Genomic DNA, 72,089 nt, shown 5'->3' with positions numbered 1-72,089 from the left:
GGGGCCTCCTTGGAGAGGAAATACAAGGAGCAGAATAAATCCAGCACTGCTAAAGGCAGGAAGGAGCTTTGCACTTTACAGGGGAAACAAACCTCATGTTCTGGCCGTAAAGGCCAAAACCCCAGTGCTGCGAGCTCACCAGGGGCTCAGCGAAACAGGCAGCCTTCAGGCTGGGGTGCCCAAGTGCCAGCAGGTTTTGTTACCCAAGAGTGTCAGCTATGTGCAGAACGGACCAAATCCATCTCCACTGTCACCCCATTTATTTCAGCAGAATTCTAGGAATTTGGTCAGGTGAGAGAAACACTGCACAGTTCATGCTGATTCGAACTGTCCCAATTCTTGAGGCTTTACTGAAAATACCCACTGGGAGAGGGACCAGCTACTGTCTCTAGATCTGGTTAGTTGTGCTTTCTGAAGGGCTTCCAGCCAAAAGTATTTGCTTTTTTCTCATCACTGTTTTGCTTCAGTTTGAAATTAAAACTGAAAATAAAAGTTAAAAACAAACAAAAAAAAAGGTTTGCTTCTAGAAACAGATGAATGCATAATGCTTGAGCGGGCAAAGAAAGAGAGGCTTTTTCCTTGTAATCAACTTGCCAAAATTCATTTTGCAGCGAAATTATTCTCCCTTCAATTCTGCCTTCCTTTCTTTCATTAAATTCACACTGAAATAACACTCTTAATCCCCAAGAAGCATCAATATTTTTGCTGCGAAGTGTTGCACAACTTGTGGTATGGACTAATGCCATGCATTAGCCATGAAGCAAGGTTTGACGTAGCTAAAGAACATCAAGTACAATACCACATTTTATCAAAACCAAACAGCAGAACAATGCACACAAGGCTCTTGCAAATATACCAGACCCATCAGATTTCAATCTGATAAAGTCAATACAGAGAAGAAATATAGGGTACAGTCTGTCTTCCTTAACACAGAAATAGGCCCAGCACTTCCACTCTCCCTCTGCACTGTACTCGTAACCCAACAGACTTGGGGATCAGCCTCTTGGGCTGAAATATAGGGAGCTTGGAGTTTAAACATCTGTGCTTTTTCTCACTAGAGCACACGGCCCTCAGAAATGGGATGGAAGGAACTTGCCCAACTTCTCCCCCAGGCAGAAGGACCATGCAGCGTCTTGGTTTCTTGGGAGCAGCTCTCTGGAGACCTTCAGCGGGGGACTGACCTGTGTCCCCAAGTCTGCCTGCAGCTAAAAGGGAGGCACCCCCATGGATGATCAGTTAGCTGGCAGAGGCTTTGTCTGCTGTATGGCTTAGCGCAGTTTAGTGTGGGCTTTCTAATGAGGAAGAAATATGTTAAAGAAGAGTGTGGGGTGCACCGCAGGGAAAGTCTGGAGAGCAGTTGTAGGGGGTTGGTCTGAGCTCTGGCCATTGGTGTTGAAGCAAGGTGGCTTGCCAGTGCCATACCCATCCCTCGCCTTCCTGCCGTGGGTGTCAGCACCAAGAGCACCGGGGGTGCATCCCGAGGGCGTACAGCAGGCAGCACGGTGGAGATGGACCCCAGCTGCTTTCACTCGGAGCTTGCAGGTCTAGCTGAGGTTGCACAGAGTGCTACGTGGGCTAATTGCCCAGTGGTTTACCCCATTTCCTAGGCAGGTTTGACTGTTGGCCACACACTCGCAGTTGAAGTGCCACCAGTACCTGAGCAGGCTAAATGAAAGCTACCTTGGGCCCAGCTGACATATTCGGTTACGACAGGGTTGTCTACACTGACCAGTTAGGGGAGTAATTGTCCATGTGCCTTTCATCTTCCCATTACTGGGACAAAAGATCTGACCAGATGAATCAGTCTGTCTGAGTGCCGGGCAGCACCACGCAAAAGTGTGCAAGCCAATCCAGACACCAGAAACAACATCACTGTTAGAGCAGCGATACGCTTCGCAGTGTGAGAGATAAGCCCTGACAATTAAGGAGCTACAACAACCCTTGACAGCAAATGTAAAACCACCTGGGACACACTTGTGTTGCACCAGGCGCTGTGTGCAGAGGGTCTGTGCTAATTTTGTGGTTAGCCTGCTTCCAGCACCCAGCCTGCTGCTCACAGTGACCCAGGGCACCCCAGCGCTGCACCCTGCCCTGAGCTGCCCCCAAGCTGAGCCTGCTGGCTCCGGCACAGGGGAAGCCTTGGTGCACCACGATGCTTTGCTTAAAAACACAGCTCTTACTGGCATCACCAGGTTCCTTGGTCACTTCTTCTGCTCAGGACTGGGGGACATGTATGTGTGCGTGTTGCAGAGGGGCCGGACTGCGCTGCATAACCCGGCACAGTCTGCGCTGGGCTCTGCTGCTCTTCAGTGGAAGCTACGGGGTTTGGGTTACATTCCCTAGAGCCCCAACTTTGTGGTTTGCCTTCTGTGCCTCCAGTGCAGGACCTAGAGGGAGGGGGGATGGAAGGAAAACCATTGACTCCCAAGGCTGGAGCCCAGGTAATGTAACTCACCTGTGACACATTTAACAAAAAAAGGTAAATCCTCAATTGGTGTGTTAGGCACACGGTGAATGGAAAAGCTGAGCAGAGAAGTGAAAATAAATGAGGAAGCACACACTGCTGGAACTCATGCTATGACTGGTTTACAGTAGAGCCAAGGTTTTGCTTAGTTCAGTAAATATCCTGATTTAAATACCAATCCCAATCTCATTAATGAGACATATGGAAATTGTTCAAAAAGAACCTTCCAGTGCTCCTGCTTGAAAGTTATACTGCAAAAGTGATTTTCCCCACCATGTTTTCTCTTTCAATCATGACTGAAGCCAGATAACAAAAGGTGAGTGCAAACATTTTTAAAAGGAAGAGTCTCTAAACCTTTATTGCATTTGTTATGGGCAAAGACCTAGTCTCCCTGAACTGGTTTGTTCTACGCAGTAACCCAAATGATTTATTTTCTCAAGTCTCATTTTAAAGGGCAGGTAATGGACATTTTGTTATTTCATTAAAGAAGAAATGCACGAAGACCAAAGGTTGGTCTGATTTATGGTTGAGCTGTCTGGTATATGTTATGGCTTGGATTTACATTAAGCCATTGTGACTTAGAGTAAATTAAACAGAGACCGTAAATGGAAAATATTTAAAAGGCCATTACATAACTGAATAAATGGGCTGAAAATGTTGTCTGCATGACTCTCCCACACACAGTAGCTGAGGATGATGGCTTCATCTGAGATTGAATCTGATCTGTTGCTGCTATACGTACTGCCAAGCTATAGCAAATATTACAAATCACATATAATTATTTTTGAAAGAACCGTGAGGGAAAACAAATACAATCAGATAAACTGTTTCCTTTTGCAACTTCACCATCTCCTCATTAAGTTTGCTCTGACATCACCACGTGTAACATAAAGAGACAAGAAAATGACAGATATAGAGAAAATTACCTTTTTATATACAGAAACTAGAAGGGACAGTTACTAGGGGACAGAGGTTTACCTCCCAGGAGTTTGGTTTGGCACCCACATTTCAAGGTAACCATTGGGTTATGCCACCAGCCACCAATAGAGCATCCAAACATTTTGCAGCTTTCCTTCCTTGGGAAGGAGATGCAGGGTCTGAACACGAAGGACCAAGAAGGCAAAGCCATCAGCTGCGCCTTCTGCACAAAGCTGTGCCTTGTCACCGCCAAGAGCACGTGTGACCACAGCCTGTAAACCAAGAGAAACAAAGTCACCCCAGGAAAAAACTCCAGCTGTTTTTGACTACCTGATTCCAAGGTGACTGTGGCATTGCTGAGCAAGCACCAGGGGAGGTGGGTGGCTTGTGTGAGCTGCAGGGACTCTGCAGCAAATGCCACGGTACCAGCAAGCACCCAGCCTCCACCAGGCACTCCCTCACCACTGGGGTTTTGTTCAGAGGCATCTGAAAGGCCACAGAGATACATGTGTTGTTCCTGGGCAGCTCCCCAGTGACCTGCACTTGCTTTGCCAAATCTTTCCTCCTGGCATTTAAAAAATAGTGGTTTGTTGATATTTTCTTGTGAAAATGTTTGATCACCTGAGCTTATTTATAGAATTCTTCCACTGCTAGTTTGAACTACCTCATAAAATCTGCCCATCTGCCAGGTTTTTTGTTTAGACTGTATTCTTCCATATGATGAACAGAAATGTATCGAATTAACAGAAACAAGCCACAGGAATGTCCTCACCCCAGCACTGCCTGCGTGTCCTGGGACAGCCCCGGTCTTCCCCTGTGCAAATGTGCAGATCTGGGTGACGGGTGCTGTGCTGACAGCTGTGAGGTCTCAGATCCCAACTGTAAGGCTCATTTCAGAGTGTTTGCTTTAAGTTCAAGTATCAAAGCGCATCATCTGGCATTTCTGTGTGCCCCTTCTTGACAGTTTCTGTGAAGGGTTTAAGGTTTCTCAGCCGGTTGTGATGACTGATTCTCCATGTACCTCTACAACCTCATTTTACAACAGCAAAGTAAATCTGTTATCAGTTCATAATTAAATTAATATTAATCTGAAACGCTACATAGAAATGCAAATAGCTGTTTGTGAAGATTTCTCCCATAACCAACTTGAAATGCCTCTTAATTATTATTTTTCCTAACAACTTCATTTCACTGACAATTCAACTGAAATCTGTGCTGAAAAGTTACATTACATCTTAGATTCCATGTGTCTCCCCTGACAATGCAAGGGAAAACTCTAATCTGGAGAAGTTTCCCGTTTCTGTGCCACGGTGAATTTACAAAACTCAAAACACAGCTGAACTATTTGGTATGACGAGAAGCAATCCTATCAGTTCATGGTTAACAAATTGCCCTCTTTCCGGAGAACCAAGATCAAAATGTGGTTTTATTACAAATCTGAAACCTTGGGTGTGTTGGATAGCTGAGCAGTGAGTAACTGGGATGCGGAGTCTTTCATCTGCAGCAGTCAACTCCAATTCACAGCCCATGTTAGGGATGACTGAAACTTCTCGCCGGACAGTGCCAGTGCGGTGCCATCATCCCTGGTGTGCCAAGGTGGGGCCTAACAGGGCTGCTGCCATCTCCAGCACAGTGTCTCCAGCCTTCCTCCTGTCTCCTGTGGTTGAGGAGGGATGAGGCAGGAGCTGATTTTAAAATAGTAATGAAATCTGTAGAGAAATCATAAGCAAAATTTCACCTTAGAAGTTTCTAGAAATAGAACTTTTCATGCCAAAATATCATGACTGCTTCTGGTCTGGAGCAGGGAAGGGCAGGGATATTCACAAGCTATACATTTTTTTTACAGAATGACAGGTAATAAATAGCGAGGTCTTAAAGCTGCAAGGATCATAATTATAAGCAGATGATTCTGCCACCTTTCCTACATTGCTGAAATCAATAGTCTACTTGTGAAGTGAAACAGCAGTGTTGTAAGAAATTATATTTGGTGATTGCTCTGCTTTCTTACATCTTTTAAATACTTTTCATTTACCTTTCAGGATTTCTGTAACATTTTTAGCAAGAGTAAGCATATGCAAACAGTTTTTCTGCTCTACTTAATTCATTAGTAATATCTAACTCTGCAGGTTTGTGTATTTAAATCCACATCCATAGCATAGCTTGTGGTCAAGATGCCAACTGTTCTTCCACATACATTTAATTTCCCTGGATGAAATGCTGATTCAAGTGACTTAATAAAGAAGTAAATCATTTAAGCATGGAAATGAAGCTGTTGCATGTGAGAGATCTTCTCCAGTCATCTCATTACTGCATGGTGCAGTTTAATCTCTACATCTTTTGTTTGGTCTGATTAGGCATATCCCAGTTCCTATTAGGCATCAGGAAGAGAGCAAGTTATTCTGAGAAGATAGCAGCGGGAGGCTCACTTCTTCTTTCCTGACACATCCAAATCCCACATCATTCCATGTGCCTGAGGATGACAGTACCAGGTGCCAAGTCATTCTAGATATCCAAACCCCTTTTTGTTGTGGTCTGGCAAGTTCGGTAAAACGTTTACATCTTGTTAACTCTTGGGTCATCCTCTCTCTTGATTTTGTGCTGAAAGTCTCCAAACACCAAGGTAGAGAGAGGTTTGTCCTAAGTAGTAGGACTAACTCAGTAGTACTAAGTAAATTAGTCATTAACACTTCTCTATAGTTGCTACAAACTGATCTGGTCTGACAGAGGAGCCAGCATAGGTTTTGCATAGGTTTTGTACTCCTCCTGGCGTGCTGTGCAGAGTGTGCCACTTACCTGTGATAAGTTTGTCTGCTGACTCTCTCAACACAGGCATCACATATCCTGCATGTCCCAAAACCAAATGCAAACACAAAAAATTCTCATTGACTACAGATGATCTTCAGATGATTAGTCTTAGCAGGCTGCAGCCATCCTTTTGTTACTGCCTTCCTAAATTGTTACTACCTTCCTACCATGCGTTACTTAGCTCAAGCGATGCTAATGTATTTTCTTTGTATCAGCTGCATTCTGGATGGCTAGGTCTCCTTTTCTTGGTGCTTTGTTGATAGTGATATGGAAGATCAGTGGTGGGTAAGATTTCTCAGCTTCTTTTCTCTTTAGTTACTTATTAAGAACGCCACTGAAGACTGAAACTACAGAATGAAACCAGAGAATGAAAGAGTGTTGCAAAAGAGATGATATGGACATGGTATGTGAAAGGAAAAAAATAGCATAAACTCCTTTAGCTTGTTCTGTTTCTTCTGAAACTCTTTCTTCCACATATCCACCTTCCACTGGAACTCCTTTGTCTCTCACTGGTCAACAAGAAGAATGGGATTGGCTAAAAGTTTTAATTTTCCGTGAAAAAAAAGCCCACTTGGCAGGCTGATTAACTGGATGGATGGGTTCTTCTGTCAAATTGGAAATGTCTATGTTACTTCGCATTTCTCAAGTTTTGTCAAATTTTTTTTATTATTATTTTGCTAAAATCTTGCACTGTTCATTTACCACAGTCCATTTTGTACAAACTGTCAAGTTTTCATAAGAATTTTTGTTTTTTTAAACAAACAAACAAAAGTAATCAAACCTTATTTTTTTTTTTAAAGATTTCCAGGAAAAACAAAAGCATTTCACTAGAAATGAGAGTGCCTCCACTAGGCAGTTTAGTGCTTCATGACAGCCAAATGAAAGGAAAGAACAATCCCAGGGCAGGGCAGATGCATTCGCATTCAGGAACTCTATTTCTATGACTTTGAGGAAGTTGCTTCAGCTCAAGTCTACACAGGTACGTAAGGATCTCAAAAACACCAAACAGATTTTTGACTTTATTTGCTGTGTATAACTGGTTTGTAAAAATAAGATAATTGTACTTCTGTTTCTGATAGCAATATTTCAAGGACAGTATTGAAAGGTGTTTTAGGATACTACACCAGGATAAAAGTGTTATATGCGTACAGGAAAATTTTTGTCTTATCTTTTTGTAGACAGAAGGGCAGTTATTTGCAGCACATGATGCTGCCAGTGTAGAAGTATAGATCAATCTAGGTTAATGCTCCCCACAATCTAATGACGTCAACAGCCTCTCTTAATTCCCTTTAAAACTTGAACTTGCTTTATCACTCACCTGCAGGGAAACAGTACACAGTAAACAATCACCTAACAGGTTAGATAGGTGAGGCTCAAACATAACTCAGAGTAGGTCATTGTGATCTGAACACCCCCTTGTCCTCTGCAGACAGTCTGAATTTTTTCAGATATTCTAATTTAAATGCTACGTCCATATGCTGCTGTTCTGTCCAGAAACACCTATAATTTCTTGCAGAATATTTAGAACAAGTGACTGAATACAACAGTGAAATCCTAGCAAAAGGCAGCTTTATGAACTGGCAAAGCATGTGGCTTGGTCAAAAGATCTTGAAAAACTACAGACACATTCTTGTTTCATCAAAGACTACATGACTTGCAAAGACATATTGCAGAGTCATAAAAAGCCAAGCTGGAAGAGATTTCAGATCGTGCCAGTCCATCTCTCACCCACAGGAAAGATCAGCTGCACTTATGTCATTCTCCGAAGATGTTGGTCTAACCTGTTCTTATAAAAGTCTATTGTTGGGATTCCTATCCATACCATCACAAATCTCTTACGTACATCTAACCTGAATTTAGTTTGCTATGGTTTAGGCTTGTTATTTCTCGTTTTGTCTCACTGGAAATGTGGAAAGGTTTATCTCCTTTCTGTCAACTTTTTACATGTTTGCAGACTGTTACCATCTTTCTGTAAAATAACCCTGATTTTCTAATCTTTCCTCATAAAACTTGTATGCTAGGTCTCTAGCCCTTCTTGCTACACTACCAGGCTCCTGGCTTTGTTTTGGATTTTTTTGTTGAAGTACAGTGTCCAAAGCTGGTCATGATATTGTAGCTAAAGCTAGTCCCACTGCTGCCGAGTAGACTGGAAGGGCAGTGTTTTTATCTCACAGTCATCACACCTATTTATATGTTCTCATCTATTTTTTCACAACAGCATGGCACTGCCAACTCATGTTTAACCTGTGATCCACTGCAATGTTACATTCCTTTTTTCTACAAAACAACCGTCCAATAAGTCATTTGCCATCTTGTATTCGTGCAACTGTAACATATTTGTGCAACATATTGAGCCATTGATCTTGCTTCTGTCTGCCTGGAATTACTTATTTCAGATCACTTCCGTAGTGTGTCATCATAACTTTGAATTTTCAGTCTTTCTTTCAAAGGGCTTACCGCATCTCCCAGCTGGCATGACCTACAAACTCAGTAAATTGCCTCTCTTTTTTCATGAGCAAAGTCATTAATGAAAATGTTGGCCCATGACAGATCACAGTGGAGACACATTAAATCCAACTTAGTTTGACAGTGAATCATTAATAACCACTCTTGGAGTACAATTTTACAACCAGTTTGAACACAGTTTGGAGTAATTTCATCCAGACCATGTTTCCATACCTTGTTTATGAAAGTATCCTATGAAGCAGTGTTAAGTCGAAAGCCTAGCACATTGAACCTAGTACATTCTCTCTCCTGTTGCTAAAGAAATGTCAGCCTGTCATGCTATCATGGAATAAAATTGGTTGAAATGGTGCTTGGAAATCCATTGTGGCTTTTGTAGGTGTTTTGCAAAGAGATTGATTATCTGTAACAATAGTTTTGGAGAAGCTGAAGTTACAACTGACCTATATTTGCCTTGGTCATCTTCTCCTCACCACCTCCTTTTAAATTATAGTTTCTGTATTCACATTTTTCTGTTTACCAGATCTCTGCTTTTGTTTTGTTGAACGTCATCGTTAAAAACTCAAAGATTGCCTCAGCCACCTTTCTAAGCAGTTTTGAACGGATTTTGAAAAGACCAGCTGATGCGAAACATCTAACTCATATTCTTTTACTTTTCCAGTCTGAAGTCTCATTTCTTTCTTTGCTGATGTTAACTTATGTGGGCATGCTGATCAGAAGTGCAACCAAGTTTCCAGTGGGAAAGTTTTAAAAGTTCAAAATGCTCTCATTAGTCAGAAGGGGACAGTGAAAAAAGGAAAAAGAAAACAAATTATTCTAAACTGAAAAATAACATTTAAAAAAACTTTCAAGAGAATAAAAAAATAATATGTTAAAATCTTAGAAGTTATAAGTCGTGGTTGCATTTACTTATTTGTAACACGCCTTCTTAAAAAACAAAAAAAAAATTGTGATTAATTTAAGAAGATCAATGTTTCTTTTCCGTTTTTCCCTGGGACACACGTCAAGGAAAACTTACTAGCAGCAATTTTCCTCTTCCACACCATGTATCAGGATTTAAAAGCTGTGTTCTATGCCTTTGGTACTCAGTATCCAGGCTATGATTTCTACATGGTGAAATAAAACTGACAGGCTCAAAGTAGAGTTAGAGGTTTATGAGCAAACAACTCCAGAGACCAGCACCTGAGCTGTCTCATCGGTGGATTATAGTGGTTCCCTTCGGCAAACTATTGCTTTCTCCATAGCAGTGCAGAAAATAAAGGTGTATAATAAAACAGAAAAACATTAATCTAGTCTAGTTTCAGGGCATTGCAGAAATAATCTTTTCAAACATATCATACTCCAGAAATAATTTAGTGATGCTAGGTGTTGCAGCTAGATCTGTCACATCTCACACATACACATTTGTCATAAGTCAACTTTCTGCCCGCGGTGCTTCGGCTGCAATCACTTGAGGCATTGGGAAAGATTCGTGTCTGGAATACGGCAAGGCACAGGGATAAAGAGGAGAGCGTCTCTCTGAGATGGCTGATAGCGTGCGCTGCAAGATCCCTCCAAGTGATCAAAACCAGTACAGCACATTTTATGTTCTCACGCACATAAGACCTGTAAGTAACCACACAGCGCTCTACAGGGGTACGAGCGTACCACCCCGTCTATCAAAAGCGAGATCTATTTAGGAGAAACACATTTACAGTTACACTAAAGGAAAAAAGAATGAAACCTCCAGCACCATTGTTTTAAGAAAACAGCTGGAGAATCAGACTCAGACATTGCTGATGAGAAAATGAGAGGACGCATGCTGGAGTGATTAACAAGTTTGGACTTCATGGTTAAGATAATTGGCTTTTTCTGGGAAACCACTCGTGTATGATCACATGGGTACGTTTTCACATGCAGGTAATGATCCAGGTCATATTTATGATTTATGCTTTATTGCATTTGGTAGGTAAAAAGCAACATACTCAAGAACATCTTAAAATAGTAAAACTTTAACTCTTTCAATGCCATCCCTTTCCATTGCAGGGCACCCTCCATGCACTTGCCTGCTTTTTCACTAGAACCTGGCAGGCAGAGCAGGGTGAACACTGTTACTGCAGTATCTCGGCCTCCCTAGCTATAAAGAGGTTCACTTTCTGCTAACCAAATATTTGGACCATAGACCTCTTACTACCTTGAGGTCCTTATGCAGGGCTAGATTGAAAGGATACTCGTAGCTATCTTCCTTCAAAAAAACCCTCGGATTTATTCAGCGAGAGTCATATTTTCTTTCCTGACTTTTTCTGGAAGCAAGTAGTGTCTTCTGCTCCTCACAGAGCAGTTCCTATCTCCCCTTTTCTGCCACCTGAGCCAGAGAAGCATCGCTAGGATTCCACCTGACCTGTGTGCCCTTGCCCTTGGGAAGGCACGTGCACAACAAATGCCTGACCTGGGCATCACACCTGAACCCAAACATGCAGTCGCTGCTCAGCATTAGGTGGGAGATGTTTTTATTCTGCCTCACTCCTTTGGACAGGTGTGTAAACCCAGGGAATAATCTAGCCCAAAGAAATTAATTGTCTCTAACCAAGACTTTGCAGTGTTGTGATGATCCACTTCACTTGTGGTTTTTTTCAGGGTTTTTTTTCAGCCAATCCCTTTGAATGGGCTGGGGAATGAAGGTGTGGGAACTGACGGAGGAATGGAGCTGTGTGGGTTGATCACACACTATTTTTTTTTATTTTATTATTTTAACTAGCATATCAGGTGAACACATACAGCTAAATCATAAAAGTTTGAGATGAAAAAAACATAATAAGTCACACCTATCCGATCCCTCTGCCAGTACCAGATTGTTATCTGCAGTTTATTTTCCATCTTGGTTTTTCATGGGATAGATGATTGCTCACTACCTCTGAAAATCAGGCCCTACTGGTGCTCAGTGATGGGGCCTTAACCACTTCCCTTAGGAGACATGAGGTAATTGTTCTCAGATATTAATATGCAAATGCAGCATCCAGAGTTCAAAAGGACTAGATGCATCACGCTGCAATTTCAGTCATTACAGTTATAATGGTTTCTAATTCTGATCGCGCGCTACAGCACAGTGAGCACAGCACAGCTTTGCAGCCCAAGCACCTCCAGCTCCACAGCCAGCCCTTCAGAAGGACAAGCTGAGAAGTTATTCCCAAAACCCATCTTCACAGTTTCTCCTTTTCTTAATTATATTCCACCACTTACAACACATCTCTTCATCTTGGTGATATACACTCCCACCCCCCAAAATAACCCAAACACATTTACCAGTGGTTTTGATCCCCTTTCTTCCCTTACTCTCTGAGCAACATGGGCCATACATACCCTCCCAGGTGGAATGGATGTCAAAGTTTCAGAGATCCCTGTGACTCATATGACCTCCTCACCATCCTGTGATGACACTCTCTGGTGGGAGGTATCTTTCCCAAACTAACACCCTGTGTTACTAGCTCCTCAGCAAACTCAACCTTGCCACTTAGCAGAGGAGGCTTGCAATTGTCCTGATTCCCACATTTTGTGTTAAATGATGAGGTGGGGGGGCAGGGGGCAGTTGCCCAGTTTCACACCCCAGTCTCACCAGTCTCTGGAGACTCGTGCTTTGCTGGGCGTACAAAAGCTCTCTTAAGGCCAGAGAAATATCATGACAAATGTAAAAGACAAAATTATTTCATTACCATAGAAAATTTAAGGAAAGGTGTTGCTATATTTATCAAAGCACAATGCACCTGCTAGGCCTCCCCTGGTCCTCTCCATGAAGCAGGTGATCACTTGAGGTTTCACAAGTTTACTTACGTTGATCTAACTAAAAAAATGGCTGCTAAAGGGGTAGGAATTCATCTTCCTCTCCTGCTCCTCTGACTGCAGGTTTCTACCTTCTACCTTGAGTTGTGACTGATGATCCTGTGACCTCAGGATGTGCAGAACCAGCCAAAAAACTTGCCCTTTTCCATTTCAGACTAATTTTGGAACGCATCAGTGACTGGGGCCAGCCCATGCAGCAGTGCCGGTGCCAACACCAGGCAAAAACAGGCACAGAGCAACAAGACAAGGGAGCCAGAGCTGCCCTTTCAGCAGGCATCTCACGTCAGCTTAAACAGGCTATGACTAAATTAATCTGCAATCAAGCTCAAGGTGTTTTACATGGTGGCTGAGCTGGGAAGTATGCTTCTGATAAGGCCCCACTGCCAGCCTTCCTCTCCTCCAAGCTGAGGAAAGGCTTGCTGGTGTGCATCCTGTTTGGGGTCAGGCCTAAAGGTTCTCTACCCACAGGTCCCCTATAACTCATAACCTTGATGTCTGGCCAAAATATTGTTTTGTAAAATTTCTCCCAGTGTTTCTGGCTGTTACAGTGTGACTTTTTCTTGAAACGCAAAGAGGCTTTAAAAATGCTGATGGCTCTTGGGTGTAGCCACATGTTGTTATTATCTTGTGAAACCATTTATTAAAGGTGACAGCAAAGCTTATTAGCTGGCTTTGTTCTTAACTTGGGTATAAACAAATGAGTTATCCATGCATAGTGAATTAAATTATTTCTACACACCAGAAAAAAGGGGTTTAAACTCCAGCACATAACTTTTCATTGTATGTGTATTGAAAAGTTACATCTGATGGAAACCAAGATAAAGGGCAGGTGTCATTACAACTGTTCACAGAGACCAGACTTCATGGCAACAGAACATACTTGGGATAAGATGGTGCTTGCTCAGATCCTGGGACACTGACTATGGGTCTTCGCATTGTGCCTGCTTAAATTTGACTGTACTGGGTTGCTCCTCACCAGTATGAGCACACAGCCCCGTGTGTGAATTACTTTCCTGCAGTGAAGTAGTGAGCTCAGGTTTTAGGGAGCCAAAGAGTGATTGTCAGCCTCAAAATTTATTGCAGTCCTCCAATCCTTCACATTTTCAGCGCTGCCAACCCTGATCTCTGCTTTTATAGCAAAATTCAAGAACTGCTCCATCTGACATGCTGCCAGTCCCCTGCAGCCGCTGACAGTGGCAGGTATGAGGGGGCCTGACACAATGTGGGGTTTGCTCCCTCACCTGCACCAGCTCGCTCAGAGCCCTGCAGAGGCACATCAGCTTGCAGGGCAACCTCTGAGCTGAGCCGTGAGGACCAGCACGGCTGGGCGGGGGTCACAGCAGTGGGCAGGAACAAAGCTGTGCCAGGTATAATTCTGGGGAGGTGGAAGGGTGAAGTGTGTCCCTTTTCCAGTGGCAGCAAGGTAATAGATTAGCTTTATCATCTAACTCTAAACTTCCTTGAAAGCAAATATAACTTTTATTATCCCCTCACCCCAAACCTACCAGAAAAGTGAAGCTGTATGTGATTGCGTGACAGCTGCTGAATATGCCATGTGTCCCCATGCAGAGTGCCCTTCTCCATTAGATGCTTCCTGGCATGCCAATGATTTCAGTCTGAACACGCTGAAATGTTTCACTCGTGAACTATAAAATACTGAAAAATATTTTTTTGGCATGAATAACTGGTGAATCATCGGCATTTGTAATTATTTGGGGGTATGGAGGTAGTCTTGGCTTATTTGTATTCTGGTTTCACATGAGAACATCGATATGAAACAGCAGTAATTGAATCTGATAAGCTTTGGTGAGCCTTCCCCCAGGAGAGGAGGCACGATTTAGAGAGAGATACAAGAGTACAGAGGGAATTCTAGAAGGATGCATGGAGACTTGCAGGTTGCTTCACATCACAACTCATAGATTTTATATACTGTTAAAACGGGTGATCATCATCTCAGGCAAAGCTAATTACCTGAGACAGTATGATTATATCTGCCATGAGAAGGATGAAATTCATGGCATTTCCCCCCCCCCCTTTTTTTTTTTTAATTAATTGTCTGTTTATTTAAGGTTTCTTTGAAAATACAGGGATCTTAGACAGCATAAGACTGGAGACTGTGAGTCTTTGGTGGTGAATGTTGTTTCTCCTCCTGTCAATGTTCAGGCACAGGCTTGGTGGGATGACTGTGTTGAAGAGAAGTACCATAGTCCACAGGAAACCGGGCAACATCAGACCTGTGGTGTGATCCTCCGTTTTCACCAAACCACAGTGACTCAGTAAGAGAGCGCCTGGTCACAGATTTGGGTTGCACTTTTAAATTCCCCTGACTTGGGAAGTTCACAGCCAACTGTGTGAGCACATCATGATCTCCAGCGGAGGGTTGTGTCTCAGCATCCTCATGGCAGCATCACCTTCAGCAGCTTCAACAGTCCCATCAATCTCCTGACCTTTCTGCAGTGCTCATAGTCATGGTATTTGGGGTGCTTCTCCAAGAAGATTAAAAATCTTCGGCCTATGTCTGCCCAGCACATCTGAGAAATGCAAGACATGCAGCCTGGGAGATGAGGGTGCACAGTGGCACTAAACCTCAGTACACAGTGAATCTTACTGTCTCCAGGGGCTGCAACCTGGATAAGCGCAGCGCTTCTCCTCACCATAGGTTGCTATGGAGCCATCCTGCAGCCTTCCCTAAAGAGCTGTGAAGCACAATGGTCTTGCCACACAGTGCTGCAGGTCACATTATAGCCTGGAGTTTTCAAGATTCAGAAAGGAGCTTAAAAAGCAGCTTATAAGGTATCGTGTTCGGCCTCCAAGAAGGAGGCTTTCAGAGAATCTTTGTGCTATGATGGGCTCTTTACTGCTCTTAGAGGAGAGGGGGGGAGGCTCCTCTGTAAAATTCACAAGATGTGTCACTGATACTGAAATCATTGCTTAAAAAGGCATTCACTCCTCACTGAAATACCCATAGCCTGAAACAAGGAAATCCTAGCGCATATCATATACTTATGTAAAAATCTGGGATCTGTCAAGAAACATCCACCAATGGAAATAAAGTGATTTTTAATGATGAGTGATATTTGCAATAAATAGTCCACCTACTAATCTCATTTTGTGATCTGGTTGACTTAAGAAATCACTTAAATGACTGGAAGAAGAATCTGTCTCAACATCTAGAGCGGCATAAAACTGCAGACTCAGATACAAATGAAAAATCAAGTACAAGACATACATAAAATGTATAACAACAGTTGACAAATATGTATGAAGCATTCCTACTTCCCCAGGGCCAAGACATATTGCATATGCATCAATCTTGTTTGTAAAGGCATGAGGCAAAAGAGTATTTTGTGTTGCTCTTGAGTGAGCCTTGCAGGCCGGTTCTAGGAACAGAAACTGCACTTCTGGTGCAGCCTGTCTCTCTGTTCCTCAACCAGATTTGAGAGGCAAAAAAATTTGCAGTGCTGAGGTTTTTGTAGGTTGCATCCAGATTTTCCCACTTTTCATCTAGCATTCAAAGGAACACTTTAGACCAAATACTCTGTGTCAAATAGATATTAGGGGCATGCATTGGGGATGACAGTGAAATGTGATGGAGTTCCTGTTGTAGAAAGAAAGGTAAGCAGCGATGACCCATCAAGATGTAAAGTTCATGGGCCGGATCCTTAATTCGTTTAATGAAAAAACATAATTGCTTAAGTCAGATCTGCTGTGAACCATAATACTTTAAGCAAAATATAATTCCAACTGACAAGTGCAGTTGATTTTTACCCAGAAATTTTCAGGAGGGTTCCCCTAGAAAAACCTCAAACCAGAACAAACTCTCCAGTGAGGGGCAGCTGAAGCTGAGCTACTGATGCCATCATAGTGAGCACGGGATTCTCGTACAGTCTCGAGCTTTGTGATTAAAGTTGCTCACAACTCTATTTCTGTAACTTCTAAAAACTGGTGAGTCACTGGAGAAGTCCAAAAGCATCACCAGCACTCCTCTTGGAGCTTCCTTTGACAGTCTGTCTGTTTTGGGGGCTTCTCACCAGGTTTGAATTTACATTATCATTGCTGAATGGTTTGCTTAACAGATCTTTAGTTGAATCATTTAATGTAACAGTTTCTTTAAGACATTTAGTCAAGCCAGTTCCTGTGGGAACATCCCATCCAGGGTATGTCAGCATGCATATGTCCCAAATCTATGTGCCTGCTTTACAGAGAAAGATATTCAACAGGTGCCACCAGTAACTAAAAGTTCCCTGTGTTTTCATCTGCTCGATAGGATATAGAATCTACAAAGTATTTTTTAATGGGTGACTCCATGCATTAAATCAGATTGAGTGTTGAAGCGAACAACTCTAATGGAAAAGGCTGAAACAAAATGGTAAAAGGAAGGTTACTTTTCTCAAAAGTTAAAACTAAAATGGCAAAAAAAAAATCTGCTTTATTTTGTGTTGTTTGTTTTCCTGATATATCAGAAATCTGTTTGGTTTTCACTAACAAAATTTGCCAATGAGAGCTTTCGAAGATGAAAATACTCCTGTAAAATATATCTTGGTGTTAGGTTTTTCCTGCAGAAACAATGCAGCGTTACTTAAATTTAAATGTAAATACTTGAGCGTGTTTCACATTTCTTACAGAAATAATCAGCCCTTTTAAACTAGATTTAGCTATTCAAGTTGTCTCGTCTCAAGACAAATAATACTACGTGGTGTAGTAACTGATTGGGGCAGATGCACTAGAAGCTCAGTTATAGAAAAAGAAGAATTTTCAATCTTAAAATTAATCTTATTTTTCATTTTAGTGACATCACATATTTAGACTAAATTTATCCCCAACCTCACACAAAGCACCTTGTTTCCAGGAACAGTATAAATGCTGAATAGGAACCAAAAAGCTTAGGGAGAAGAAGCTATAGTTTGCCTATTTGTTTTGCAATACCTGCTGCGATATTACAGATCATCCTTCTCCCTCTTCATTCCCTGTGTTGAGACTGAAACTTACTCTTGAAAATTCAAAACAAAACAAGACGAAAGCAAAGGAGAATATCACCGTGAAGACAGAGTCAGGATATTCTTCAGCAGAAATAGTGCTCCAGTCATTTTATTTTCATAATTAAATATTTGTTTACGCTCATGAGATTATGCAGTGCACATAGGCATATTGCTCTAATTTCTTGTCCTCCTTACAGTTATAGTTACACTTGTAAACACTAATTTATGTTTAATTTTTGCAGCCAACCTCTGATGGAAAGACTATAAATAGCCTGGCTTGGATGAAATCTATTCTTTTTGTGCATACAGCCTTTGTATTTCCCCACAGGACTCCTTGGTGCAGTAACACCTGGCCATCTACTCGGTCTCTTTCTCCTGTTTGTTGTTGGTTTTTTTTCCCCTTATTATTTTCTCTAACATCTTCATGTGTTGAAACAGAGTCAGATGACTGAAGGAGCTAAATGTCTGGGGAAAGGCAACACGAGTGGCTGTCAGAGGAAATTCTTGGCTGGCACAACACTCAGGCCTTACACCACATTGTGCAAAGCTCTATCAGCAAGGAAGCAAATGCTGAAAACCCAGACAGGTAGTCTATCTTTCAAATTCTTACAGTTATCCTCACTTCTTGAAAGTTATTAGTATTGGTAACTCTTAATTGCTCATCTTTCTGCGGTATCAGGTTTCACTTACCTGAATCAATTCTCACTCATCCATGATGCAGACGTGCCCACAAATTTATATCATAGATGTAGCTTGGTAGCTCTGTTTACAGTAGTCCTCTTGCTTGTTCTCAACTCACGTAGGATTTGAAAACTTTGAATTTTGCCTTGAATTTTTATTTCATTTAGCCTTAGTATGCAGCTGAAAGCTGAAGTTTTGCTTGATTTTAAGTCACAACCAAAGAAGAGTTTTGGGGGTTTTTTAAGTGTGCATTTATTTGCATGTTTTCCAACAATATTCTCATTTGTCTTTGTCTCAATTATTGGCCTCAGCTTGCTTGAAACAAAAGGCCCAACCATTCACTGAAACAGCTGTGTGCTTATTTAAAGTTCAGTCTGAACTTGCTTGAAATCTAGTTCCAAATCTTTTTGAAACCTGACTTGGGACTCCCAAGTTCTCAAACTATGACAATCCTTTTGGGGAACTGGCCTGGTTTTGCACGCTAAACATGGGGTTTGTACCTGTGTTTCAAATTCAAACATATTCTCCCACTAAGGAGATATGTACCTAATGTTGGAGCTCCTTGAAATTCTGGGTTTGAATATAGGCTGATTCAATACAGACTGAACACTTGCAGAGCCACCATCCTCAAACATCCATACACATGATTTCCAATGCAGTGGAACCACTTGCTTCCTTAAAAATCAGCACATTTGCAGAACATAGAGCCTGACGTGTGATTTGTCCCACGGCAGTGAAGCTCCTGGTTTGAGATTCAAGCCTGGCTCCAGACACGTGGGCTGTGTGGGCACGCCACCCAGCACCACCATGGTGGCCCACGCTGCCATCCAGGTTGGCCACCCGGCGAGGCAGCGGCGGGGGCCGCAGGCTGGCTCTGTGCAGGTCCATCCACTTCACCCTCGCACCATACTGACATGGCCGCAGATCCCCACAGAGTCTGAATGCCATATGGGCCCATTTTTTACTGTCTCTTAATTGCAGGGGTTTTCCCTTTTTTTCCTCAAGCTGCAGACCAAATCAGGAGATATGTTCTGTTTGTTCATTGAGTGTTTTTGCAGCTACCACTTAGATGGGAAAATAACACAGAGGACAGGATTTCATAGTTTTAGCTGCTTTGATTCAGTAAAGGAAATGCTCAGTGTGAGTAATGACAACATTAATCAGCCTAGCCCTAGCACACACTTCAAAATACCTTGAAGTTAAAATCAGTGCTGAAGTAAGACCTTTGTAAAGTTTAGCAGTCAAACAAGAAAGGCAATCTAGCTGTGTCGACATAATCGAGTATTCCAGTGAGGCCTGTGAGATATAAAACAGGTTTGGAAATCCAGTATTTTCACAATAGATGGGCTATTCAGCATAATAGTAAATTCAAGCTGTTGGATTTTGTGGTGGTTACATCAGTCCTTTCACCAGTATTGAAATATTCTCCGATATTGAAAGAACTCATGTTAATCACTTCCAATCTCAAGACATAAAAATGTTAAGATAAACATTCATCGGAAAATTTCTTTCATGAGTGTTTTATTTGAATTTATATCGTATCCACAAAAATAGAAATGGTCTTTAGAACCATTTTGTGATACATAGTCTCCAAGCTGAGATTTACAATGGCAATAGTGAAATATCTAACATGGATTTGTTTCCACACATATACATTGAAGATGATGCTGTGAGAAGCAAGCAGGAATTATGCAATGTGCTGCAGAAAGAAAGATGAAAATGTAACTAGACATTTTAATGTCTGTGTAGTTCACCAGCCTACATACAGTTTCTCAGGATGTTTTTAGAGTAAGTTGCTCTAATTTTGTGCAGAAAATATAGTTTGAGAGTGCTCATGCCAACACCTTTGACATTGTGATTTGCATGTAACTATATAAATATAATATACTTTCCTATCCAGAGCTTTATACATATGAAAAATTATGGTACAATAAAAATCTATACACATGGTGCTACCAGTTCAGCAGCTGCTAACTTAAAGGATACATCTAAAAATATGATTGCTCAGCCTCTGAAATATAAAATAAAAGAGCAATCAGAAATGCTTTTTGTTTAAATAGTAATTTACATAAACATTCATCTCTTCATTTTCTCCATTTGCTTAGGTCTAGTTGGTTGGTTGCATCTGTCCTTGGCAAGAACTGTAGTTTTAAACAGTCCTTTGTGTTTGTCTTAGGCAAAGATTAATATATTTGTAAAGCAGTGTAAATGTTGGCTGGCTTCTATTGCAGCTTTATGCTATTGTAATGCTGAATGACAAGTACCTAGTCTGAAAAGTTCTGCAGAGTGGGAATAGAAACTTGCACGTTTTCCATGGGCTGAAAGACGTGACAGTGAAAGTCTGGCATTTATACTGCACCCCAGCATAAATCACTCTCTAGATTCATACGGTATAATTCTAAATAAAGCTTTATCTTTCCAAACTTTTAAAAGCAGGTTTAGCTGCTGCTCAGTAACCAGGTGATGACACCTGTATATCACAAGTTCATTTTCTCTCTCAAGAAGTTTGGTGAGAGATCTGTAGAAAGCAACTTTATGAAGGTATTACAATCAGTTGCTGCAAGATGTATGTTAACCTGAGGTAAGATACAACAGTACTGTGGATTTGTGATTATTTCACTGATTTCAAATTTTCACCCAAGGTGTGGATTGGGGGGGGGCGGGGGCGGGGGGGGGGGGGGAGGATGGTAAAAAGCATGGAGCAAAGGGCTGCAAATAACCGTGGGGTGGGGGGAAGGAACAGTCAGTCTGCGGAGCAAAGTGAAGGTGCTCTCCTCATCCAGTGGCCTGGTTCTTGTTATATGAACTACAAAATGATGGTAAAGGAAGTGGAATGTAGCTAATCAAGCTTAAAAAAGGAAATTATTGAATTGCGCAAAAGCAAGCAAGGCTAGCACAGTCAGTCAAAAAAAAAAAAAAAAAGAGAGATAAACTGAGAGAAAAAAAATGCTTTGAAGTACAGAGGCTTATTATTTGATTTGTAAATAAGATGAACCTCTCTCCACCCAGGTTATGAAAAGTAAAAATTGTCATGTATGGGTAATTGATGGTGACAGCTCTGGCATACACAGTGTAGGAGGTGGTGGTGTTGTTTGACATAGCCTACATGTGTAGATAACAAGTTAGGCTCTCATGTTTGCCTACAAATTGTTGCTAAGCACATTTGATACACTTTATATTGATACTTCTGTTGTCTCTTGGTTTCATCTCTATTTCCTTTCAAGACAAACAAAAAATAGAATATCCTACAACCTCCAGCTGCACCTTGTTGCATTTCAAGATAATACAAATTCAAATCCAGGGGACACCTGAGGAAATGGATATTAGATGCATTAAATATTCTTAATTTTCTTTTTTTTTTTTTTTTTTTTGTCCTGGACTTCTCAGCCCCTGTTATTGTTTTCCAAATTCCCCATCCCTGAAAAAGTGAGTTGGAATCGATCTTTGTTTCACCTCTGTTAACATCACCAAGAAAATCCTGTTTCTCAACTCCCACACCTCACATCCTCAGTGACCTGGTGAAGTGCTGCCTCCTCTAGTTTTTATTTCCCCATGTTCTGCACGTGCTTGGTGCCAGCAGGAAGCATTTGTGACTTGGAGAAAGAAAAACCTGCCAATGAACATTCAGTCTCCACAGGGCACTGTTAGAGATGAGCCCAAAATACTGACCCAGATCTGAATGTCCCTCAAAATCTCTTTATGTCGGTGGGCTTTTTGCCAACTAAGAATCCCAAGCACAGTTGACAAATACAAATACGATATAGAGTTGGACTTGAGAAAAACAAAGGGAACTAGTATTTTAGATGCAATGAAGCGTTGTATTTTTCAACGGTTTTTTGAAAGTATCTGTCCAAGTGAGGCTTGACCTGCCAGGAAGACCATACGACTTGAAGGAACCAGGGAGACTGCTCTCTCATGCCATGGAATTAATATATGTTCTGCTTGCCCACCTCCTCACTGCTTCTTATGGCATGGATTTGAATGGTTTAATTAGAAATATAAGGGGGTGGGAAGAGTATTAATATTTCTGCTGGGAAACTGGTGCCTTTTAGTAAGTTTGCCCAGTCAGAAAACAATCATCTTCCTTCAATAGCTTTTGGTCCCTGAGACTGACTCTATTCCTGCAGTTTACCTCAAAGATGTTAGGTAAAAACAAATAGCCTTTTCCTGGGATGAGCTGAATACCCTTTGGAGATTAGGGAAGATACTCAGTACCAGGTAAGGTCAGGTCCTAAACTTCTGCCTACAAATGAAGGTCCCAGCGGTGGAGGTAGTATGGGTTCTCCAAATAAATGCTTACAGCCACCTTGCAGAGCCACTGCTCTCTGTGGCTGGGATAAGCTAACTGAAGAGGAAGCCAGCAAAGTGATAAAACTCTCAGAAAACAGAGGAGGGAAGGAACAAGTTATATTGGCCAATGAAAGCTGTAAACCAGCTGACTATGGAAGGAGACTACTTGGCTCAGAGATGCTTTACTGTTTCCTCCACTTATTGTTGCCTTCCAAAGTGGATTATCATACTCCCTAAATGCCCTAGTATTTCACTCCTTCCCTTTCTTTGAATGACTCATAAATCACATTATGCCTGTATGATTTTAAAAAAAAGAGAAAAACTTCACAAGAAGGGAAAAATAATCATAATTCTATAATGTTATATCACAGAAAACTGTGTACATTTTTTCCCCATACAGGACATACTTCAAATAAAATAATTTTAACACCAATAATGATAATGTTCCTTCTTCCCAACAGAAGTGGAATTGGTTTTTCACCCCAGTTTGGTACATAAATATAAGAAAATAGTCTTTGAATATTTACATCCAGGTGTTTTAAATGTTATTTCTTGACATATTTAATTCTCATTTTCTCTCCAGCCACGGGCATTCTTCCCAAATTTGTATACTAATCTCCGACCATCCACACGCTCCAGGATTTCTCTTTTATAATAATATCTGGTAAAATAAAAACATAGAAAAAGATTTAAGATTAAACTCACCTACAGTCATAAAAGGCCACTGCCAACTAGGCAATCCCTCAGCTTAGTAAAAAGTCTTTATTTTCTACTGATATATATATGTAACACCTAAGATTATTATAAATGAAAGACAGAGAAGAAATAATTGATGTCTGCTTTTTACTTTATATTATCTTCTGAGTTTGACTTTCATGATATTTCAGGTCATAGCATATTGCCATATTTATCACAACTCTTATGAGATTTCATGGGTTTTTTTCCAGATAAACCAGGATCTGAAATCAGACCAGGAAAGAATCTCAGCTTCCATTTAAAAATACATTTTGAACTCTCATAGATTATGGAAAAATGCTCAAAATGTTAAAGCAAAGAGCAAAGAAAATCCTCACACAGAATTTGTAAACCTGTTTTAACATAACGGGTGGGGGTATGTCTAGTTTGTGAACATTGCTGGAAACAGCAAGGTTTCTGGCCATTACTGGGCCATTTAAGCCTACCCAGTTCAGTAGCACATGAACTTTCAGCTTGCTACAATCATGTTTCCTTCTTACATTGGTTGTTTGCATAGATAGCAACAGAATGTATATTATATATAGAACACATGTATATTATATATATTATATATATTATAGTATACAGAAACAGAAGGGGAAAGAAAAGACAAAGAAGAACATGCTACAATCTCAAAATTAGTGGGAGAGACTCAGCTGTCAAATCAAACAACTGCTGCTGCTGACAATTCATTTTTCTAAATCAACCAGACTTTCCATTCAGGTAGCCTCTTTAACGTGCCCCAGTCTTCTACAGCAACATCTCAGCTTACCTCATAGCTCGGCTGAGTTTCTCATAAGTCATGCTGCTATTGTTTTTCTTCTTTCCCCAGAGCTGAGCCACAGCTTCGGATTTTAAAAATCTGAAGACACCTTCTGACCGGTCTTCCCACTTGATTAATCCTGGGTTTTTCTCAGGATTAAGAAGAATATCTCGAATAAATTCCCAAAGATGAGTTCCTCGAGGGTCTGAAAGAGGAAAGGGAGCAGGAGGAAGGAGTGTCTAAAGAGCTCTCTGGGCTATGCTTGCATTTTTATGTTGTGTTCTTACAGTGTGTCATCTACAGATAGCGACCACTTGGTAGGGACAGGCCACTGTTCCCGGAGCGCAGGACCCCCACCTTGGAGATACATAGTCAAAAAACGCTGACAGCTTTTACACCGGGGCCAGGGGTGAGTGTCAGCCTTTGGCAGTCTGAGCCCCGTGACAGGCAGGTAGGAGCCCCAGCAACCAGGGGAAGCAGAGGCCAAACCACCCACTGCTTCCTTCTGCCTTTGGCACTGTTTCTGCCCTGAAGATAACACATTAAATCTTCCCCTCATCTCATTTGCCCATTTTTCCTGATACTCTTCTACAGCATGGCATGTAACCTGATATTATCGCGCAGTAGGTGAAACAGCCAAGGTAATTGTGAAGCAGACACTGAATCTCCACACATTTAAAAGACAAACAGAAGGCAAAGGAGGTGAAATGCCTTTCCACATCAATGAGTATTTTGTCCCAGGTCTCATAAGTAAAAGATGTAAGAAGGTGTAGGGTGGATAGAGGGATAGTGACAAAACTGACTAGCCAAAATTGTATGTGAAAAGGGTATAAAAAAGTTTGACCATGATATCAGAAAAGACAAAAACAGATCTACAAGTTCAACAGGTAGAACTCCCAGTTTAAGCACAAATCCATCCCACAGTTACTCTAGAGATGGCACCAGAAACCCCAGGTCAAAAAGACAAAAAGACTAAATAAATCCAACGTGTCAGATGTAGTAGTTTATGAATGAAGAATAACAAACAAAATGACAGGTTGGGCCAGAAAGGTAGCAGTCCTTTGGTCTGACTTCAAAAGCATGCAAGGGTTTAGACCAGATTAAGCAGGAAACAAGCTAGTCAAAGATGTGACAGTAAATAGAAAATGGTATACAGTGCAACATTAGTAGATTTCAGTTCAATCCAATATTTTTCTTCGTTATAATAATTGTTTTCTAGAATGAACAAAATGTGGTGGACTTAGTCTATCTGGACATCAGTAACATATTCAGTAGGTGATGATACAGAGCAGTATTGAAGAAACTGGAAATGTAGGGGATTAGCCCAGCATGACAAGGTGACATTTTCTATATGCCAAGGCTGTAACTGAGTTTTAAAAATCATTGTATCTCAAGCCATAAGGATCATCGAGTGCAACTCCCTGCTCCTCGCAGGACTACCTAAAACTAAACCATATGACTAAGAGCATCGTACAGATGCTCCTTGAACTCTGACAGGCTTGATGCTGTGACCACTTCCCTGGGGAGTTTGTTCCAGCAACAGACCACCCTCTCGGTGAAGAACCTTTTCCTAACATCCGACCTGAACTTCCCCTGGTGCAGCTTCATTCCATTTCCTTGTGTCCTATCTCTGGTCGCCAGAGAGAGGAGATTAACACCTCCCCCTCCACTGCCTTTCTTGAGGAAGTTGTAGACTGTGATGAGGTCACCCTTCAGCTTTCTCCAAGCTGAACAAACAAAGTGACCTCAGTTCTTCACAGGTCTGTCTTCAGACCAATCCTATCTAATCCTTTCATTAGCAACCTTGATACACACACAAAAAAAAGAAACAAAATATTTGTGTGCAGATAAAAAGTTCAGGAATTCTGGTCGGGCAGTCACAGAGTAGGGCAAGAAGAGGAGACAGGAAGAGACAGATAATCTGGAGACCATATTGAAACAGGATGACATCAAATACTACAGAATGCAGTGAAGGACCAGTATTAAGGTTTTCTATTATAAATAGGGAATGACACAGGATGCAAAAGACATACACAAGATATTTTCAGCATAAAAATCTCGGTAAAGTACATTAATGGAACTATGTCCAGAAATCACAACTATAGTAACCTGTGTTCAGAGTAAGGCTGAATAAAAACTAGCAGAAAAAGCAGATGAGGGGAGTAGAAAGACTGTTACATCAGAGGAGAAGGTGGCAGGACTGAGGGGCAGGCGCTTGCTCATAACACCGTGCGTGAGAAGTTCTGCAAGGAGATGCTAAGCAGGGTCTCTGGTGGGTGCTGCACCCAGCAGGCACAGGCACGAGCATGGCCATGCCCAAGCACAGACCTTCCTGATTTATTCCTGGGTCTCCTTCATCATTCCTTTACTCCAGTCCACGAGCCCATCACAACATAGGGCAGAGGCAACTGGTTTCTGGTTGCTTCCCCATAAGCCCTCACTGGTAAAAATAATTTGAAAAGTATAACAAGACCGAGTCAAAAATAACGTAAGCAAACAGTACTAGAAACAGTCAGATCCTTGGAAGCTTCAATCACAGTAATGATCCAACCAGTTTTGCTTTCAAAATGCTTCCTTTTCCCTTCCAAAGGGAATTTGCTTTTAATGTTTTTCTTTTCCTTCAATCAACCAACCATTAAAAACATGGATGTCGACTTACTGTGCTTCTTGGTGTGGGACTTTGGGGTATGATCTTGTGATTTTTTCACATCTGAAGAATCTGCAGAGAAGGAAAATGAAGCCTATTTGTAAATTTGATTAAAGGCTTTCCATTGACTAGCAGGTTGAAAGAAATAAAACCACAAAAAAGAACTAATATCTCTTTTAAAGATAATCACTTTTCAGAAGGTAATCTAAGTGAGGAGGAAGGGGGAGAGTTTTGTTTTCTGTACTATATGTTAATCAGCACACTTCACAAAGAGACCATTGATGAATACAGAATGAATGCAGAGGTAAACATTTGGCTTTTGAAACCTAAATTTGATTAACAAATACCTCACTTCATGTTATGTGTGAGAGAGAGAGAAATAAGATGATCATGTCTATAAAAGGAATCCTGAATTGTCCCATTATGTGTTAGTCTTTGCAGAAGCATGTATCTTTGGGGGCTTATTTGTTTCTGAAGAGATGATCTAATGTGAAATGTATGTGCTGGTACCAATGCACAGAACACCTACCTGACTAAAACATAATGAACTGGCAAAGCATTGTTGTTTGGGAGGGCAGGGTGGGGGAACAGGGCTGCACTGGTAGGAGTTTTTGGCAGCTGGACGTGCGTATATTGTTCTGTGGCTCAGAGCCATAGAAACAAGCCATTTCTCATCAGTGGTACTTTATCACCTGCAGCCAGCCAGAGAAGGAATAGGGTTTCTGGCACAAACGCTTCTTCAGAAAGGAAGAAAAAGAAAAGTTCCGCCTGTTCATGACTGTAACCTACCTCGCAGTCTGCACGTTCAACCCTCCCGCCCTCAAACCACCTCTTGTCATTAATGAATAGCTTTCATCTGATTGCACTAAGTCTCACAAAATCTGTGGGATAGTCCTGAGAGGGAGCCCCTTCTGTGTTTGCTTTTCAACATACTTCATGCCTGAATTCCATAAAGCAAAGCTTAAGGTCCCACGCATGTTTTCCCAGCTTCTATGAATGCACAATTATCATACTTTTCATGGAAACCGGGCATTTGCATGGGAAAATGACTCACAGGAAATATTAATTTGCATAGAACCTTGTCGGATTTGCACAAGCAACTGCAATAACTGCATGTGAAAAGGTAGATGCAAACCTATTCACACACTTGCTTTATTCATACATAACTGGAAGCAAAAACTGAACAGGTCAGTGAGGATAAGCCTAACCTCCACTGTTCTGAGCCTGACATAATTTTTGTCCTTGACCCCCAAGCAGAAAATGTGCTCTGAGTCATTTTGCCTTCCCACTCTCAAAGAGCAGGAACTAGCCTGAACCTCACTCAGCTTGGGGGAAAAAGTAAAATGAGGCTTATTTCACTGCCTTTCTTCAGATTATGATTCCCCTGATGTTATTAAAAGTCTGTGGGAACTCCAGGCGAGGACAGCAGGACCCAGTCCTTTATTTGCCCTCTTATATAAATCCTTCTCATTTTAAAATCCCACAATTCGCTTGCAAATGTTTATTATGCTCCACTTAGCTGGAAATTTATTCTTGGAAGTTCAGTTGCCTTCTGCCTAGCTGGTGATTTATTCTGGATTTCAGCTGTGTAAATAGCCTCCCACTCTGCCTCTGCTCCTACGTTTCAAACATGCCATGTTAGAGGCTGGGGCCTGACAGATGAAAAGAGTTATGATGCAGTTTCAACAAAGCTGTCTTGCAAAACTTTTGACAAAAGGTTGCACAGTATTTGCATATGATTCAGGAATGAGCCATTTTTTTACAGGATATACAAATTTAGTTTTTACAGGAGGCTGTGCCCTTGGCGTGCCACCCTAGCTCTAGGCTTAAGCAGTCAGCGGGTAAACACACCATGCCAGGATCTTGACAGGTCCCCAGTCCTGCCAGAGAGCTCCAGAATCCTGCAGCCATCTTGTGAGAGTGGGTGGGGCAGCAGAGAAAGCAGAGTGCTTGATTGGGGGGTTTGGTGGGTTTCTTCTTCTGGTCAGGGTTTCTTTTTTTTTTTTATTTATTTAGTGCCGAGTGCATTAGTTTAAACTGTGTGCCACTTGGCCAGTCGGGCTCTGCTGGGGGCTGCAGCAAACAGGCAGGCACAGAGGCTGTGGCTGCCACCCACGTGCAGACAGCGCCTGCGAGGCCGCATCTACAGCACTGTGTCCTCCTTTCTCATCTCGCATGACTTCCACTCCTTTCTCCCTCAGGTCTGTTTGCTTAACAGCATCCCAAGAAGGACCTGGCTTTTCTTGCCCCCTTTCCTGCTCCCCTGCCATCTCTGCTCTCCTCTTTCCCCACCACCTTGCTCTCTCACCTCCGCCCCTGGTGCCTGCCCCGGGGCCCACAGAGCGCCTCGACGACACCTGTACCCGGACTGCGCTTTGGCCAGGCACTATGGCAAACAGGCTTTGCTCTTCCTCCTGCCCTTCACCAGGCAGATTGTATCTACGTGCCTCCTGGAAGCAGGGGTGCGGCGGTGAAGAGGTGCGCAGCGCCTGCCCTGCTGCCAGCTGAGATGGGCTCCAGCGGGCAGCACTTCTGCCTGCTCAGCTGGGCAGAGGGCTCAGTGCCTGCCCTACAGCTCCCCTGGGCCAGCGCCAAACCCGGCCCCAAACCCAGCAACCCCTTTGGCTTTGGCCCCAAACCCAGCAACCCCTTTGGCGTGAGCCACTGGCTCACTAGGGAAACACAGCCCCTTCTGGGGAGGAACATGGCACTCATTTGTCCATACCCACAGAAAAGTGTGGTGGAGCTGGAATGTCTCATCTCTCTGACACTAACACCTTCCCCTTTGACTCAGTCACTTCAAAAGATATGTGGAGATTGCAGATTATTTGATCTCTTTGTCTTGACAGAGAGAAGAGAGAAGCATTTCTTTAAAGCAAGTATTGTAATAACGATCGCTAAAAGAGCTGTCAGAATCAGTATTGCTTGGTTTAAAATTATTAGAAGCTCAGATTCAATCCTACAACAGAAGACCACAGAAACTATTATATGTTGGTAGCTCTGGGACAAGTGACAAACAATTAACAATATAATTACAAGTTCCTTACCAGGTGGCTGGTGACTAGGTGTCATCGTGGAAATCTGAGCACGACAGAATGTTTTACTGTCCATTAGTTCTGGGAGTTAAAAAGAAGACATTTAAAGTAATAGCCTCAGACAACAATAAAACCATCTCAGAAATGCATGAAGTATTGTGGTGGTAGTTACCTACTGCGCTACCATAGCCACTGTCATACAGGTAGTTCTCTTCTTTCCAGGACACCATCAATGATGGATCTGAAAGTAAAGGACCAAGAGGAAAATCACATCACTAAAAGAACATCTTTTAGCAGAGAGGTGAATACTGAGCACTGAGGGAATAAGTGTACAAAACAGGAGCTGTGAAGGGAATCAAGAAGGGAAGGGGCTAGCTACGCACAAAATTATTTCCTTTCACTCAAATTATGGATGGGGTTTTGCATACTCAGGCAAATGTACTTACACAAATCACTGACTTTTAGACATAATGTAGTAGGCTCTTCCTTTTTCTGGCTAATATATCATTTATGCCTGCCCTTGAAGGAGGTTTCCTATGCCAGATCAACTCTAATTCTACCCAAGCCAGTCCTGAATTCTCAGCCTCTGGTGATTATGACAGTGCTTTGGTGCCACAGAGATTAAAGTGTTCTCAAATATCTAGTAAAACAGGAGGATGCTTATAATGAGTGTTTAGTTCTATAATGGTAGAACTCGAAAGTCCCCTCTGAAACAGAGTTTCATGTGTAAGCACATAGTGAGAAACATCAAAGTCTAATCCTAGATGAAGGGCCATTTTATTCCAGGCATGTCAAGTCCTCATCCTTAACCTAAAAACCACCTTCATGATTAAAGAGGAATAATTTTTAGTGACCTTCTGGTCAGATGGATTAGTATAATCAGAAGAGTATTGTCTTTATGACCTGTACATTGATCAGGAAATTACTCTCTTCACAGTGCACTTTTGAGGTCAGAAGCCTTAAAAATCTCTTTTTCTTTTGAATCCAAGTCAGAAAGGATGAGACGTAATGTTCAAATTTAGGTTTGTTTTTTTTTTTTCATGTTCATATAAATGAAATCAAAAAACCAAAAATGAGTTATAGCTAAATCATCATGTTTGGCTGAGTTACCACTTATGACATTGGAATTTAGCAGGCATGCTAAGTAATAGCTGCATGTTTGGGCACCCAGAGCTTGCGTTCCTACAATAACACACACCCTTTCCTTGCTTGGACACCTGATGTGCCTAATGCTGCCTCTGAAAACAGGTCTTACCTAGCAGAAGATGGGGAGAGAGCTTGTCTTCCCATCTGGGCCTTTTTCAGTGCCCATCTCTTTGCAACTGCTATGGTCTACTATGATGAAGCAGGCTTTTCCCTCTAAACCACCAGCCCTGTCCCTGTTGGCTCACAAGGAGTCCCTTCCCCAGCAGCCCCAGTCCACACCTCCTGCTCCTCCCCAGGGAGAAACTAAACCCACTCCCACTGCCCGTGGTGGGCATTGCTAGAGCCCCACCACGCCACTCCTGATTGAGCACAGCTAGAAGAGCCATCAGTTAGCCCTGGGCACTGACAGTTCCAGGATGTGCAGCTGAGGTACTGTGCACTATGCTGTGTACCTCTAGTGGGAGGAGGAACTAGTATTACACCAAGATCTCATAAATCAGGACTTAAAGGATAACTGTAGCTCCCTACATGGCAAGCATCAAGGCTGCTGCATGGACTACACAGGCACAGGCAAGGAGTGGATTGCAGATTGCAGTGCTTGCCCACTGCAAGGAGAAGGCGAATAGTGTCCCTGGCTGGAGAGGCTGGGCTCCTCCGAGTTAGCTGAATAAATAGGCTGGCAGTATTTGTTGGAGACATCGCACGCTATGAACCTGTATTTGTTCTGCCAGGAGATATTAAAACGTGGCTCATGAACACACCCCTATACAAAGAGGTTGGGACTAGTGGGATAGAGAGTATTTGGATATGGACAGAGGTGTTCTGGCAAAGGAACCAGGAAAATAATTGTGCCTGAAGAGGAGGATTGAACCAAGCTGAAGTTCTTTTCTTCGTGAAACAAAGTCCTGGGAGGAAAAGGATCTAGCTATGAATACACTGGAAAAAAAGACTGCTACAGGGAAAATGCAGATTCAGTCAAACCATGAATTCCAGTTTCATTGAAACGTGAAGAAATTGAAATGTAAGAATTTTTTCTCTCAAAGTTGTTTTGTTTGGGAATTTCCTCATGTTTCAAACATTATCAGCACTTCACAAAAAAAAAAATTGTTTTCTCTCATTTTTTAACCTGAGAATACTGTGAAAATAGTTGTTTTTAAATCTGCTGAATGAAGTCTTCTACAAAGCTGCACTCACTGAGCACTGCAAACTACTCCAACTCTGAACATCAGTACAAACTGCTGATACTACAGAGGTCTCCCAGGAAAAGTGGCCACATGCAAACTAAGATATGGTGGCGCTGCCTGAAAACATCAAGAAGTAGACATCGACTGATATTTGTGTTACTTCTTTTATTCTGCGTGGCACACTTCCCAACTGTTACTCACCTGTCTGTTCTGTCTTCACAATGACATTATGAGATTGATACATGTCACTTCCACACTGGCCTGCAAGAAAGCATATGGCAGGTAGGACATATGACAACAAGCACAGAAGAATCAAAGGTCTTAGTTCCAAGCAGCAACTGCTACAGCTGAGCCAGAGGGGTAATTTTGGAGCGGGAAACAAACCCTTTCCCCTGGTCCTTCAGACTTCTGCCTTACGTCATGTCTAAGCAATTTAGCAATACAGTGAATGAGGTATAAGCAGCATAGCAAACAGCAAATGAGATCTGCCAGGTAGGTCTCTGGGGAATGTAAGCGACTTCTGAAGATTCCAGAATTCAGACCACTGTACATGCGTCTCTGCCTAATATTTATTTACCGTTCCATTTTAGGTGCTGAAGGTTGCTGTAAAGCAGCTGCCCTGCTGTTCCAGCTGCCTGAGTGAATTCCTGCAGGCTCATGCTGCACAGATGTTCCCCGTTGATATCAAACTCCTGGAAAGGTATGCAGTTGGCATCCAGTTGGTTGGTATCAAGGAGATGCTGCAGCCACTCCCAGACTTGAAACTTAGTCCAGTACTGTGGGTGTATTTCATGCCACTGGGTTCCATAGAAACTGCTGGACACTGGAAAAGAAATTAGGTATTTACTGTCTCTGTTAGTGCTATGGGGTTATGTCGACAACAAGAAAGTTCTGTAGCTAAATTACATGCCCTGGAAGTCCACAGGTCTAGATCCTTTTCTCAGTCCGTAACACTAGCTCAGTGGCTACTGTTGGAGAAGGTGTTGTTATAATTTTTTTGCCTCAGTTTCCCAATTAAAAACTCTCTTGACAGATTATACCTCTCTTGGCAGATTGAATATGTAGGAATTAATTTATTAATGTTGGCTAAATACACTAAAATTCTTTGATGGAAGACACCTTACAAAAAAGACTGTTGAAAAGGTATGTTGATCCTTGTGGAGGAAAAACATTTTAGCGCATCAGAAAAAGGTGGAAAAGCCTTGCAAAATTCTCATAATGTGACGTGGAAATTTTCTTTGAATAAGGACTTAATAAAGACTGAATATGTATGTGGGATTTAATCAAAGAACGGTAAAAGCCAAGCCACTCTCATACCGCTCCACAGTAAAAGCCTGTCAGTGTGGCCCACAGCTTCGTGATAGAGCTGGTGTTCTGATGAATGCACATAGTTCTGATGAATACCTGTAGTCAGGTAAGGTGATTTCTGAATGCAGCTGTAAAACTCATTTTTAGTTATGGAAGCTTCCTAATTTTCTTGTGAGGATGTCTGCATCCTTTCTTGGCAATCTTTTGAACTGCTCTCAGTTGTGTGTCATTGCACGACAGTACTTTACATTTGCAAATTAAAGAAATTGTATGTGGGGATAGGATAATTATGTAAGATAAGAGCAAAGGCAGGACTGCTTTGGTCTGCCCTCACAGAAGGGCTGGCAAAAGGAGTTCAGTGCAATATATTCCTTGGGAAAGGAGGACAGTGGAGTATGCCAGGCAGAGACGTTAGCATGATAAAATGCTCACAAGTGCATGAAGGGTTTAAGGATAAAGGAACGAGAGATTGCAGAGGTGGTTGAATTACAGGAGGAGAAAAGACTGCCATGGATTAGTTCTACAGTAGCCACACTCCAGAATGTGGCACCAAGTCCATTCTCAGTCTCTGCAAGAAAAGGTTGTCCACGCAGCTGTGAGAAATACTGACAACAATGGATATTGCCAGAGGACCACAAGCAGCAGGGTTGGCACATTTTAGGAAATCACCTCCCCTCAGATCCCACTAGACGTCAGGTCTCTTCAGCTGAAATACAGGGCACAATGCTAGTTTCTAGGTAAAAACAAAAAAGCCCCACAGGTACTTAGGTTTCTTTATCAATAGTGGCCCTGGTAGTGACTTGCAGGGTTGTTTCTCATCCTGCTGTTGAAAGATTTGGGGAGTGAGTGTGGAAATGATTAGGAGTGTCATATGTCAGACAACAAAGGTTTGATGGAGCCGTCAAGTATTCCCTAAAAATTAGGTTGATATGTATTCCCATCACTTCAGAAGTGTAAGGGAATTTCAGAGGCCACTAGGCTCCTAATGTAAATGGAGAGCCTTCAGTGGGAGGAAATAGTAGCTAAATAAAAGGAAGTGAAGTGGTGAATGATTGTAGAGGCTGGTCTGAACGTTAGTCTTCCTGTCCCTCTAAAACATAAGTGAATCCTGAGGAGTTTCACACTGGAAGCATGAAAATAGACCCCACCATTTTGCTTCACGAAATCCTGTGCAAAGTGAAACTCAGCCAGGATTTTTTTTCCCCATGAATCTCTTACAGACAGGTCAGCACATTTATTAAGTGCATATATGTGTATTTATGTGTATTCATGTGTATTTAGAAATGACACATAAAAAAGAACAAGAGTTTCATTGAGTGGGAACTTTCATTGTAAATTTTGTTGCAGCATTATTTGGATTAGAGCAACTGCAGTATATGTTTGTCTGCTTAGATTTTAAGGTTTACCTGTTAACTGAGTGATGAAAATAATTTAAATCTTATATCAAACACTATATATATGTTTATATATATATTTATACTGAGAGAATATATATGAGAACACATTTTTATATAAACAGCCATATAATCAGAAAACAGTAAGAAAAAAAAAAAGTTCTCAGATCACAAGCTATCTAGTGCTCTAATGCCAGTCTGAGCTATGTAGTAATTTGAGCTGAAAAAGCAAATACAGTAAGGAGCAAAAAGGCTATTCCGCTGGAAAGCCAGAGGGGTGATTAGCATTGAAGGGTAATGTTGGTTCAGAGAAGGCATGTGGGGTAAAGGTAAGAGAGAAAGAATTCTGGGCAGAGAAGAGGGAACTTTTGGCACTTTCAAAGCCACTAAATTCATTTTGAGAAAAAGAACTGGTAATGAAATGAACCATAAACTGGTCACTTTCTGAATCTTAGTGTTGTGAGTTCAGCTTTTTATAAAGTAACAAACAGAAATTTTTCTTACCAGAAGTGAAACTTCAATAAATCAGTATTACTGAAAAATAATACTTGTGCATGCTTAAAGGTGTAGTAGCCCCTTCCCCTCTGCCTCCCCCCCGAAAACATGGCTCAGAGCCATTGAATTCCTCCTACCATTGCATGTGGAATATCCGTCTGTCCAGGAAGGTTGCTGGTGGAGTAGATTGCTGCTGGAATTGATACTCATCCTGCCAGCTCCTTCCAAAATCATGATCTGTAAGTGAATCGAACAGCTTGCTTAGTGAGCGGTGTCTAGTCCGAGAGGTAAATGGCAAAAAAAAAAAAATCCACTGAAGGTGAAGTGAGGAAGCCAATTCCATTTGTAGAAGATACAATTGAAATCAAGAACATGTTGCCACAACCCCTTTTTCACTGCCACAAAATCTCCTTATGATAAACATTACCATGATTGATTTGCATATGCAAGAAGCAAGTTTCTACAGCTGCCCATCCATAAATGAATAATCTGTAATCAGAAATGAAGCCGAATGAAAAGACAAGGCTTCTGACAGAGCAATACAGGAAAACTGCCAAGCTTTGAGAAATGAAATACTAAATAGTTTTACTTTTTTTTTTTCCTTTCCCCAATTTAAAGAGAAATGTGGTTTAAACGTGTTTTCCTTTTTTTTTTTCTTTTCTTATTTTTTTAGGAGAGAGAAAATACTTTTCAATGATTGCAAAGAAAACTGTACAGTTGACAACAACCCATATTCAGAAACTCCCTCACACAGAAGGACGCACATGTTAAAGCTACAGGAAGGTAACATTACAGGGAATATCTTGTCATCTGACCCAGTTTCTTCTCTGATCTGCGTCAGCAGTGTCTATAACACTTCTCAGTAACAAATATCACAGATCATACATTTCAAACCACCGAAAAATCAGATGGTCAAAGATCTTAAAATGAGACAGTCGCTGTAACAGAAACAGCATTTTGGAGTGACACCACCCCCAAGAGAGCATTCCTTCTTTTAAGTGACACAGACTTTTCTTTCTACTTATCTTAGCCTTAGCACCATAAATAAAACTGTCCTTTATTATAACTATACTTTAAAAAAACCCTACTTACAATATATTTTAGAAAAATGTCACATATTCATCACATACTTAATCATTCCAGTGAAGGTATACAAAATTCCCCAATTACAGGTATTCTTGATATTATCTTTCAGTGTTTTGAAGTTGCAAAGTTTAAAAACATACATTATAACTAGAGACATTCCTCAAGAGTTTGGAAAAGCAATTTGTTAAATATTATAAAGGCTTCAGATTATTATTCTTATATAAATACAGAGAAAAAAAAAAAAACAAGCCATTGTCTAAAATTATTCTAAATTGAAAGCTGCAAAGTTTGTAAAAATGAAACATTAGTGATCAGGATGGCATGTGCATGCAGCTAGACTTCACCTTGGAATTAAATAAACCGTGAAATACAAAATAGACTCGTGAAAGTTCAAGTCACTGGTCTTGGCTGTTTACCCACTGAGGCCAATGAGAAAACTTCCATTGAGAGCACAGCCTGACCCCCTGTGAGCTCACACCAGCAATCTTTTCGGTAGAAAAAAAGGAGTCAATAGAAACACTCACAGATTTGGTTTTAAAGAACAGCATGAAAATTACCTGGGTTGGTATTTTCCTCTGTTGTTTAAAATAAATTTTAACTTTTAAAAGTTACAATTCTCTCACTCTTCCCTCCCCACATATATATATATTTAGAGAGGGAGAGGAAGAGACAGAAATTACTGGGAAGTACTAAAAACTCCAGAGCCTTAGGAAGTTTATCACAGGGAATGGTGCTTTACAGTATAACCTGGTATGGGCCCTCTTTTTGTAGCTATACAGAATGGCAACATCAAACCATGGATGTCTCAACAGTTGCTTTCCACTCTTAATTCTAGACAATCTGTGACTCGGTGGCTACCAGCAAGGAGAATTTAGTTCCTCGTAGCAGGTATGTGGGGGTATAAAACAAGAGAGAGATACCTATGGTCCCCCTCTGGCCAAATAAAAGCTGACTGTCATAACAGTCAGTAAATTCATGCCAGTTGAAGAGAAGACATCTTTTAGTTCCATGTTAAAGCCAAGTGACTTTGTATTGTGAGAAAGTATAAGGAGGCATTTAAATTTATTACACTGATTATAAAAATGTTCAGCATATAACATGAATATAATTTATCTCATATACTTGATATATAAGAACTTTTAAGCAATACTGCATGTTTGACAGTCAATGCATACACTTCCGATATTGTACAGGTTGATGGTATGTCAAGCTATTTATTTAACTTGGGTTTTAATCATTTAAGAAAATTAGGTATGAATGAACGCAGCATTAATGATAAGGACCTTATTACAGTATCAAATAGAGGTGAGGTAGAATACCAGGTATTCTGGGAAAACTATAAAACTTGAGGATTATCAATGTACTCTTAGGAATTTAGTTTGGTAAATTCACGTATTTTTAAAAAATCACAGTATGCACTTAATATTGAGTTTCAACTTATTGATCTGAAGCCACATTTTCAGAATCCATCTCAAAACTTCAGGTACCGTGGTTTTGCCTTCTGCAACTTCCGCAGTTTCTGGACTTCTGCGTGATTTTCATGCCTGATACTTGTGCAAACAAAAAAGCGTCTGGGAAAATGTGTGCGTATGAACTGAAATGATTTTTATGTTCAAGCTTCTGTGCAGGTGAATTTCCAGCCCAAAAGCTCCTATGACACAGATTCAGCAGCTGAAGCTATGGATCGTTAAATAAATCCCAGCATGTGTCTTGCATAGTTTTTCCACCCCAGCAGTAACAAAAACCAATTGCAGGTTAGAGATCTGAGAAGCAGCACTCTGACAGCTGTTTCCCTAGATTCAGATTTCAGTTATTTTCCTTTAAAATCTTCTTCCCCATCACAGTCTAGCAGACAATTGCTCTCCACAGTATCCCTAAATAACATTAATAATATTTTCAGATAATGCGCCTGGAAGTTGCTTTATAAATTAATCAATCAATACATCCAATTTTTGAAAGGTATGTAAGTTATCTCAACTAGAATGACTTAATTAATTAATTTCCAATACCACCTGTGGGAACAATTGCACATGAGAGGAAGAAATTGCAATATGACGTTAATCACAGCAACAGCACTGGATTTAGCTTTAACACAAACATTCCCTAAGTTCTGTGTATTATTCAAGGTACTATTTTTTGGGTGACTTGAAAATTGTCAAGTCACCTCTTTTACCTTAATGCAAGGGTGTTTCTTATTTGGAAATCAGTCTAGCACCTTGTTCAGGGTGGGTATAAAGTCCTACAAACGTAACTTCCACGCCTTTGCTTGGAAGTGTACAGCATCATGCGCAAGAATATTTTCCCTATGAAAACTAAACGGCAATTTTCTCCATTTTACCCTGTATATGCCTTTCTTTGATACAAGTTCACGGCAGATTTATGCTTATAACAGTGTCTTATTCCATACTTGGAAGGATTTTGAGTCAGGATATTGGAAGGGGTGTTCTCTTCATTAGTTTAGGGCCAAATCCTCAAATCTCCCTTGTGTACAGACAAACCTGGTTAAAGGGTGTGAAGCCTCAAGGGGAAGGGCATATAATATGTTCACTTTTCTTTTAATCATATGCCATGTATCAAAGCGAATGGTGGAACTAATGAAGCCTGGTTTCCTATGAATGTGTATCTTGTGGTTGGATTCTCTAGTGTCTAGTAAGATGTTAGCACTGATTGAAGTTTTTCCCACGGTTGGGGCATTCATAATATCTCATTGTCTCAAAGGAGTGAGCTCAAGCTTCCCTCTTTCTTTCAGATGGCGTATTAATAGATTTTCCTCCTGTACTTGGCAGCCAGTTTTCATTAATCCTGTAAGAACTTCATATCTTTGAGACTTCTACCCCATATCAAATTTAATTAAAATTAGTGATGGGACTCAAAGATTGTTACAGGCCAAATGCAAAAGCCAACACACAGACAGAATAACCACAGAAGCCTCATTTCCTCAGGAAACCACGTTAAAAAGGGATTCTAGCTAAGCTGAGATTTTGGAAAACCATGTAAAGATCTTGGGATCTGTCTCTCTACTAAGACATGGTACATTATAAATGAAAGCACACATGAAATATCATATGTGTATATACACACAGGTATTTATATACACATATACACACACATATACCTCCGTGTGTGTTCATTGCAGGTATCTGTACACACATTTCTGTTCTTTTCCACTGAGGAGGAGCCATCTCTGTAGTATAATCTTATAACACTACTAGGAACATAGCACAGTTATGAGAGGAAGCAAATAACACTTTACTCAATCAGCAAATTTAAATACAGTTGTGCACTGGTGTTCAAGCAACTTTCTTTCTAGAGAGAGTCCTAAGAGAAGGGATGAATGCATAAAAAAAAAAAAAAAAAAAAAAAAATCTTTCGCCTACATTGAATATATCAGGTGGTATTCACAGACCAAACCCTGAGGGGCTGTCTTAGTGAAAGCTCTCAGTGGAGTCAGGAGGAGCTTTAACCAAGCTAAAACTCAGCAGCTTGGCAGTAACAGGAGATCATTTACTCTGTTCTTCTTGTCTTCCTTGACCGCCTGACCACCCTGAGTAAACGGTGGTAACGGAAGGAGCAAGGAGCCATGGCCTGCCCATGGAGCAAATCCAACATTGCAGAAAAACATATTTACGTGTCCTTGAACCTTGAACACTGTATAGTGCACTCTATGCAAATTTTATTGCACTACAGGTGTACTCTGAAAATAAATTACTCTGATCCCCATTTCCATGTTCAACCCAATGAGTCTTAACATCCACATAATGAGTTTCTCCTTTTTTTTGAACCGGAATCTTTCATAGACAGCTATTAAATGACAGGAGGATGCTGAACACAGTATGTAAGGCAAATAAGCAGTACAGAGAAAACGAGTGAATCCTAAAGTACTACAACCAGAGTGATTGATTTGTGCAGTTGCTTATGTTACAACACTGAACTGAACTAAGGGTCTCATTAATTACAAATATGAGGGGGTGTGAACCCCATAGGGGAAGGGGGCCTGCAGCCTTCTGGTTGTAAAGCTATGTACTCTATGCAAAACACAAAAAAAGATGTCTAAGGCAAAACTGACTGAAACTATTAAACTATGACTCCACCCATAAGCTATGCAAAGTCTAAGAGTGACTTCTAGCTGAGACAAGCTCAGTGCAGCTCCTCCTGGCGCGTCCAAAAGGGTGGATCTCTTTTTTTGTTTATTTACCTATGGGATCCTTCCCCATTTTTCCCCTTTTACCATCATGGCTGAACTTCAAATGTAGATTTCACCTGGGCCGATTTTCTTTGAAGTATGTTATGTACACAGTGAAGACACAATCCCTGCTTTTCAAGGCTTCGAGTTTATGGAACAAGTATCTACAGAGTATGTTAAATATTTTAGATCATTACTGAACCTTGGATTACAGTCAAGCACTTAACAATCTAAAATAAATGATACTGGGTAATAACTGCAGCTGCAGAGGAACAGAATCTGGATCTTAATCTTTTTCTTGAAAAATCAAAAGACAACCAAGTGGGTCGAGTTTTCAAGACACCAGAAACAAAGGACATGTACAACAAAGCAGGTGGACCTGCTTTACACATACGGTTACTTCAGAAAGATATATGCATTGTACTTGTAATGTATATGATCAATTAGCTGCTTTGCATTCCAACCACCTATTTTACATCTCCAGTGGTGGTAAGGGCAGGTACAAATGGAATATATGAATGTTGAGAGCCTCTTTGCATGTTACCATAAGCTTTGGGTCTTCTGTTGTTTTGTTTTGTTTTTGTTTTTGTTTTTGTTTTCCCCCCTCTCATTTACTGTGTATTACTACCAGGGCTCCAGGGTCTTATTCTGAGCCAGGGTACCTATACATACAATTATGGCTGACCCTGAGATTGCCCTATGATCTCTATCTGTCTATTTTGCAAAGGTCTCTGGTTCATCCTCTGTGTCTGTGCCAAACTCCCAGATAAGATGTAACCCCCGCCACAGCTCACTTTCAGATATGACCTTTTCTGCAGTGTGTAAGGATCTCTTCTGGCCATGTAGATTCACATGTAGCCATCACACACTTCCTTGTTTCCACCCCTTTGTTTTAGTTCCTAAAAAGCAGAGGGAAGCCACAAAAGAAACAACTCATCTGCAGACCGAGTCCCTGCAGGCATCCACTTCACAACAAAAAGCTCAGTTTTGGACCACTTTGCTATGACCTGCAAGGTACCATTCAGATGACAGCCTGTGCAGCTTGGCCTGACTGATGAAAATCTCAAGACTCACCACTAACACCATTGCAAACATACCCCATAAACATTTGTTTCGAAACTCTTTGAAAGCTTTGAAGAAAGTTCATATGAAGAGACACTATGATCACACTCAATATTTGTTGTGTAACATACTGAGTGTTTGATGCATTTCATTTTAGTCCATCGTATGTACCTTTGGGCCACAGTAACAAAATGTGTTTACTGAATCACATTGTGAGTGTGAAGTTCAAGGAATCATTTTTATAAGAAAATTTTCTAAATAATCTCCCAAACTCTTTATATTCAGTATTCTCGTTTGGGGCTTTAGGGCCAATCTTTTTCCCTTCTACACCTTTCTGCACATTCATATGCTTCTATATTTTTGGTGTATACAGCTGTGGTTCATATGCATAAACCCACTTTTGCATGTGCAAAACTGACTCTTGGTGAGCTTTCAGAGACCACATTGAGACATTGATCATTTACTGTTGTGGGCTCTTGGAAAGGAAGAGTTGGGTTTATTCTTTTGTTTTCTTTGAACCTTGTATATTAAATGTATACATGACGGTAAACTGAAAGACCAGAAAAAGGAAGATGAATGGAAAAGAAGCATTTAACATTTACCTACATTACAGATAGGATCATGATAAACAAAATCAAATAAAGCTTGACTGGAATCTTTTATTACTAAAGATCTGATTTTCATGATTCACTACAAGGCTACATTTGTAAGAGATATGTGGTGGTTGTTTTAACATGTTCATATGGATGCTTCAAAATCTTGCATATGTATTTTAACTAAAGAGAAGCTTGGGTAGAAAAGGTAGGATTTAGATCTCTATCTGAGCTATCCCTCCGCTCCAGGGTTTGGGTTTGGTTCTTATCTCTCTTTTAACGATGTAATTTAAAGACAAAACCATAGTTCAGTTTCCTTTTTGAGAGAGAACAAAGTTCACTTTATGAATGCAAAAAAAAAAAAAAAAAAATTTACTTGAAGATATGCAAAGGCTCATAGGCTGTTTTTTCTCTGACCCCTTTTTTTCACAATCAGCAATCTTCATATGAACTGGCTTCAATTTTCAAGGTACTTATTAGTATAATGAAAATAAAATGGAGAATTTTAAAAGAGGTTTTGTTTGTTTGTTTGTTTTTCTAAATCAGAAGCAAACAGAAGGCCAACTGTGAACAGAGAGTCCTCAAGGCATAGATGTGTCTGACAGTGCTAAGTGCCAAAGGTTGGTATTTCTGCAAATTTTATCCATAGTTATGTTACCTTAGCAGAGGAACCAGTGAACCGGAACCTGCCACTTAACAAGGATCCAGTGTTTGGGATCCATGCTTCCTTGGCACATCACAGGCTAGATGTGCTTCTTCTTGCCATGCCACTAGTTTTTGAATATGAAAAAAGAATATAATCATTTATTTTACTGTCAGAAAGCTCATTCTCCTCTTGCAGAAGATCTGTGCACAGATCTGTATATTATTGGTGAAACTGCTAGTCATAGAGCTAAGACAAAACTGAATCACGAAAAAGTTTTATTTCTTGTGATAAATGTTCATGTCGGTTTTGCCTTAACATATCCTTAAAACGTTTGGAACAAGTAGATATATTTACTAAAAACTGGCAAAAAAAAAAAAAAAGCAGGCTTTTTTCTTTTTTTATTTTTCAGAGTTGGTGCTGCAAAACATGGCTTTGACCGGTGTATGGCACTGCTTTCATTACTGTCTGCACCACCTCAGCAAGTTCATGATAATTTCGGTCAGCCATTTTTCCTGAATATTTAGAAGTCATTTGCCATAGATTCATCAGTCTAGCCTCAGGGATACAGAGTCTTGGAAAACACAATAATGGGAAAAACTGCCTTTGCTCTTTATTCTTGTTTCAGCACTTAATACCACACCTCATGGAACAACTCCACACCTCCTTTCATGTCCTTCCTATCTCTCTGGTATATCCTTCCTTCAACCAGGAGCCAGCTCATCTCCCTAATCTCCTTTTGCTAAACACCTTTCTTTTGCTTACAATACACTAAATATACAAATGGCCAAAAAGCACTCTAGATGCCCCTGTAGCTTGACAAGCCACATGTCTATAATTACACAAGAACCTCATCAGCTAACAAAGTATTACCATCGTGTTCTAACACCTTCTCCTTTTCCCTTGGCTCTGGTTCTCCAACCACTTCCCTCTACCTTCCACGACAGCTTCTCTTTCCATCGCATTAAAGACTAACAGCATATCAAGGGAACTGCTTTCCATACTGTTAATGCAACGTGTGTGACTGTTCAGTTATTACTGCAAGGACAATAATAACAATAATAATTGTGTTTGTATTCGTGTTTGGCTCTCATTAGGTGCTGAAGTGTTTCTGACGTAACAGCAACTCAGATATAGAGACTCTCATGTATGCTGCTGCAGCAGCCAGTATTTCATGAAGAAGTTTATTTTAACCACTATCACCACCAGCACTTCCCTTTTGTTATGGGACTAGTCTGGTTTTCAACAGTAACAACCAGTAATTTGCCTACTTCCAAAATAAAAAGATCCTTTTTTTTTCTCTTTTCCCTTTTGTAAAATCTGTTTCATACGTTTTGTTTTTATAAAGGTGCTTGGAAACTGCAGGTTTCCTCTTTGGGACTGGTTTCTGAGTGAGAACTAAACAGAATAAGGAACACGGGATAGAGACCAAAACCAGGAAAGTGTCTTGGGGAACATGCAGATTTTTCCTATTGGGCCTATTTTTTCATGAATTGATTAATTCAATCAACAAACTAATTGTGTTTCTTCATTAAATACATGAGGAACACAGCACAAATTAGCTAGGATGAGGAAGCTGGAAGCTGAGCATAAAGTGTTTTATCCTAAATTAAGCATCTTGCTGGAGGACTAACCCAGTCAATAGCAGTGTTTATACCTTATTACAGCCTGAATAACCACAATCTGATCACACTCTTTTGCTGGCATGATAGCAACAGGGTATTTCAAGGAGGAGACACTGCAGAGGCAGTGCAGGGCTCATGGTGGGAAGGATCTTTCTGTGTGGCCGACAGGGTTGGTTCGTATGGCTGACTTTTAATTCCTCTGCCTGGGTCAGCCACGTGTCAAGTTGGGACTCGCTGATCCCACCTGTGTGATAGCTCCAGCCAGGATGCCTGCTCCCCCTGCCTTCCTCTCTAGACTGCCAAGTATCCCAAGGTGGGCAGCTGTTTGCAAAGGGAAGTGTCCCCAAGCGGGTAGCTATCACTGAAATAGTTCAATGGGGCTCACTGACCCTGTTTCAGAAACCTGCTGTCGGACCATTTACTTTGACTGTCTTTCAGGCTTGCATGTTTGTGTGTGTTTAGTAAACATTTATTTGGAGCCCAGCTATGTCCATGAGGTTTCTTCATATTGTATTTATTGTGTAAAGAATAAGAGATTGCAAGACCACTGCCCTGGCATCCCACTCCACTGGCTGCACAAGAGCTTCACCCCTGGGTGTAGCAGCAGGCTTGCTCGCCCCACGCACCCAGGACTTGAGAAAGCCCTGAGCCTCCCAGAGCCACATGGCACGGGGACAGTAGCTGACATATATACAGGGGCTCATTTATGCTCCCTGGCTTCATTAAAAGCAATCAGAAAATGGAGGGAATGAAGATTCCTTGCTCTGCAACCGCCTTCTATAGGTAAGGCAAGAAGCTGTGGGAAACAATGTCTCCTCACTTTTGTAAAAGACGAGAACAGCTTCCTTCTCTCTGCTGCCTGCAGTTAGAGGAGCAACACTTCCATGGCGTCGCTCCTTCTCGTCTGGCACAATGAGAGCTGCCCATCCTGTTTCCATTGATTTCTCCAGTGGTTGCATTGAACAATACAATGGAGTATTTATGTGTCAGTGTTAGGAGCAGGTTATTAAGTAAAACCCACCGTAAATAAAGCCGTTAATTCAGTTGCTGGCATGGCTCTCTGTTATCTTCTCAATACCTCCCAGAGGGTATTAGTCTTACCCTTTCGTTTGAGTTGGCAGCAGAGTTATTTTTTTGCACCTGCTGCTCTACTCCGATAACAACACAGGTCAGCTTTGATTTGTTGGAATATAAACAAAAGAGCAAAGCCAGGCATCTGCCTCAACAGCCTGGGCCGGTTTGACAATAGAGCTTTTCCCTTTGGGTTTTGTACAAATGTACTCTTTTGATTCTTACGTGAACTCTCTCCTGCTTCATAAATAGTCCTTTGCTACAGCATAGCCTGGTGTCAGAGGAGAGCTCAATACTGTACTTTTCCATCAGCTGAAACCTCAACAGGTCAAAGTAACACACTGTTCTAAGACCTAAGTCAGAAGAGGTGTCATACAAAATACATAAAGAAAAATCAGCTGAGACACAGTGGTTCGAAAATTAGCAGGAAAAAGCAACAAGTTAAATGTAAGCAGTAAAGGAACTTTCTTGGGAGAGAAAGAAAACCTGAAGCACTGGGAGGGTTTGCGGTCCCATATGAACATACACACACACATATGAACATACACACACAACCCTTAATCTACTACTTCAAAAAAAAAAAAAAGTAGCAAAAATGAAGTCCATGAGAAGTATGTACTCAGCTGGGAACTGGGCTACTTTTAGGTTCTTCTGAAAATTAAGCCTGCAGGGCTCATCTACTGTAAAAGCATCTACAGTGATGGAATTGCTCCTGAAACACTGACAACAGTAGAGCAGAGAAGGAAGAGTCCACACAGACAGCGCAGGCAGTAAGTAGCACAAAGCACAGAAATGAAGGAAGGAACTAGCATTACCTGCTTATTACAAATAGGAAAATTGAGACACAGAGCTGAAATGATTTGCTTAAGTCATATAACAAGTCAATGGACGTCAGTCCAACTCATATCTTCCAGCTCAAGCTCCATTGCTATCCATTGCATCACGTCTCTAGCAAAAATTTCAACATGCAGATGAATTAGGATGATCGTGGGGTTTTTGAGACTTGTTCAGACTGAAACCAAGATTCTTTTATGCATCATGGCTTTTATGTGCCTAGTAGAGTTTTGAATGTTAAGTTAGCCAAACAATTAAATCTACACTTGAAGTATTAAATCAGAAAAGCTGCCCTTGACCCATGTATGATCCTGAAAATGAGCCAGAAATTCCTAAGCAGAGCTGGCTGAAATTCAAAATTTCTGTTCTGTGGAAGCGTGGTTATTCCAAGTTGTCCAAGTAACCAAAATGCAATTCAGTCTGTTATGTAGAATTGTTTATAAAAGACAGAAAATATCAAATACTAAGCTAGGACATTACTGCAAACAGGCAGTAATGTCACCACAGAGCAGCTGCGCTGGAAGCAATAAACTTGCCTAACATGGCTGTTGTGCACATGGTCACCAGGGAACCCTCTGCAGAACTGCACCACAGTAATCCTGAAGTTCAGCCTCTGTGGACTACCAGATTTGACTGTCTCAAACGTTACCTAGAATGTGAAGGTTGCAATCCTGTTCCTCCTCTTTAGCTGATCACTTCTATTCCTTCTCTTCCTCATTTCTTTTATTTCTCTTTTCTTTATTTTTAGTTTCATTTTTTTCCTCTCATTTTTTGCCTTTTACGTAGTCAGCCTGGCTGACCTGGCCAAGGAAGCTTCTTTCAAACACCATAAGCCAGCAACCAGTAAAACAGACAAAAACGTAATCTTCAGTTACCTATCTGTGACACAGGAGTGCCAGCTCTCACAGCAACCGCGGAGTTTGTGCCTGCTCTCTAGGCTGGAGGCTGGAGGAGTCAGAAAAGGGGGAAAAGCTCGCTTCCCTCAGTTCTTTTTGCTTCCCTGGGCAGTTATGTATCTCACTTAGTCCCCAAGGTAACTAGAACAGGTTCCACCAACAAAACCAATAAAAATATTTCCAGACTATTTCAAACAACTGTTTTCTTCAAAAGGAGATTTATTACCATGTGAATTACACCAACTTTAGTACTGTTCGAGGAAGAGAGTGTTAGCAGAGATCCTTCTAACAGCTATTTTCAGGTGCTGGGGAGTTTTTTCTTCTTTTCATCTTTAATGATTAAATCTTCGTAAGATTTTTAATACTGAAGATGTGTCATAGCATAAGGCAGGCTGATACTTTAGTTCTAAATGACCCAAAGCCCTCTTAGCTGTTCACATGTGTGGTAGCACTGATTAAGCTAACACCTTTGCATCTGCACATCTCTGCATTATATCCCTGCCAGCATAGAAGAGCCGGGCTGGTACTAGAGCTGCTCGTAGTGCAGGGTGTCGGGAGGGGCACACCAGCTCTCAGGCTGTGCATGTGTTCCTGCAAGAAAAACTACTGCAGCACAAGGCAAACCAGCAGGTGTGGAAGTCACACACAGCTTGGGCCAGGGTTCTCAGCACGAGCAGCCCCCACTCGCTGCGGGACAATGCGAGTCACTGCTTTGTACCTACCGACAAAATACACATGTACCAAATCGCTTTACATTTTAAAGGATTAAATTAAGGAATTATTCAGATTAGCAAACAAAATTGGGGCAAATACGTGCATTCCTATTTTAAAAAGTAAAGCGAGAAAACCTGTGCAGGAGATAAGGGATGAGCATGTGCATATACTTAGTGCAGTATGCTTATGTGAGTGTATGCACACTGGGAGTGGCTACAGGCAGACTAAGAAAAATTTACTGGATTGACTACAATTTGACTGTCATCCAAAAGCATTTAATCACTTGAGATTTTAAAGACGGAAGAGAAGTTTCTACCTGTTCTTACAAAGTATTACAGCTCCATCAAAAAAAGTCTTAGGGAGGGTAAGGATACCTACAAGTCACTAAATGAAGGAAAAATTATATCTATTTCATATTGTACATCCCACTTTTGATAAGTCTGTAAGGATATCTTACTCATCTAATCACCTATTAATTCAGTCTTTTAAAACTTTTAAAACTTTTTCATCTTTCTCTGTCAGGGCAGCTGCCTGGGAATATGACAAGTAAAGTTTGTTTTATGTGTGTAGTATGTTGGATCCAACTGCAAAAGAGATGAGAACAGTGCCCTTAAATGTGTCAGACTTCGACTCCCTGATAAAGCCCCTCCATAGCCATGCCAATCTATGAGACAATTACTTAACCAAGCATACTTTGAAAGTGCATCATCAAGATGTTAGCTTCTAAACTGTTGCATAATAATAATTACATGTTTCAGTGAAAATCATTTTAAAAGTTTGGGGGTAATCATTATATCATGGACTTAGTCTGATTCCTGACCATAGCATCTTGGGCAGATTTACATGGGTTCTTTAATTATATAGCAATATAAATTAGTTACCTGCTCACTGCTAGATGAAAGAAAAACCGGAGCGGTTTCAAAAAACAAAGACAATTCTTCTGATAATGGCACTAGTAATTTGGACATTAGACCATATTTTTACACATAGTTGTTCAATTTTTACAGACTTGTAGGGGCTCAGGAGACTATTCTGGCTACATCTGATTGTGAGCTGAGGAAATATCTCAAGTGTTTATGTCTGTATCCTTCCTCCACAATAGGCAGGAACTTTGTTTTTTTATTCTATGTGTTTGCAGATCCTTTAAGTAGAATGACTTTCTTTTCACCACTGTAAAACAATTCTCTTTTATTGCCCCATCTTATTGGTCTATAACCAGTGATTATCCAGCCCCAGCTAGCTGTTTTCTCTACTAGTTCTCACTCTTTCCTGTGGAGCACATTTCACAAGATCAGGAGAGGAATAGGTAATGATAACCACGCGCAATGTCAGCTTTTGGAAAGCAAGCCTCTGAGGGCTCTTCCTCAGAGGGAGACACACAAAATGCCAAATGCCAGTTGATTGCTCCACTGGCTACATGACTCCATGTTTACTCATTCTCACCTGTCTATAGACCAATGACCAACAAATGTCCCAAGTATTTTAGGCATTCAGTGAGAGATTTGGTGCAAGCTGCATCCCCAGTAGAGCTAAAAGTAGCTCTCATACCAAGAAAGACCCCTGATGACTTCCACAGATACCAAATTAATCCTTACTTTTCCATATACCAGCTGTGTGAACAAACCCTTCCTTGCTTACCCTTTCTATCAGCAGTGTTACTTATGAATTTAACCCTTACCAAGTCTGCAATGTACCCTTTTCTCGAAAACCCACTGAAATAAATCCTTGGTCCATCAAGGATTTGTAATCTGCAGAGTGTGCTGAAGCAGGGACAGGGAGAAAGAGAAGCAGACATTTGTGGTTACAGATCTTGAAGCACCCTTGAACACTAGGCTGGCTGAGCAGCTGAAGCCACACGCTTTGCTGAAGATGGTGTTGGACTTCACTGGTGCTCACAAGGCACTTGCTGTTAGGAAGAAAACTCCATGAGTTTATGTTTGAAAGCTCAATAGTAACCAATCTGTGAGACTGGGCAGAGACTCCTTCACTAAACATCACAAACTGTGCAAGCTACAAAAATCATTAACATTTCTGTTCATTTCCTCATGTACAGCAAAGCCTTTATATTTGGTTCTACCACATCCTAACATCGTGTGTCATTAGCAATGACAACTGACAATTAAGTTTGTGACCCTTTTCTTTTTATGTGCTGCTTGCCGCAGGAACGCCTAGTCTTCAACAAGAATACCTACTTTACAACTGTAGGAAGGCCAATGAGAAAGAGAGCACAGAAAATCCTATAAAGGGTGGTCACATTACCATCAGAAAAAGAAGAGGTCACTCATCTCTATCCATAGCTTGGTCTTGGCACACTGACCAATTTTTAAGCCAGACAGGTCTGCCCTGTAGCACCCACTTTCCAACCTGTCTCTCCACACAGTAGGTCATTGCTCCAGTTCACAGAGATGGTATTCATCGTATTGCAGAAAGAGCTCAGACACTTGTGTGGGAACTGAATCTAAGCAAGTACACAGCAATAGAAAGCACATAACTCTAGACTCTGCAGAATAGACCCGGCTACGCTGCAGTCAGTGGAGAGTTTGCCTGGGAGAAGGCTGAATGGTTTGGTCCTGAGACTTAAGTTTGACATGTTTATGACTGTGTAAGGGGTGAACAAGGGAGGGAAGGTAAATGTCGATTCTGGAAAGGTGTCATGGTTCTTGGGCAGTTCTCTGAGTTCACCGAGGCAATAAAATCATTAATCCTCTTCTGTGAGAACTGTATATAAATATTTACTTCTTCAGCAGTTGTAGAATTTCATCCTTGCAGGGGTTTTTTGGTGTGAATTGCTGTGGGACAGGCAACAAGCTAACATGTCAGTCCTGTCTGGACACAGAAGCACCTACAGAAATCCTCCTTTTCCTCTCTAACCTCTTTTCACCTGTGGCTCTGGATGATTTTTCCTTTTTAGTTTGATGTCTCTCCATTGCAATTTGTTACCTTGTAAAGTACTGATGTTAACAATAATATTTATTGGGAATGAAAAAAAAATAAGGAAATTCCGTGGAAGCCAAATGATTTCATTTTCTTTGTCCAATTGTCCTATTGTCTGTTTCCATTGCTGCTGAAAACTCACAACACCCTGAGAATATCTGAAGTAATATGAAATTACTATGGGAATACCACAGCGCATCTCTCAGGTGAAGGCAATAATATCCCATGTTAAACAGATCACATTCAGTTACTTGATCTCACCACGACTCGGGTAATATATATTGTTGTCACCCTATAAATTGCTCTGAAGGGCTACCTAATTGTGCGAGGGCAAACAAAGCATTAATCTGGTCTGATATGAGATCCTTTACCACTATGAATTGGGAAAAATATACTTTTTCACCACCCTTATAGGCTTTAAAAATGACACTAGGACTAGCAAAACTGAAAAAAAATGCCAGCAAACAACGTCAACTCTACCAATGTTAACCTTGTCTCCACACGTAGGACCAATGCTCGAAGGCAAGAAGGGGGTCTGGAGGATAAGGGCTCTAAGAAAGTCTTGGGCACACTTTATAAACCCCTGATCCTGAACTCCCAGGATACTGACTCCTATTACCTTTGTGCTTGGCACTGCTGTTCCTACAGTTCTGACATTCAAATTTCACAGCAGATGTTGAAAAATTAGAGGGGACCGTTGAAGTGATTAAAGGATGGAAAAGCTTGTAGCGAAACAGGTTCACTGTAGTGTAAGTTTTTCCATGAGAAGAAATAGCCTGTGGATCTTGGACTATCACAATTATCAAAGACAAGGCTACAGACACACTTGTCCCCGTCTACCTACACAAGAAACAGGAATTTGCTACCCAGGGAAACTTTGCACTAACCATCAAAAAACAGCAAAATCAGGTGTCTGAATGCTGAATCTAGACCATGCCAGACTGAAAATGAGATTAAATATTTTTAGAGGAATGGTATTTAATTACTGGAGCACTTAAGAAAGTTGTGATGAGTTTCCCATCACTGGACTGCTAGACTTGTTTTTTCAAGATTGGAAGTTTTCTAGAAGACAAGCTCTGCTTCAAGTCACCTAATTAAACTCTGAAAAATTGGGGGAAGTCCTATGTGGTTATCACAACAATCACTTCTGGTTTTGAAAACTGTAAGGGCCAGGAATTAAACAGTCATTAACTGTGATATTTGTTGTTTTTCTAGTTTTAATTGCAAGTGTTTTCTTTGATTTCTGCATTCGCATTAAATATAAAACTGCTGTATTTTCCAGCTCTGGTATTTTCTACAGTGCAAAACAGATATCAGAAAATTGGCTTGGATTGCTACCTGCAAATCTGCTAGCAAAACAAAGCTTAAAGGAATAAATTTTTTTTTATTCCACTCAAGTTTTCAAAAATTACAGGAAATACTGGTACAAGACAGGTATATTTAACATGGTCCCATGTGACACAAGTGCAAATAAAATCACTAAATGAAACTTTTACCTCAAGGCTCATTTCTGTCATTTTCATTGTCTAAAGAATAGGGAAAAAAGGACAGTTGGATGTACTTCAGAAGCAAATATGACATATGATAGTTTTAGATGAAGCAATCCAAAACCACTTTACTGATAAAATTCAAAACTTTATAACCATATACACAAGAATATGTGCCTAAAATGTCTCATGTGGTGAAATGCAAACATTTATCACTACAAGCATTACACATATTTTATAAAATCAGTATAGATTTTGAGCAACTTCTTCTTTACATTCACTTCTACCATTACTTAAACAGCTGTCATACCTTAAGGGGCCAATTCTGGTTCTATTCAAATAAAATTACCACTGGAAGAGAAACAAATTAAACAGGCAAAGACACTGCAGGCCTCTATTCACACTGTATTTACCTACCCAGTGCTTAAACTGGGTCTGTGCCGTGCTTTCGTTTAGAAGGGACGAAGATTGGCAGAATCCCCCTCACCACAGGAACTGCCAAGAAATTGCCTTAAGCATAAAACCGAGCCAAATTATAAATGTACTTTAGGATTTTTTGTTATCGGCACAGTCATCATCAACATCCTCATCACTAAAAGGAACAGAACACTGTCATTGTAAAGTGTCTCCCAGTTCTGCGACACCAGCACTCTCAATGCTATTGACAAGGTCCACTTTCTCGCCCCTCGTCTTACTGAATAGATGATCACTCTGTGAACAAAATCAGCAGATTTAGGACCCAGAATATTATTACATATATCTTAAGAAAAAGGATCCTCAGGAAACTTTAAGTAATGCTGACGAAGCCACTGGCTCAATTCAAAGTCAATGACATTCTGGGTAAATAAAGGCAGCAGATCTGGCCCCAATCAGACATAAACACAACAGAAATATTTAAACAGAAGTAAGATACAAGTTAAAAACAGGAAAACAGAAGTCTTTATTGAACCTTAAAAAGCCTTTTGATCAGATGAGCTTAGCTGCTGTTGTAAAGTGGGAGGGGAGGGGCTCGATGGGGTGGCCATGAGCCCAGTAGACACTTCTCTCTTTTTTTTTTTTTTTAATTCTCACTGGTATTAATTTAAAGGAAGTATATCTAAAAACAAACAAACAAACAACCCCCAAAAAGCAAAACCCAAACACCTTACCTCATTTAGCTGCAGATTCTGGAGTGGAAATCCTTAACTGAGGCAATGGGAAAACTGTCTACGGAACAGTAGGTTGGGTAAACACAGGTACTAGGTTATGTCTCCTAAAGACTCCCAGGAGTGAAGATAAATGGATGTGATATTAATTTTAAAACATTTTGCTGAACACTTGGGCAACCAATAGGGAAACTCCTTAGGTCACTTCCTGTTCGTTTGATTGGGTCTGCAACGACAACAACCCAGATGAGGTTGGGATCATTTGCATAAGGCCAGCTCAGTCCTCAGTATTCAGAGAACAGGTCTAACCGGGTTACACACGTGGCTCCAGAACAAAAGAAAAACCTGGTAATGGATGAGGGATTGATTTCTTTGTAGTTGTTTTTTTAAGACCATCCCTTTTTTTTTTTTTTTTTTTTTTAAAGGGAGGTTATTTCAGGTAGATAGGGAGATTATAATTAGAATGAGGAGAAGTGAAAAGCAGGAATGTCCTAAATTAAAATTAGTCTGGAAATAACATTAGTAGATGCACGGTATGGAATAACCCTGTGCTGGCAGGGAGGTGGACTGGGTGAGCCACTCGTGGGCTCAATTCTTTCTTTTCATACCTTGAGCATCCTGTGAAATGCATAAGTCTGAAGAAAGGGGAGTCTCTTGGTCTTCCAGCTTCTCTGGGCATCTGAAAGCAAAAACAAAATGAGGAAATCACCCATCACTGTATGTGTATATGGGGTTGAGTATGAAAGCTCAGCTACATGCAGGTTAGCAGGGCAGAAAAACAGCAGATGAATACTCAGTTTTATATTTCTCTGCTTTTAACCTTCCTAATTCTGAAGGTTAAGATCAGCAGGGGAAAACTACGACTTTTCTTCAGGCTCCTTCTCCACAGCTCATGGAAGTCTGGCACAATATTTTTGCTTGTTCCTCTGAGCCATGGCCAGGGCATTGCATTAGAGGCCTTTTACTAACTCAGTCATCGGTTCAAGTCTCAACTCAAGAGCAAGGAAAGACTGTTTCCCATGAAAGATCTGTGCTTGCAGGACAGTTCTAAGAGGTGTGAGTTCAAAGTTTTCCTTGACCATGTGTGAGTTATCCCTCCAGCTTGCAATCATGAACCTGAGCTGGAGATGAGGTGCCTAAATGAAAATATGAACCCTCATCTGTCTCTCATTACTTCACTAGTCAGAAGAGACATCTAACATGAAAACAGCTAAAAATGTAGTATCATAGGAAGGTTCTGAGGTTTCATTAATTTGTATGCATAAAACAGAAGAAGTGCTGAATATTATGATAGAGTGACTGTTCAGTGGTCTGTGTGAAGTGAATTTTCCAGTCTTTGTTCACTGTTGGTTCCAGGTTTCATCATAAATCTCCGTCCTGACAGAAGCTGACAAGCATTCTTAGTGCTAGATTTACCAAGCACAGGGAATGAATTGTCCTTCAGCATACAGAGATACTATTAATTATTAATCAAGGCTCATTGTCAGTGTAGGGGAAACATTTCACACATGTTATTTATGCTGAACTCGACTTCAAGATAAATAGTGGATCTCAGACTCAAGGAATGTCGCCGTTGTTCTTATCATCCACACTAACACCAATTATATTAAAACCTGAACTGCTTTCCTTCACACAGATAAGGTGCACCTGTGCACGAGTGTTGCTTAGGACGATCCCATTGTTTTTCACCCAGGTTATAGTCAAGTTTCATGGCTGATCACCTTCAGCCTCACCTATCAAAGAAAGTTGTCCTTGAGGAAGAAGGAAGGCTGTAAACATCCATCTTGGAGAGCAGTATTGTCTTGTAGTTACAACACCAACGGTTAAGGGTGTCACTGGAAACAGCTAGGCAACTGTTTGGAGTTTTCATAAGTAGGTTTAGTAACTGTAAGATTTCTCTAAGCATTTATGTCACCAAGTCTAAGTATTTGCATACCAGTTCATGTCTTGGTGAGTATTTATACTAAAGCTGTCATCATCAAAATAATGTCTTATCACCGTGTCAGCACGAATGATCAATCCAGAGCAGGAGAACAGGAAAAAGGTAAGAAGTAAGAAAAGAATGAGAAAACGATAAAGAGCACTTCCCTTCCTAGGAAGGACATCTTTAACAAGGAATCCACCTCTTACATCATCCCACTGAGCTGAACATGGGAGATTTAAAGAGTCGCACTGAAGTACATTTCCCCTGCATGCTGCAGAAGCACCACAGGAGGATGTGACCACTGGATCTCAACAGAGCTAGGGAAATCAGACTTTTCCTGCTTATAGAAAGGACACCAGCAAAAGCAGCAGAAATTTGGTTCAAATATGGTACTTAGACCGGTGTGTCGCTTTCTGTTTGCGTGGCTGTAAGCCTTTTCTGTCTCAGCTCCCAAGGGCAGAGACAGCTCTGGTTGCTAAGACCCAGAATACTTCCAGACACACAAAAAAGCACATTGTACCAACAGGTCTGGGCAAGGTGAGGCTAACTTGGCCGGCACACCAGCATGCATTATTTAGTAGTGTGCTATTTTCAAAGGCAGGGTGCCACACAGGGTGGTGGCTCCTTAAATTTACTGCCCTGCCTGGCCAGCTATGCTGCCCCCATGCTCCCAAGTATGCTTATTGACACTTGCATGTGGTTCAGCACAGAGAGGATTACGGGTGGCTTTCGGAGACAGGCAGACCTTTCCCTCTGCATATCCTTCTCCCAGCACTGCAGCCACAAAATTAACATCATTTTGGTCCCCACACAATTTTAGGTGGCAGAGAAAACATGAAAACCTCTATAATTAGGAGCTAGGAGGCCACATACACAGTATGGCAGAAGTGTCAGTGCAGATTCCCAGAATTAATTTAATTATAGCCATCAAGCATCGAGGAAATTATCTAAATCTGTCTAGATTCTTAAATTGGCGTCTGTTACTGTAGTGTCTGACACCTGATGAAAACAGAGAACAAATGTATGGTAATTTCTACTTTGCCATTAATATTAATCTCTGCTTCATTTGTTAAATTCCAGTGGAATATCAAAAGAAGATGATATGTAGGTTAGACATGCCAAGCAATCAGAGAATTCAGGGTATGGTGTTCCTGCCTTTATTCTATTGCAGCAGAATCAGAAACAATTCATGAAGTTTGCTGCAAAATATTATACTTTCTGTAAAAACATCACTAGAGAATCCAGAAGGAGCAGGACAGATGCTATTTCCAAACTGTGTTCGATGTTATAGACAACCACTAAGGTTGCCCATTACTTAGGCTTGCAAGACCTTGCAATGTTTTCTTTACAGTTTTCCAAATTCTAGCCCTTAACTGTTTGGCTAAATTGAAATTTTCCATCATGGGCATTTGCTTTGCACAAAATTTTGAATAATTGTCATCCATAATTGTGTATGTTTTTCCAGCAAATTAAAAATGACAGGGGGAAAAATGCTGTTCTTTTTATTCACAGTAAAAAATATTCCTGCCTTTGTTTTGGAAAGCTCAGGAACATTTATGTTTGAAGCAAGGACTGATTACAACAGGCTGTCGAGTTAAGGGTGTGCTATTTACCATTCCCAGTAAAATCCAACCAAAATTAGAGAGTTTAAAGGTCATTGACAAACATAGTCCATATAATGGATTCCATGACGAAGAGCCACATTCTCTGCAGCTTCCCTCTGCACTGAGCATTCTCCGCTTCCTGGCTTCACAGGGCTTTCCCAGCAGTCAACAAAGGCTATTCCTGCACGTCCACCCTCCTGAAAAGGCAAATTTTTCAGCGAGTCCCCCATTTGGCCCAGCAGCCACTCTCAGTAAAACTGGCAGAGGTCTGTACAGGGGATCCAAAGGTTTCATTTGTGGACTTAACCCATGGAATACCAAATGCTGAAACACCTATTTTTGCACATCACGTATGCAAAACCTAGAAACCATACACAAGAAACAGAACTAGAAGAACATTGTTAATATTGTGACAAGTTAGGAGGTACTGTACGAAGACACAGACGAGATGGCATTCATTCAAAGAGAAGGTAGCCAATACTACGCATTCAGGGAGTGGCCCTGTGCTGTATTTGCTGCACATGAATCAAACTTGCTCTGAAAACTTCTATTCATTTCCTCATGAGTTTTCTTATAGTGTTCATCCTCATGGTATTTGAGGTATTATAGTAACACATTTATTTATAATGTAAATAAACATTTAATATATGTACATTAGTGTATTACATTATATTAATGCATTAGTACTAATATTACAGTATTAGCACCAAAACATTTATTTAGCTTTACGCTGCCCTAGTGAGGTGAGAAGGTAATAATTTATTATCCTTATTTTAATGAGGAATCCTAAAAAGACCAAGATAAATGTGTTTAATAATTCAAGGTATCCATTCTGAGATGCTTAAGCACTGTGTATTTAGAGCACTTAGTATTCTATAGTTATGTAAAACATTGTAAGCACAGCTCTCATTCACTTCCATTTCACATCGTAGCATTTAAGAGTTCTGTAAATCAGACTCCTTTTCTCCCAGAAAAGAAGGAAAAAATTGATCAGTTTTTAAAAAAATATGAACAATGGTGGCATCAATCTAGAAAATAGCCTAAGCATTTTTTCTGGATTTTTCCAAACATATTCAGCCTCAAGCAAAAACCCGTCGTAGCTCTGCTGGTCACCATTTGGATAAATTATAAGTAAAGGGAGTAACAACGAGGAGCTAGGCAATGGTCACAAGAGACTATCAGGTTGCATACAATTCCATGAAGGTTCAGTTTCTAAACCACTAAAGCTATTGGTTTAGATATTTCTTCTATATAGGTTTAACTTTCTTCAGCTTCTTCACACACATCCCAGCCACCAGACAGACCCTAACTTGCTGTAAACTGGAGCCTATGAACTGTAAGTAACTGAGTAACACAGCGCTTTGGTTCTGTATGCTCTCCTGATGAAAAGGAGATGTCCTGCAAATCCAGATGTGCCTCAAAAGGGCTACTGGACAACCTGATGAACAAAGGGATAAAACCGAGCCCCTTCAAATTCCTTCCCCAGCAAAGCCAGCTGTCAGCCAGAAGGTACCACTTAAGCACCACTTCCCCTGTTCCTGGGGAGGAGCCCCCCCAGTCTTGACCCTTTGGTCTTCTTTCCACACCTTGCAGCTCAAGGGATGGACTTTTTCTTGAAAACGTCACAGTGGTTTCTCTCATCAAGGCAGTCCAAAGGTAAAGAAAAGGCAAAATCCAGTGTGCATCTGTTAAATTAAGGACTTGCAGGAAAAAATATGCTGGAATTGTTGCAAGGATCGCTGCAAAACTGTTCATGCTCTGAGAGAAAAAATGGGTTTTTTGTGGAAAAAAAAGCATAGACACCTGCACTGAGAAACAGAATGGGGATAGGGTAGAAACCAAATAAAATTATAAATAACAAGTTAATTTTTTTATGGAAAAGATAAAGTAAACGAAGGGCTAGAATGAACAGGCAGGGCAAACATGAACTGCTTACACAAACGCTGAAAGAAAAATTGCAAATACTAGAGAGAATATAGGCTTATTATTAATTATGTATTTGTTTTAGTCTCCTCAGTGTGCAGGTCAAACGAACTCGATGTAACAGTGCTGTGGCATCCAGCCACTCCTTTGGGCAAAAGCTTTCATTGTTGCTCAAACTGTTGGGAGTAAACACGTATGAGAAAAGGAGAGAGATAGGTTACTATTAATAAATAATGCTGTGGCAAATGAAAAGACATGTAGCACTGAGGAGGCCATTAAATCCAGTGCAGCATCAGTTATGTTCATCTCTCATAAGAAAAATGAAAAAATTGTAAGGAGTCAACAGGACCAATTGATAGGAAACTATAAGAATATTTTCTGCCCATATGAACGGACGCAGTTCCACGGGTTTCTGTGAGCTTTTGGCAATGTATATCTAACAGCGTTTGTCAATATAGTAGTGTATATTGCCTTTTCAGGAGTCAGAAAAACTATGAGGCTATGCTGACTGTGTAATGATCTCTCAGAGAAGAAGCTTCACACCTATGCAATAGTAGGTGTTAAACAGGCAGGGCAAAATGACCTAATGGGTCTTTTCTATCTGTTGTGGTTTGAATCTCTTAGCAAACACCTTGATGCTGCCAAGACCAAAACAAAATAAAACCTTTGATTTTGACATAAAACTGCATTTCACTGAATGCAAACTCAAAGTAATGCACAAAGATAAAAAAAAAGAAGCACAAATATGGTGAGATAAACTTTTAGCAGGGCTCAAATACTTTTCCTGTTACATTCATAAACCAGGACATGATAAAACCACAGGGGCCAGGAGAAGCACAGCCGTTCCTATGAGCGTTGCACCTCTCACTCCCAAAATCTGGTGAGTATAGAAGTATGTTTGTGCTGGGACCATTTATAACCACAAACCACAGTGTAAGCCCCCAGGTGCCACTGATTTACAGAGGCAGAAACTGGAGCGCAGCTATAGAGCTTAGAAGAGGTCTTGTGTCATGTGGATACCTTGTTATTGAGCTACAAATATAAGAAAAAATGAGGATAAGCACTGTAGGTTGGCTGGACAAGCGCTCAAGTTCATTCCTGCACTTAGGTCCTCACCAGTGATCCTGTATCTCTATTTCACTACAGCAATTTTTATACAGCATATAACGACAAACCTTTTGGGAAAACTACAAGTGGGTAAGTGGCTCCCAGCTGCAGAATACTGATTCTAACAGCATTTCTTACAAAATTAAACTTTTCCCAGTTTAAGGGTGTTGGATTCCCTAAGAGACCGCTGGGGTCTTTGGAAATCTAAATGGTTTGAACATTCCCGAACTTAAAAGCTGTTCAGAGGAGAGGATTTGATTTGAGATAATCTCCAGCAGAGACCTACAAGGAGCATGCGTGGTTTCTTTTATGTGCTTGGAAAGCAGGAAATTAAAAAGTAAGGACAACAGGCTGCCAAAGGACTAGTTATACGTCATAAGGACAGATCAAGGAACCAATAAAAAGGAAATTAAAAGGGATGGCAGGGCCAGTTATGTGAAAATGGAAACTGTTCACACTATAATCAGCTACTTTTCAAGGCAGCCACCCTTGTAATCCATACAGCATGGCAAAATGAAGTAGACATGAGGAGTCAAGGGCATCCCTGGACACAAATACCCATGTCCAGATTTAGATCAAAAGCAGTTCAAGGACGGGATGGCACAACACAGATCCTAACTGAGAACACAGAGACAGACAGGTTAGGCTGCAGAGTGTCTGACTGGGAGATTATGGATTTGATTAGTTATGAAGAATCTATGGCACCAGTGCCGCTCCCCTGGATTGCTCAAGTAGGAACACATCTAACAGAGATCCATGGCAGCATGAATATGTGGGTGTCCAAGTTCTTCAATATGAGCTTCTCACCCTTCATGACATTGAAGAGTAATAAGATTCTGTATGAGTGCAGTTTCATGCATGTCTGCACGTATGTGGGTGAGCATTGCATGACTGAATGACTGAAGAGGGGATAAAGTAAGAAATTCATTATGTATATGTCTGTCTTGGTGCATAAATGCGAGCTGAGTGCATTCAAATGGGTACATTCCTGTATTTGGGAAAAGCTACTAAAAAAGCCTCCAAGATTTCAGCATTTAGAGTCAGGGAGTGGATGCATCTGCCATAAGGTGAAGTTGGAATAGCTTCACAGAAATGAATGAAGGGTCTAAGAACTGCATAGGTGCAAAGGACATTAAAACCTCAACCCTTCATGGTTCTGCCTTAGGAATCATACCAGAACAGATCTTTTGGGGACAGCTCAAAGCAAGCGGCTACCTGCAAGATAGCATGAGGTGTGAACAATTCACAGGCTAACTTCCAACTTTTGTGATTATGAGAGGATTTCCTTTGCCAGAATGGGGGAGTGAGGGTTAACCCCTGAACATTGCTATAGCAGGCAAACCTTTCCAAACCAGTTTATCCCAACTCCAATATCCACACAACGCTCAGTGCCCATGAGATGCAAATACCAGGTTTATGATTAACTGTGTTAAAATTCCATGGAACTGCAAGTACTTTTATTTGTTTGTATAATGAAATTGAAACAATGCCTCCTTTCCTTACTATACTTCCACTTTGCTAGCAGTTAAAAAGAAATATTTCAGTCGATATATGTGCCATAGCCTTACACGTCCCAAGGTTTTTCTTCACAGCCCTTAGTTGGACATACCAGTACACTATCTGCCAGGGAATATGTATGTTCAGTGCATGTGTGACCAGGGCAAATATTGTTCTACTGGAGATGGAGGATAGACTAAGCAAATATTTTACACTGACTCAGAGAAAGTCAGCTGGTTCCCACTACCAAACTTGCACTGTGGAGCAGATAATTTTTCTAAGCAGGACATAGGTGGGACTTCAGAGGCCTGGGTTATTCCTCTGGGTTCTGCCACAGCCTTTCAGCAATTTGTCTCTCTAGGTCTACCTAGTCTATGATGCTCATGAGGTAACTCTTCTTGAACCAGTGTAACACTATAAAGATGAATGCATTCCTATTTGTGAGACATTCTGACTTCCAGTGGATATGTCTAGATGCAAAGACCGCAGAGTTGAGTAGGGACCCCATAAATGAAGGTCTTGCATATACAGGACTATTGTACTAGCACCAATTACACTAATTAAACTTGAAGGGCACAGAGTCCAGCCTTTGTCCTTAGAGTTCTGCTGCATTAATATTTAAGATTGGCTCTCTGTGTCTGATAGCTGTATTATCCAGATGCCTTCTACTCTGCAAAGATTTCATTTTTCTAATCCTTACATTTGGCACATTGTTCCCAGGTGAAAGAATGTGTACATCCTTTTTGCCAGGAGAAGAGGCCATTTTTATTCAGCTGTATGGTTGTTTTATCAGTGAGCACTGAAGAGCTCCGTTTGCCTTTTACCCACCAGGTTAAAAGCAGGCTGTTAAATCCATGTGAACAGTGCTGCAGGTACCACAGTGAGGCACACTGGCATGAAGCTGGCACCTCATCACCCCTGTACAGGGTTACTATGCAACATTGTATTACTCAGAATTAATTACTTGATTTATTTAGAAAGAAAAAACTTTTCCCAGGTTTCTCCCATGCTCTTTCTGAAATGGCTTGTAGCAGCTGGCATGGTGCATCTGTGGGAGGGAAGAATGAGAAAAATTGTAGTGACTTTACTAGGACTCATTCTGTGGCTTGCAAACTAGACTCAGTGACCCACAACATCACAGCCCTGAATTTCAAAGGAGTGAGTCTCTCCTTGAGCTGCTCCCTATTCTTCTAGTAAGCTAGCGAAAGCCTCGGAGCTGGAGTTGTGATCTTCAGGAAACCCCATTGCTGGTCTCATGCCCTGCAGGCAATCCTTCCACTTACATGCATTCCACAGGAGAACTCTGCAAGCTTATTTTGTACGAAAGTAATTCTGTTTAAGCGCCAGGACATATTAACAGGCAGCAATGCCTACTGCAGTCACCCTAGTAGTGGAAGTCAATCCCCCCAAAAGAGTGAAGCAAGCTGCTGATTAAGCAGACAAGTGGCTTTTTCGTGCACCGCCATACACATACACACATTGCAGAAATGCTTCTCAAGAGCATGCCTGAAAGAAGCACCTATGGAGCAGCCACATCTGGAGGAAAGAATGGACACAGTAAGTCGATTTCTCTGCTAGGAGATTGCACCATTGCTACTAAAATGAACTGGATATTCTGTCATTACCACCCATTACATAATTTAGTTATTGGTCTTGATGATCTAATCTAAATGGTGACTGACAGAACACGGTTATGTCTGAGCATTCTGTATGGACAGAAAGTGCACAAAAACCATGTTCTTGGATCACAACACAGCTACACAGGAAAGAGTGTTAATATGCCCTCGACTTACAAAAGAAGAAAAGGAGAGGAGAAGAAAAGGAAAGAAAAAACAAAACAGGGGAAAGCAGGCAGAAGGGAGATTTTCAACTTACAGACTCTATAGGAAATGGTACAGTCACGTTCTGCATTTCTTTCCTTCACCGTGTGCTTGGATGTATTTATTTCACAAAATAATTCATATTGGAAGGGACCTCAGGAGGTCTCTAGTTTAACCTCCTGCTCAAACCACAGTCATAAGTGATCAGACCAGGTTGCTGTAGGCTTTAGGGTTTTATTTGTCCCTCTAAATCAGTTCCTTGATCAATCAGGTGTATTCCATGAATCAAAACTGCTATTATAACTAGTCTATCTACTAGACTAGTTTTACATGTTCCTAAGGATGGTACTTGTACCTCTTTCTTTACAAGACTATGCAATCATTTATCACATTCTGGCAAGAAGCTTATCCTCAGTCATCTGGCTTAGTTTTGCCCTGCTTATGTTCAGCCATATGCTCCAGTTATAATTCACTGTCATATTTCTCTTGCCATGTGACTTCATCTTCTCAACTGGACATCATATCCCTTTTCACATCTCCAGTAATGGTATTCGTAGAGGCACCATGAAATCCAGTGTCCATAAGGTTACTAGTTAAAGGAAAGCAGCCGTCTGTTCATGTGCAACTGTATATAGCAAAAAAATTACAGAAGCAAATTCCCTTGAAAATTACGGTTAATTATAAGTGAGTCCAACCATTGCTAAATATCACCCTCAGCATTATTATCCATATAGAATAGTTGCATAGAACAAGCTCCATTCCCAGCACCAGCTCTCATCCATGGAAAATCAATGGCAGTCAAGGCTGGTAAACCATGATATGTTCATACACGGACTCATCACTCATTGAAAGATACAATGAGAAAGAAATGATACTAGAACCATCCAGGCATGTCAGCGGTCTTACCATTCCAAACATTCATCATCTTAACACCATAACATATGAATTTAATGTGAGTTTCTAATGACATAATTCTTCAAGAAATGCGTTTTGTTTACAGTAATAAGAAACACAGGATGTATGTCTTGGTATTCTAGCATAAAATATTTGGTGTGCAAGTTCTAAGTCAGGAACTTAATATTTCTATTTGCTGACATTGAATTACTATTATTATTAAAATAATGAAAAATACAGAGGGAGGGAAGGGGAGAGAGAGAGACTGGCAATCATCTATCAAGGATCCTTTGGTAACTATTAATATTCTTTGAGATGCAAGGTGAAAACCACAATCTGTATATAAAACAAAGACCAAATTGTAAAATTATAATTCAGATCAGATTTCATTACTTTAGAACTGAGAATAAATATTAATACATATGAGTATTATATATATTTATAATTTTGACTGAAATTGATCTGAATAGAAGTGACCATTTGCAATATTTGGAAGTGAATGAAGGCTTTAAACTATACAGTGTTCTTGTGTAGACATCCTAGAGCTGATAGGAAGCTTTAAACTGATACAGAGTTCTCCAAGAGGAAATTATTTGCTGTTCACTTCTGACAGTGCACTCTAACATCCAGGCTAGCAGATCCAAGAATTCCACCTCACTGTTTTTTTAAATGCCCTCTTAACATTGAATCTTATTCACAGTCACGGGTTTCATGTCTCCATGAGCTGGGAGCAGAAGTCCAAGAGTACGTAGTGCTCTGATGATACTCAGTTCAGCCCTGCAGTTAGGTGAACTCTTAAGTCCTGCATTTTCCTGTTTAAAATCAGGTCCTCCTAACTAATATCCAGTGGTGTCACTGCAAATAGCTACATCACCTGGTATTTTTCAAATTGTTTCAACTGCAAATTTTATAGACAGATGAGTCCCTTGGACAGAACTGTGAAAATCCTTATACGAAAGGACAATAAATCATGACTCTGGTGACTCACTCCCTGTATAGAGGTTGGAAAATGAAAGGGTAAGTCCTTGAATAAAAACTGACTGAGACCTGAGTGAGACCAGTTACTGAGATAATTAGCCGATGAATGTGAGATGAAAGGTAAAGTCTTTTCATTTATACATTAATGAACCAGAAGATCAAAGACATTGGCTAGGCCTATAACCACGAATGCAACACTGGCTTGCTATGCAATAATGAACTCATTATTAGCTGCTTTCATAAATTACCTGTGGTAGACTATTTTATTTTTAATACTGTACATAAAGCACAAAAACAACTACAATGTTATTTTAGAATATTTTAATTGCTAAGCATGCACTTTTGTGTAATAAGCACATTCATGCTTTCAGCTGATTGCTGCTACCAACTCTGTTCTTCCCTTGGAAATCTCCTGACAGGTGGCAAACGTCTTTATATTTTGTGGAAGAAAGGGGAAATAGGTGACCAAAAGACCCAAGTGAACTTGAAGTGAGATACATCACTTCAGAAAAATCTGAAAATCTACCTCAGAGGAAGGAAAAACAGGTCAACATGCTAGGATTTCATAAGACTGGGAAAAGTAAACATTCTAACGCTCAACCTCACCCCATCGTTTTGTGCCAGTATATTTCTGCCATTTATCATATTAGGAGCAGATATGCCTGGACCCATGATCACACAGCTGACGCTTAGCTTGGATGATTGTGTATTTAAGGCTTTGGGCTTGATCTTAGGAAATCTGGAGAGTATTTCTCTTTCTACCATAGATTTTCTGCAAGACTGTAGGCAGGTTATAGGATACTCCTCTTTCAGGTCCAGACCTGAAATGATACCATTGTATCCTTTTACACAGATGTTAGGAGAATTAATGTATGTCCACAATCTATATTTGAGAAAAGCTTATAAATACACATCTAAATTGAAACTTCCAGATGAAATATTGTGGATGAACAGTAAGACACAATATGGAGAAAAGATTTGTCACAAATGGAGGAGTTATTATGTCGGCATGTTAGTATATGCCCTCTTTTGAAGGGCATAAGAAAGGTATTTTATCTGTTGGCAAAATTTCTGAGGCAATGAAGATGTTCACATTTATTTATGACCCACTCAGAAGATCTGACACTACTGGTGAGAATTTTAAGCTTAGGGGTCTAAGTCATCAGTTGCTACAGCTACACAAAGCAATTATTCACTGCTCTGGGACATAGGGTAAATCTGACACATTGACTTCCCCTCCCCCCCACCCTCCCAATTTTTTACTTAATGATTTACCTTGAAGACAATGACTGGATGATTCACAGCTCAGATGAAAATAAGGGTAAGTGAAATCCCCACATCGAACAGTTTATTCAGAAACTCTTTTTGCCTGGAAATGATCCACAAGCTAACATTTTACCATGTGCTTCATTATTTTGAACTGCTCTGCAAACTTTTGTCAACCCCCACAGTTCTCACCAAGCATTCACCAAAGCTTTTGTTTCCAGCATGATTATTCATAATGTCTTATTCATCCTGTGACCTCAGTAACATGTTATGGTTGTTTTTCTCCCTAACTGGATGACTTGAGAATCCACAAAGATCTAAGATGGCTGCAGGAACACTTCCACTGAAAATACTCGTGCATGTCAGAGCATGTCATTGCAGAGGTGCAGCTAGATGGATGTTTATGGCTTGTCCCTATTTCACAAACACTATAGTAAACAAAATGTCAAGCCAAATGCAAAGACCAGCAAGTACAGTCCAGGGTTGTTATTAAAACATACATTCCCAAAGCTCTTTGAATCACTCTTCCAGGTTCCCTTGAGAAAGACTCAGAGAAACTCATCATTGTTTGCTAATATGCAGGACCTATACAGTACAGTTTTGTTGGCTCTTCTTATGCCCTAGAGAGAAAAAGGGATATGACTGAGACACCTTCATCTGGATGCATTTCCCCAGGAAACGTTCACAGCCTCTGAAAAGGGTGCATCAGCCACAGGAGCTAGGACGTCTCAGTGGGTGCCAAGGGGCACGCTCATTGCCAGTGCTGCAGAGTGCCTTGTACTCCTCACTCTGCCCTTGAAAATCTTCCTGAGGAATTCAGTGTTGGATGAGAACTTGGCCTAAACATTGATTTCTTTCTGGTAATTTAAACAGAGTGTTTACCATAGAGTCTATGGAGAGGAAAAAAAAAAAAAAAAAAAAAAAAAGCCCTCTAACAGCCAGCACCCAAATCTAAATGCAGAGGGCAAAGTCAGAAGACATGTGCCATCAAATTCAAGGACACCAGATAGCACTAGCCCAGCAATAGATACCATGGCTCTGTGCCAGGAGCAGTGCCCATCTGAGCTGCATAGCCAGAGGCTTTCTGGAAGGCATATGCTTGTTTTGTCACTTCAGCTCTGAATCATGCAGCTCTCTGGTAACCTTTGGGAGGCAGAGTCCCCTCCTTCCTCGGAGAGTCCTGCTTTACCCCACCCAAGCACCAGCTTTTGTAGCCTGGTAATTTCAGAGCTGAGATAGACTAAGACATTAGATCAACCTCTTTGTCAGTGCAAGGCTATCTTCTTCATTATATTATGTGACTCTGTGACTCAGAAAAAGCAGTGTCTCGTGGTAACTTCCAGTCTATTAACTATTGCTAGTGCTACTGAGCATCAGGAGTCCAAAGAGACTGCACCAGGCCCAGCAATGGAGCGACCTTTCCACCACCCCCGCTTGGCTGGTGCAGGGAGGAACCAGGATCTCTAGACCCTTCCCAAATCTTAACATTACCTTTTCTTTTGCCTGACCATGTCTGAGATTGGTAACGAGAAAGCTATTCATTCCTTTGGTCTCAATACAAAGTATTACATCAGCTTGCTGTCATTTTGAATGCTAACTTATTGCTATCCACTTGGAAATAAAATGTCTAAGGAAGGGCAGCAGAGTTTCAAACTGTGTGCCTGTCTCGAGATAAAACCACTTTTTGTTGGATTAACTCTTCTGTATGCATACTGTACAATTTGCATTTCTACATCATGAGCAAGTATTTCCTACAGCCCTATTGTCCCATTTTCATCAGAATTGTGACTACTTCCAAATAAATTTTCATGCTTCAGTGTAATGTTGGTTCATCTGGCAGAAATCATTCCCAGCAACAGGTGAATCAAGCAGGGAAAGAAGGAATCCACTTAGCCACAAATACCCTGAAGTTTTTTTTCTCAGGTAGTGGATCAGATGAGAGCTTAAATTCTTCCAATAATTTTCTTTCCCCTATAAATGCATCTTACTATTAAGGTAGCTGGAGAGTGAAGATGAGAAGACCACTCCTATGATTTGGTTCTAAAACAAGGGCAGACTTCTAGGTAGAAGACGACCAAACTGAAACAGACTTTCCAATCCATCAGATCTTGAGCCATGGGATTTGCTGTCATTAATCCTTGAAGTATTTGTCACCAACACATGCAATGGCTCTACCACTATAATCACAACTGTGGGAGCATATTTTTGCTTAAGAGTGGATCTGTCCATGAAGGTTATAGCATCTAGACATTTGAAAAAGTAGGATGCACAGACCTTAACAGATAACATGATCTGATGCATCATTCAAACATCAAGGAAAATTAAACTCGGGGCAGCTCTCAAGGACCATTCCTGCACATGGACAGTTGGTGAAGAAGCTATTTGTAGAACTCAGCTGCTTATCAGTGAGGAAAATACAATGCTTGTTACTAAAATTAAATATCCACAATGGCACATAAATAAGACAAACAGGTTACGAAAAAAGTTAAAATTTAAATTAAAAACTTTTTTCCTTTAAAAGGTAGGGAAAAAAAGGAAGAATGGAATTTAGGTCAGATTTCCAGCTAAAGTCCTAACTGTTTTTAAGATAGCACTTGATCTATGAACAAAAGGATCTCTGTGAATTAGCAGCTTCCAACAAGAGGGAATAGGACTCAACAGTTACAAGTCTTAGGTTTGCTACAGTCATCTGGTCTCACCAAGCTTTCCTTTAGTCATTTTTCTCCCCTTTTTAAATCTGCTGTTGTCACAGAGCCCCCAAAATGCATTATAACATAGCAAGCTAAAGCCCACACTGACTCACTGTGCACCTTGGGCAAGTATCTGTCTTATTTCATGAAGAGGTGACCAGGGGAGTGATAATTCTCAGTCTCATAAAATACTTTAAGATCTTCCTATAAAGAGGCCTAGCTCTAGAACTTACCTATCTCCTTCCTAGCCCAGTTACATCATCAGAGCAAAGTGCAGAAGTCCTACAGAAAAGCAATCCCTACTGCCCACCACCTATTTCTATCAGATGTTGGAACCCCCACCCATCCCTTCCTGACACTGGGTTAATCATTGAGCCATCTGGCAGGTGTATCTCTTCAACACCACCAATAATACGCTAATTGGGGTGGGGGGGACAACACACCTGACAGAAGGCTAAATACATGGAGAGGGAGAAAGAAATAAAGGAAAACCTTACAGCAAAATATATGCTTAGTGGAACAGATCCGTGGAAAAGGCAGAGGTGAGGGCTATGGAGAGCTGTGAGGATGCTGGGAGCTAAGGACAGGGTTGCAGCTGGCTCTGTAGCCCGCCCTAAGAAGCCAGTGGCTGGAGGCTTGTCAGGTCCCAGGAATGTTATTTGTGGATCAGTGCCTTTACTGTTCTGAGCGGTGTCACTCCATACATCTAAAATGACAGGGAACATGTCATGGGACACTGTGTTAACTTTTTATACTTTCAGAGCTTTTACTAGTGATAATGAAGCCTTTACAACATCCTTTGCTGGCTGTCTTCCTAGTACTAGATAAAAGTACAAGAGCTCTTTGGTGAGCTGCTCTGGGTGAGCCAAAGTGACTTGGCTCTGGTCGATGCAAGATCAGAGCTTGCCCTCAGCAGGGAGCCGACAGCCCAGTGTCAAGGCAAGTGCAGCAAGTGCTCTGGAAATCACAGGATGTAGACGCTGTAAAATCAGATTTGTTTCCTGCTTGACTCAGCCTTTGTTTTTAATTTGGCATGTCATCCACTTGTTTACAGTAATACAGAGCCAGTCTGGAGAAACCAATACACGATTTCCAAAGAGCTAACACATTCCATCTCAGGTCATAATCCCATGCTTGATTAATACATCGTGACCTCTAACAGTCATGCTGGTGCATGGAATTGCACAGGGGATACCTCATTTCTTGGTTTGCTTGTCTCAGACAGTGCCATAAAGGTGAGTATGTATGGAGGTAACAAAGCATTGGGATGTATTGATGCAATGGGATTGGACTCAGTTGTAATATCAGAGTTTTGCAATGAAGCATAAGGTTTTGAAGAACCAGACTTCAAACATTCTGTAAAGCAGTTATGCACAGCTGCAGGTCAGACCTGTGAAAGTGGGGCTGGCCACAGGTGGTCACCCAGTGCCATGCATCCAGGGGCACAGTGAGGGCAGAGACAGATAAAGAGGTGCACAGGGGCTGGTATGGCTGGGTATTAACTGATAGGGATTGAACCACCACCACCTCAGGACAAGGGAAGGAGCACCATCTGGTGGACAACGAGCCAAAATTAAAAGCAGTGATTCTCCTCATCTTTCTTTTTAATCATCACGCTGCAAAGAATGAAGGAGTTACTATTGCCTCTAACTCACTTTGCACAACTCTGGGAACCCCTGACTTACTCTTCACAGAAGATCAGATCCGTCTCACTTGATGTATGTAATCTGTGCAACTCATCACGTAAGATAAAAATGGGTCTGTGAGTCTGGGGAAATTTTGAGTATAAGGTGATTTAAATTCCCAAGCAGAATCAGACCCAGGTATGACATGCCTTAAAAAAAAATCAGGGTTTTACTTGAATTCTAAAAATCCAAATTATCTAGATTCAACCTGTTGCAATTCTAGACCAACCCATACACATTCCGTGTTTCCTCTGAAAAATGCATCCTTGAGCCTCTGTCTTCATACATTTTTAAGCATTCTTCCTCTCTCCAGTCAGAGTCGTCCCCCATCTTCATTTGTTAAAGCACTGAATTTCCTGAAAAGGGGAAAGTCAGATGGAGCAGCACTATAATCAGTGAGACCAAGAAATCCTGGTTGCCTGTGAATATGGGTCTTCTGGAACAGTTCTTAAAACCCGTGTGGGCTGTGCCCAAAAGATTCCCACAGCAGGATTGTTAACCAGGTGTGTCTCGTCTGGATTCTCTGCGGTCTAGTAGGTGTTGCAGAACTTCCTAGATGTTGTTTTTTACTGAGGGATGTAAAGGGTCTCCCCTTTTTCCTCACCTGAACATTTCCATTGAACCTGTGATGTCCCTGGGACTGCAACTCATGTGTCAAATATAGTTAAAATTGGCCAATAGCTTCAAAGATACAAGGAGGGAGAAAGGAAAGATGCGCGTGAACTTACACATGCACAAGCTTTCTTAGGAAACAAGACTGCAAAGACAAGAAGCCAAATGTGAGCCATTAGCTCATCTGATTGTTTTGCGGTGAATGGGTCTCAGACTAGTGATTGCAGGGTACTTCTGCAACAACCAGGGAGCAACATAAGGATGCCAAGCATCTGCGCCTATTTGATACACAAGTAATTCATTAGATTTCAGAAGAATTAAGCGCAACATTGAGCAAAATTAAGCTGATGACCTACAATTCAGGTCAATTCCAATGATTCTGTAATTTGGAAAAGAGAAAACATCTAGGAGTAGTTTCAGAGTTTAATATTGAGTCAGCAATCATCATTTAATGTTTCTTCAGTAGAGAAGATCCAAGGGACACCTGAACAGAAACTCCAAAATCAGCAGCTTTGAGAATTACATTTGCAGCAGACTATGCTGGGTCTTTAAGTTGTTTCCTCAAATGGGGTCACAGTTTCTTCTCTGCCTTTGGATTTTAAGAGCATTTAGCTGTCCTGCACTAATGGGACATCTCAAAAGTCGAGTGTGGTATTGTGTAATTTAGTGGGAGATGAGTGTCAGCTTTGTGTA

The 72,089-nt window shown here is 40.9% G+C and overlaps 1 protein-coding gene across 2 annotated transcripts; it reads right to left on the bottom strand.

Moving 5' to 3' along the window:
• Nucleotides 1-19,630: 19,630 nt before the first annotated feature.
• On the bottom strand, nt 19,631-53,523 carry EHF (ETS homologous factor). 2 transcript variants are annotated; one of them, XM_074809808.1, is made up of 9 exons: nt 53,400-53,523; nt 35,261-35,360; nt 32,504-32,749; nt 32,128-32,187; nt 29,769-29,837; nt 29,609-29,677; nt 26,574-26,633; nt 23,924-24,119; nt 19,631-23,077 (listed from the first exon to the last, which is right to left on the bottom strand). In XM_074809808.1, exons 2-9 carry the CDS (start codon nt 35,355-35,357, stop codon nt 22,978-22,980), a joined length of 897 nt encoding a protein of 298 aa, XP_074665909.1. In that variant the 5' UTR covers nt 35,358-35,360; nt 53,400-53,523; the 3' UTR covers nt 19,631-22,977. The 2 variants fall into 2 exon arrangements, with proteins under 2 accessions (XP_074665909.1, XP_074665910.1); XM_074809809.1 differs by lacking the exon at nt 53,400-53,523 and adding an exon at nt 42,706-42,810.
• Between the last annotated feature and the right edge of the window lie 18,566 nt (nt 53,524-72,089).

This window comes from Strix aluco, chromosome 31 (genome assembly GCF_031877795.1).
Source record: "Strix aluco isolate bStrAlu1 chromosome 31, bStrAlu1.hap1, whole genome shotgun sequence".
Taxonomy (NCBI): domain Eukaryota; kingdom Metazoa; phylum Chordata; class Aves; order Strigiformes; family Strigidae; genus Strix; species Strix aluco.
The sequence above is the reverse complement of the archived record's forward strand: the minus strand, read 5'-3'. Positions and strand labels throughout refer to the sequence as shown.

What these genes read in the sequence shown, in the direction of transcription:
- EHF (XM_074809808.1), bottom strand. Translation starts at nt 35,357, where the DNA reads ATGATTTTGGAAGGAGCTGGCAGGATGAGTATCAATTCCAGCAGCAAT. An exon ending in TCAGCACCTAAAATGGAACG is followed by an intron (nt 32,188 to 32,503) that starts GTAAATAAATAT and finishes GCTTTCTTGCAG; the next exon opens with GCCAGTGTGGAAGTGACATG. An exon ending in GTCCCACACCAAGAAGCACA is followed by an intron (nt 24,120 to 26,573) that starts GTAAGTCGACAT and finishes TTCCTCTTTCAG; the next exon opens with ACCCTCGAGGAACTCATCTT.